The 72089-nt window shown below is 39.2% G+C and overlaps 1 long non-coding RNA gene across 1 annotated transcript; it reads right to left on the reverse strand.

Moving 5' to 3' along the window:
- Nucleotides 1-5503: 5503 nt before the first annotated feature.
- On the reverse strand, nt 5504-8474 carry LOC111768438 (uncharacterized). The gene is made up of 2 exons (XR_002800820.2): nt 8397-8474; nt 5504-6221 (listed from the first exon to the last, which is right to left on the reverse strand). It is a non-coding gene; the product is annotated as an uncharacterized lncRNA (long non-coding RNA).
- Nucleotides 8475-72089: the final 63615 nt, after the last annotated feature.

The raw sequence follows: 72089 nt of genomic DNA on the forward strand, positions 1-72089 counted from the left end.
AGAGCATCACTTTTGTCCATCAGTCAGAATGGAGGCTTATGCGAATCAAGGAAGGGGATTTTGACCCAATTCAACTTTATGCATAGCTCATTGGTACCCCCAAAGCATTATCTGACTATTCTCCAAGTTCTGTGTATATTATTGTTATAAATATACTTAGCAAATGATGGAATCTTCACAGTGGCTTCCTAAATCTTTGAGTGACACATATGACACAATGAGCTGTGTAGAAGCCCCTCAAGTTTCCCCTTTCACCATCATTGCAAACCAAGAGCAACTTCGTTATCAAGATATCCTGATAAGACAAATGCAAAATGCATGCCAGAAGACCGAAGATCGATTCCATGAAAACAGAGGGCTTGAAGCTTCCTTGTTGAAATTTCTGAGGTCCAGCAGTCTGGGGCTGGCAGGGAAATCTCTGCAAAGGTACAGGACTCATTGCTGTAACTCAGATTTTGGAAGCAACGTATATCACAACTGGGAGTGTTACTCCATTTACCATTGTTTATGTACGGCTAAATTACTAGAAAATCCTGCAGTGAGGGAGAAGGAACTGGCACCCAGCTCTAGACTTGTACTTCTAGATTTGAGCTTGGAGAAAAATTAACCACCTTTAGAGCTACATCCTAGAATGGAGACTGTGACTGGTGAGGCAGGTTCAAAGGATGCAAAAATCTTAAGAGTGATCCAGGCAAGTATTGTGAGACGCGATTTGATTGTGACAAGGAATATACTTGGAATTGATATTCTAGAATTAGGTTTGTCAATAAACTTTGCTTCACATCATCTTTCACACACAAAAAGAACAAAATTCTGCACAGTCTCAGGAGCAGAGCCATGAGAGGCCATGAGAGAGAGCTGGAGGTGCTCTGACAGCGCCCCCAGCCCCAAAACATGCTCATTATAAATGATGAAAGGGGCAGAAATAGTGGGGTAGATTTCTAAATTATTTTAGTACATTCTAGAGAAATTGCTAGTTTATGGTGGATATAAAAATACATCGCTAGATAATAAAATTTTTGAGCCTTCGTTCCTGGATAAATTTTCTGCAGGAGTTCCATGAACGTTGTTTGAGTAACGTTCCAGATAAAAACATCTATCATTATGAGACACAGACAGATTTGACAATTCCCTTTCTTAGGACTATTTTCTAATCATGTGCATTGTTGTGTTCAATTTTATGTCCTATTTATGAATATGCATATGATTTGTCTTCTTGTGTCAATCCTCACTTAAATTTAGTTCTTTTAATTTCAGGGTCATCATAATTTGGAAATGGAATAGAATGAAAGTTGCTATTAATACATACCTATAATTATTTTAAAAATGCAAATATAAAACCTGGAAAAATAATAAAACAAATACTCATAAACTTTCTTGAAGATTAGACGGAGTTTAATTTTTCACTAATTATTCCAGATATTTTTAAAAAATTAAATTTTACATATAACTCTAATTCACTTCCTGTATTATTTCAGCTTGTTTATGCTCTTGAGATAACCTTAATCGGAAGTTTTGGAGTATTATTTCCTATAGATGTGTATCCATAAACGATATGCTATTCTTGTGTTTACCTAAAAATGGACGTGCACTTTTGCCAGTACAAGTCTAATGCTGAGTGCTGGCTCCCTCTTCCTACCACCAGGATTTTCCATGCATTTATCTAAGAGATTTTGTCCTATTTTTTGTTTCTGAGATTTACATATATAATTTATATGAACATTATTTAATAATGTATAATATATTTGTATATATTGATTATATCTAAGGTATAGAATTCCATTGCACAAATAAACCATGGGTACTTCTCTTTCTCTCACTAAGAAACCAATCATTTCCCTTTTTCACTATTCCTAACAGAGTTGCAATAAATAATTTTGAACTCGTCTCCTTGTGCACATGTGATGTTTTCTCTAGGGTAGACACCAAGACTGATAAGGTCAAAATAGTTTCCCAAGTGACTGTAAAATTCTACATGTTCACCAGCGGTGTGCCGGAGTTCCCTTTATATTACATTTTCACCAATACGTGCTGCTAACAAACAAGTCTATATCTTCTAATCTGCTGTATAGTAAACCTCATTGCTGTTTTAATTTTTACTTTATTCTTGCAGTAGGAAGACTAAAGGTCCCCCAACAATGTCCATGTCCTAATCCCTGGATCCTGTAAATATCACAAAAGGGACTTTGTAGGTGTGATTAGATTAAGGATTTTAAGATAGAAAGCTTATCCTGTATTATCTGGGGGGGCCCAATAAAATCACAAATGTCCTTAAAAGACAAAAACAGGAGGCAGAGCATCAGAGAAGATGTGAAGACAAAAGCAAATGTTAGTGATGTGGTTGCTGATCTTGAAGATGGAGTGAGGCCGCAAACCAAGACATGTGGGCAACCTCTAAAAGCTGGAAAAGTCAAGTTATTTTTGACTGAATGTGAGATATGGTGTATATTAAATTGCAGAGATCCAGATGATATTATATTCCTCCATCAGGATCGACTCTTTCCTCTGAAAGTCAAATAGAGTTGGGTCTGAGCACATTAATCCAATCAGAAACTAAGATTCAAAACTGGGTTGCAGTTTTCGTAGAGATCGGTCTACCTCTCCTTTTCTGCTGTAGGTCATGGCCCTACAGAGCGTTCAACTGGGAGGTGTGGAATTGCCTGGGACTCCTCTCCCTGGTTATTCCTGAACTCCAGTCCTTGTCTCTTTGGCACAATAGATTTCCAGAAAATTCTGCCCTGCCTTTCTGAGCTCCCTCCTTGGCAGACCCTCAGCCTCCTCCCTTTTGCAGCTTCATAATTTGGCAAATGTCTAGAGGAGAAAACCATCTCCCCAATTAGAGAATCATCAAGTCTCCAATTTTATCTCTCCATCTTTTTAGACCACTAAACTCTCTGATGGTTTTTCTATTCCTAGAAGGATTTTCCTGTCCAGGCAAATCTAAATTCTTAGCCTTCTGCCCTGTTCCCCAAATCAGTAACTGGGTCAGGGAAAAAAGCAGTTGCAAAAAGTCAGCTCATTTCTCCAAAATCCAGACCCTCCCAGATTTGTTGATCTGTAGTCCTCCAATAATACCTCCAAACATGTCATTCTTGTTATTATCTAGCTTTGTCTGTTGTTCTTGTAAGAAATATTGGTCTGCCACAAACGACTCCAGCTTACACAGAGACTGAGTTATTCTATTACATAAAATTCTATGGCATCAAATCTTGTTTGTTATGTCTCCTGACTCTGCTTGGACACATTTTTTCCATGTGTTATATTAACTTTGATTGCAAACTAAGTTTTAGCAAGGTCTGCTTTATCCATTAGTCTTGTGTGGCTGGAGTTGTGAACAGGTCTCTCCATAGGCATTTGATAATTTTTTCCCCCATACTCCAAAGCCGCCAATTCACGGATTGGGCAGCCATTCAAGTAGTGTGACTTTTTGCTGGGATCTCAAGTAGTCTAGTTCTAATGCTGCTTTTCACTCCCTAGATGAACATTAAACCCAAGACCCTAGATTAACAGTACTGATGCTCTCTCCTTGGGGACCTTCAGGGTTATTTCACACACACACACAACACTGGTTTTCAGAACTCTCTTGAGGTTTAGCACATGGGAGCACCCCCCAACTGTTTTATCAAGTTATGCTACAGATTGAAAAATAAACTCTTTTTCTTTCATCCAGGTTTTCTAAACGTTTATGCTAGAAGCTTTTTTATGTAATAGTCTACCAATTTTGTTTTTCTACTGATTGTGAAACTAGGATTGGGAAGGATAACTTGTTAAAAAATGTCTTTGTAATCCAGTGAACAAACCATTTTGTATATTTGTTGTATTAATTAGAAATCATTTTCATTATTCCTATTCATTGAAACAGGTTTTTAGGAATATTTTGGGTCTGCCTTGAGTTTCTGCATATACTTGAAAGAAAAAAAAAAAGATGCAAGAAGCAAAGTAAGGCAGAACAAATATTCCATGATTCAGATTCACAACCCTCCAAAATTGGTGAAGATATACAAAGTTATGTTCATAATAAGAAAACCATTTTAAAATAAACTTCAACACTTGAAGCAACTTGGCAATAATAAAGCTTATCTAAGGCTAAAGTTTTTCTCATACTGCTTTCCATTGGCAATGAGCAGAGTAGGAAAAGTCCTTTGCAATCATACCGGCATTTGAATGTACGTATCATCTAATTCCATGGAGCTGTGTCCTTTGTCCTTTACTAAATTTGAAACACAGGCTTTTTTTGCATGGGATGAAATACTAGTAATATTGGAAGGAAAAAAGGCAATTAAGACAGGAATAACAGGCATTTTGAAACCTTTATTGTTGCAGAATTTTAAGCCATGCCTAATAGCCTATACTGAAATTGATGTACAAATTTCACATTGCTTGATGAAATTTTCACTAAACGGGCTTTTCCATGAAAGTCAGACTAGAAGCCATTTTATGATCCAGTAGCAAACATCATTAGCAGAGATGGCGGAGACTTCCTGAGTTTTTAATGCATTCTGGGAAACCGCCACAACTTGGCAAAGTCTCTCTGTGGTTGCCGTATAGTGCAGAGCCCGAGTCTGTGTGGCAAAAATAAAACCAAATTCATTTGGGCACAGTCTCTTTGTTGCTTTATTTAATTTTCACTTTGGCATGTGGCCCTTAAAGCTTTAATAGGGCAGATGTGGCTTTGGAAGAGTTTCCTAATCCAACTTGGTTAACGACTTCCACAGTAGAAGCCAGCTCAGCAGTTTTCTCTCAGCCCATATTTAGTTCCTCTATTCTGATATTTCCTAGGGTGGAAAACCTCTGCATGGGACCACCTATTATCAGTAGGTATTTTTCTGAATTTTGAGGTAACTGCCTTCAGGTTTCTGGGCTGCAAAGGCACAGGCAGAGTAAATGCTACTAACACTGAGCTGTTGATTCCCGGAGGGAAAAAGCAAGTTGCAACTCCTTTCATGAGCCACAGCCCGATGGCTCCAGGTTGCTCTGTGGGATAGAGAGCTGAGTACATAGGGTTAGCACTTGGGAGAATCCTATGTGAATTACAATTTGTGATGATCTTTGACATTCCCGATGTCAGCACAGGGCCATGGAGAGAATAAGGGCTGTGGAACTGCAGTCCATCCTTCAGGTCCTGAGGCACTGGATAGTGTTCTAGATTTCTCTGAGGCCAGTTTCTGACAGTATTGTATCTTAATGCCTACTTCACAGGATTTTGTGAGGATTCAGTCTCAGGAGGTGGTGTTTCCTGAACTTTATTCACATGTCACATGAACAATTTTTGATGCTATATCTGAGGTCTACCTATATTATTATTTACCTAACATGTTTTAATAAGCTATCCCTCTCCCCCCAATTTGTTTAATTTACTGCTCCTTTGGCCTCATCCTAAGCAATATCTGCAAAAATTTAAGGTAGTGCTTATATTTTTTTCTAATACACATTAAAATAATGTAAAATCCTGTCCTGCACATTTTGAACAAGATTGATTTTATGCTCAGATAATACTTAATAAGGTAGCCTTAACTGTACTCGTCTGTTATCTCCCACTAGTCTGCAAGTTACATGACAGTAGGAGATTTCATCCAGTTTATTTACTCTGAGGTCCTTGATACCTAGCATAATACCTGGCACATAGGAGAGCCTCAAATTATCTGAAAATTACCCTGGGGTTTCTTGTTTACTTGGAAAAGGAGCAAAGTGGGAGAAGAGACTATTCCTTTTCTCTACAGGAGTGCCTGCACCCAAGGTCAGCATCCCACAGGACTGGAGGCTTCCTCCCTCTGGCAAGAGGGGCTGTGCTTGAACCAAACTTCTCATGAGCTATTACTATGGAAACATCTAGAACTTAACCTGGTCTGGCCAATTCTCCAGTTTCTAATTACCACCACACCCTCACTTCTGCCAAACTTTCTCTCTTTTTTTCCACCCCTACCCTCTCTCTCTGTTTCAAGTACACACACACACGCACACACACACACACACAGTGCACAAGCACACACACATTGACAAGGTTGTTTTCATGTTTGCCTTGTAAGAAGGGAGATCAACATAGTCAGGGGCTCTCCCCTGGAACCTTCATCCATAGTGTGTTCAGGCACACCCATCTGCTGGCTGACAAAAGAATGGAGCTTCTACTTTCTCTCTTCTTGTATGTGTCCCCAGTGAAGATTTTTCGTCAGTCCGTTCTGTGTGATGGGGTGGAAATCTTCCCCAGCCCTCCTTCGTGATGGCTGGAAAGCAAAGAGAACCCACTGCATAAACAAAGGATGGCAGCACCTATGTGTAACTTCACGTTCAGTTAAACCAAACCCTCTGAAATCAAAGCACATCTCCACACAGTGCCCAGTCTCTGGCACATAGTAGCTACACAATAAATATTTGTTGGCCCCATGATAAGTGGATAAATGAATACTTGAAGCCAATGAAAGAATAAATGGCTGAAAAAACTTTTCACAACTTGTTGTTTCATGTTTAATAGAGTAAATGCAGAAACCTCAGAATAGTGCACCAGAACTTGTTAGCTGGCCCTTTTAGGGGATGAATTATTCTACATAACCAAGTTTCCTGCACAAGTGAAACTTACTCTTCAAAGCCTATATTTACTTTTTGAATAGGCTCTCCTTAAAAAGGTGCTACTCCTCTGCCTTATTAAATTGAATGTATTGCATAAAATTTAACATTGTCCTTAATATTTATTAGTAAAAACTCCATTTTGAAAACAATTAAAATTAGATATAGATCTAGAAATTGTAGGAGTCCTCTTTTGCGTAATTTTTGCTTGGCTGCAAAATAACCCGTGTAACCAAGGGATACAGACACAAAGCCTGTAGAACGTGAATGGTGCATGGTAAGAGTCTATTCTTTATTTCCACAGTGTTTATCCTACATGGATACTTCCTTAGAGAAAGGAATTTGGAAAGATTATATACTATATTTAGTTAATCACATATTTGTTCTAGTGTTTGTGTGTTAGCTTGAATTGTTGACTTTGTCTCCATTTCTATCTGCAGAACAATAAGAATCTGATTTATTCTGATAAGGAATTCTTTTGGTGACTTTGCAGGACACTACATTCAATCACGGGTGTGCACAGCAGAGTCACTGGAGTAGACTGTTGTAGTTAATGTTTATCGAGCACATACTGTTGCCAGCCGTCTTCTAAACATTTTAATTTTACATTCAACTCCATGAAATAAGTGACGTTATCACCTTTTGAGACGAAACTGATGCACAGAGTGGTGCAGTAGCATTCCTGAGATCTCACTGCTAGAAACAATGTCTGTTGACTTCTCTTGATGACTCACTTTTCTCTACCCTAGACAACTTTCTTCCTCCAATCCACTATATTATCATGGATATAAATGTATTGTTTGGAGAGCATCATGTCTAGGGACAACCAACAGGAAGTAGAGTGTGGTCCCAGAGACAGCTTTAACGTCGATGTCAATTGCACCGTGACTAGAAAATTATCCCACGCTGGTGTGTCCTCCATAGAGCCCAGCACATGCCCTGTGTTCTGAAGCACAGAACCTCTGCTCTCCTGGGGAGCCTCCATCCCCAAGCCTCACCTGCTGTCCCCAGACAACGCGGGGGAAAGGCACAGTTCCTTTCACTGTGCTCTGAGGGCAGCTCACCTTCCTCTGTAATTTCCTCTGCCTTCCCACCACGAGTGGATTGTTACTGTTTATGCCCCAAGAGGCTTTGCCAGATCTTTTCCTAAACAAAGAACCATCTCCACTAGTATATGGAAATAGCTATGGTTAATGTTTTTTTGATTGTTTTAAATATTGATATTTTTCTTCTCACCACATCTATTAATATCAAATTGAAAAGAACTGAAGTATCTGATAATAAGAAGGTGGTAAATAAAAGATATGGCCACAGGATGAATTGTATGTTTAATTTCATCGAAAAATGTTCACCAAGTGAAAAAACCAGATTACAAAACACTCTGTGCAGTTTAATACCTTTTTTTTTCTTTTTCACAGATGTACTCAGGAATTCTGTTACCAATACCAAATATTATTTGTCACAGACTGTAACAGAGGGATCCCCTCTGGGTCTCTCTGGTGTGTACGGTCCTTTGCTCTTAACCAAATACTCCTGATCTCTGTGCTTTCCCAACTCGACCTTCTCTAACAATAATGATTACCCAGGGCTGCTCTGTGCCAAGCACGGTGCTGTGCACTTCACAGGAAAGACTCATTTAAACTCATTCAAAGCAACCCAATGAGGCATGGACTTCTATTACCCCTACTTTATAGCTGAGAAAACTGAGGCCCAGACAAGTTAAAGGCCTTATTCAATTTATAAAGCAGCCAGTAGCAAAGCCAAATTTGAACCCAGAAAGTCTAGCTCCAGACCCTTCACCCTTATCTCCTAAGTCTGAGTGTTTACCCCCTTACCTCTGTGTTCTCAGGGACCATTTCTTCCGCCATCCATTGGTTCTGCTTCAACCAACTTTTGCCGTTTCTAATGTGTGCTCCTCTGATTGTTAGGGTAGATGGGGATGCTTAAATATAATTTAACTTATTAAATCAATAACCTTAACTATATGTACAATACTAAGTCAACAGTTTCTGGTCAAAGGAATGTTTATACAGCTCCACTGCCCCTCCCATATAGAAAGGGAACAAGTCTCCCCTTGTCATTTAGAGACCTCTTGTTGTTTCATACAGGTATGAGGCAGTTTCCAACAGTTGAGTGGCTAGGAGTCCGACTGGCAGACAATTGCTGTGCTGATTGCATACTTAATGCTATTTGCTGGTCAACCCCTACTGTCCATGGAAGAACTCAGAGATAAGGGGGTGAAGCGAGCATCTGGTGCCTCCAGCGAGTAACCTGGAGAAGCCCAGGCCTGTAAATAATAGATTGTGGGTGGAATGTTTTTTTATTTACAGCTGGAGAGTCTCCAAGGTGAGGAATGATGGGCGGGGGATTCCCATGAAGCCTGGTGACACCGATAGCGCATTTGACAGTGGGCAGAGCGCCTTCTGCCTTGATCCCTTTTAGTCAGGCCCTGACAGGAGTCTAGAAGCACCCCTCCCCCCAGTTATTTGCTTCCTTTCCAGGAGACTGGCGGCCCAGCTGGCGGGAGCACAGTGGGCCTCCCAGGGTTTTGTTATGAGATTACGTTTTCATCCTGTTCCAATCTCTGCTCTGCTGGACGGGAGTTTCTTCTCTGTTGGGGTACATCCCAAATGCATCACCACACAGATTCTCTGTAAGAACTGGTCGTTCTTCACATCTGCCTTCAAACACTTGGGTAACCAGTTTCCCTGAAGTTTCCTGCTGAGGAATATATATATATATATATATTTTTATTAAGAGAAAAGATCAAAGGCAGCTGCACAAGAGACGGTGCTAAGAAGGGCAAAAGTGATGCTGATTTCTGGTAGATAAGATTAGGTTTGTTGTTTCAATGAGGTTTCCAAAAACAAAATAAATAAAAACTAAACACAAATCTCTTGATGCTTGTTTGTGCAAGAACTGATTTTTCTTGCAGACCTGTCTACTCTCTGTGGCCGCAGTGAGAGAGAAGGCCTTGGAGGACCCTATGAGTTGATTGTTTAGCAAATGCCTTTGCACTGAATTTACGATCCAACCTTTCCAGTTGTTTGACAGGGGAATTCTGCTCTCCTCACTTCCCACTGCTCCACCGCTTCTTAGCTTATACAATACTATAAGGTGTCCTTTAAATGAGTACGTGTGAAAAATTGCAATGAAAGACCATCACATGATCTCCCTTTAAAAATTACGGGCTCCATCTTGACATGTAAGAATTGCCTTGTGCTACTGTAAGTGCTCTCCTTTGGGTGTTAGAATAGCTGCCCTGTGGCCCTTTGACTGGGTTGTTTTTGTTATCACAGTACGTCAACCTAGATTTGCCCTGTCACACAAATGTGCTGTCAGGAGCTTAGTTTTGATAGTTTTAGGTATGTGTCTCCTTGTAGCATATTGTCACACATGCACTGACAAGAAGAAATGTAGTTTGCTAAATATAAATCCTCTGGGAAAAAGAAGCAGCTCTTGGGGCAAAAACTACAAATTATTTTTTGAGTTAATTTTTTTCATGTTGGATCAAGAACTATTTCTACATGATAGAAAAAATGTCTTAAATCTAGTTTATAAGAAACAAAGAGTTTTACACAGAAAACTAATGGATGATTTTATAACATTAAATATAGATGCTCTAATTATGTACAAGTCTACTATAAAATATTAGTGAAAATAAGGATAAGTTAACACCAACCTCACTATGGCAATAAAAATTTACACATGCTCTGCTCTACCAAAAGAAATAGCCACTCTGCATATGTGTGTTTCTCTATACTCTCAGATGGTATATGACTCCAGGAAGGTTAAGAACCATAGTGTGATGCTAGTATAGACATGCGTTGATCATCGGGCACAGCAGAGGAGAAGGTCAGTGACCTTGGAGACATCTGATCTCAAGCACAGATTTACAAGAGATACAACAGGTGATTCTTCAGCAAAAACCAAATGTCCAGCTTACTCAGTAGAACATGAAATTGTTCAGCTCATGGCTGGATCCATGTTGAGCTGCAACAACAGCAGCAACGATAACAAACGGTTTCAGTACTTAGGCCTAGAGTATATTTTCTCCACCTGTATTCCCATCAATCTCAACTTGAGTTTCCACATTTTATTCCTTCTCTTTAGATTATTTTTTATTTAAGCAGCACTTGAAATGACAAATACTTCGCTTTATGAGTGAAGTGTGTATTAACTGATATAACTTGTCTGAACTCCCTGACGTGGCTTTCCAAATAGATCCGGCTTCTAACAAATCAAGACTTTCCTGATTGGCTTTTCACTGTTTCTCAAACAAAAGATGAACCTTCAGGCAGCTGCCCCCTTGCTCAGGCTGTCCCTTGGGTCTGGGATGTCCTGAAGTCCTTTTGGTTTTTCTCCATCTTTTCTTCCTTCATGGTCAATTCTGTCCTCCATCGTATCATGCAAAGGTGTCTGTGTTCCTAGACCTTATTTTGTTCTTTCTTATATTCTTGTGTTTACCGACTTCATGTCTATCCTTCCCACTGACTGAAAATTCCTCAATTTCAAGGAATTTCCCTTGTTTATTTCTGGTTCCTGTGTGAAGAGTAAATGCTCAGTAATTGTAAATATGAATAAAGACCCTGCAAGAGGCACAGGCACATGGAGGCACGAGGTGCCACTAACCTTGTAGGCGAGAGTCCAGTGGCTTCTTGTCTGAATGATGTTTCATCTCATGGTGACTCCACGTCTCTGGCTGATATATCAGTGAAGCGGATGAGCCTGAAAAGAATTTTCTCCTTTCACGATTGACTTCACTATTATGTGTTTATTATTTTATTCAAGAGTAATTTGAGTACATTCACCATAAAAAGTATAGCTACAACAAAACTAAACAAAACAACAAAAACAAACAATAAAAATAACCTTAAACAACAATAACAAAGAAACATGAAAACCAAAATGAAACAGTAAGAGCCAAATAATAAAAGTGGACGGGGAAAAACAAGCTAGAAAGCTCCTCTTAATTAAGGCAATTTCTTGTACATTCACTAACAGGGAACCTTGAGAGCCTCTATGCAGTGTCTCCGACATAATTAAGCCAGGGGTTGTTAAGGCAATTCTTTGAGGGACCAGATGAATTAATTAGCATATTCCATAGCACTAATAAGATCAGTTGGGCTTTTTAGGACCTGTACAGAAAACAAACGTCGAGATCTCTAGTAAGTATCTCAAGTGGTGATATTCTCAGCTATTGATAGAACTTCCCAATCGAGGGCTCCTGCCACCTGGATCACTTGCTCTAGGACAGACAGTATTGAATTTGGGTGGAAAGGAGGCCTGAAGCAATGAGTCTGTGATCCCTTTGTGCTCACTAAGCTTTTGGCAGCCACCTGTGGGTATGTAAAAAATTTCAGTGGTGTTTCCATGTAAATACCGCCACCAGTAAGAACAAAGGGTCACAGAGAGGAGGTAAGACCTGTAAACCAGTGACAGATGCCCTGTTCATAGAATAAAAGCTTTCCTCAGCTCTGTCCAATAATCCCAGCCAGTTAAGTCAAAGGCAGGGTGAAGGTGGGGGGTGTTTACAAGGAACCAGTGGAATTTCACCAATGGAAAGGCAAACGGTGGATCTGGAAGTGAAAGGTCAGCGGCAGAGGGCCCTACCTCCCCCTGAACTGTCTCGACTTCTCTCAGCCTGTCTGCTTCCCGTTCTAGTCTCTCTGTAGGTCACTTTTCTCTGCTTCTTCGTGCAAGAACTACAAATATCAACATGACGCATGTCTCCCCAGCCCCCACGTTTAGACGTCCTTAAAAACCGAGTATCATCAGGTAAGTGACTGGAGTCCCTGCATCCTAATGCTAACCTCACAGGAGGGAGGAGCTCAGAAATCCGGCTTGGGTCAGTGTTTACCCTGATTTAGGCGAAAGGGGCAGGGTCCAGAGGTTGACTGCTGGAGAAGGCTTTCCGAGAAAAGGGCAGAGCCCGGGCAGCAGTGACAAAGATCTCAGGTAATGAGTAGGACTCACCACATTTGCAGTAAGTGAAGACCATGTGGGAGCTTTTGTCCACTGCAGGGAAGGACAACCAGAACATCCAGGAGTCAGCTTTTATTTCCTCTTTGGTTAGGGAAGGGAATACTTAGTACCTTAATGAAGGCTGTGCCTTGGTCATAAGTGACATTACATAGACGCACTGAGTCTCAGTCACTCCTGCAGAAAGCAAGAGAGAGCAGTTCGAACGTACTTGTGAAATCGAAAGGTGTGAATAATTGCTTCCATAATCGTTTCCGCACATTTATCTTGACAAAAGCAATATCCAAGGACAACAATTAATGATTTTAATAACAGTCGTCATTTCTTGCTGTGAACATTACTCAGTATTTGGCCTTTAGCTATGACATTACACTCTCAGCCACTGCAATCACTTTTTTAAAAAAATCCATGTAGAATAAGACACAGTGATCTCAGTTCCTTGGAACCATCAAAACTGATGATAGCTGTGGTGTCAGTAGCAATTGGCAACAGCTACTTCCTGCCCCTCCGCTCCCACTGGGCCTCCCAGCAGGACTGTTGTGCTCCTCTGTTACCCTTGGCTCCCTGCCTTCTCTTCTCCCCATGGGTACTTGTTCTGGTTTTTAATACTCCTATAGAGTACTACACGGCCACAGTCCCAACCTCCATCCTCTCAGCCAGAACGTGGAGCTATGCTTTATGCTTTATGCTTTTAAAATGAAATGTAGACCTTTATGGAAATGATTAAAATATAAATTGCATTTCTGAGTCAGCCCAACCTACAGCGAGCACATTTTAAGAATTACTCTGCCATACATTTCTTTCTCCTTTTATTCAAGTGATGATTTTTTAAAATTATATTGTGACTTTCTTTATTATACTCTAGTTCTGATGACAGTGCTACCAAAATAATAATAGTATCCGCTTCAGTAATTTAACAGAGTAAAGCTCACCACCATCTGTCTGAAGCATGAATAAAAAGTTCAGTGCTAAAGGAGCTTCAGTGGAGTTGGAAGGAAAGACACAGACCTCAGGGATGGAAAGCCTACCGCAAGGCCAACTCTGTGTTATGGCAATTTGAGGATCGAATACTTACATATTTTCCTTTTTGTGTTTCTTTTGTTACAGAAAATATAGCAAAACTTTATCATTATTTCCTTGTTCAGTTTCCAATCTAATTTCAAGTGGCTACATGATGGGAATCTTTTCATGCTTCTCTCCTGTTACCTTAGCTGAGCCACAGCAAGTGCTCAAGAAATGTTTGGTCATTGACCGACATGAACAAGTAAATACTTACCCTTGTAAAAAGTTTTCTTGGGATTTTAATAATACTTATGAAAGCTCGATGTAGCATAAAACACAGTTTTTTCCTCTCCTTGCTTCCCTTTCCTTCCTAAAGAATTCAGATGGGGTTGATAAAGGTGTCCATGTCATGGAGAATGGGGAGCCATGGTGGCCCAGAGTGGGCTGGCGGTCAGAGGTCCTGCAGGGTGAGAGGGCATCTATGTACGAGGGTGGCCCAGCACGGTTAGTCAGAACCTGAGCAGGGTGAGGGAGAAATCCATGTGGAGGGGTGGTCTTGTATAGGGTGTCAGGGTCTGAGCACGTTGAGGAGAGTGTTCATGTGTGTGGGGGCGGGGGCTGGCATGGACAATCAGAGCCTGAGCAGGGTGAGGAGGACAGCCAAGCTAGCTTTTGAGTCTCTAGATGGGGGATGGGTGGTGGCAGAGATGGGATATTGGCAATCTACAGAGAAATCGAGCAAATAAATACATATACTATGATAGCGAGAGTAAGTTTCTCATAGTTGGAAAAGGCTTTAAAATACAGCAAGGGAGAAAACTAGAATGAACCCTGTTGGTTGGATTTGACAGTGTGGATGTGAACTCATGTTTTTTGATACAGATCGATAAAGATAGAGAACTGTAGAAATAAATACAGTTATGTGTTTATAAACACTCTGAACACTGATATATGTGTGTGTATCTGCGAATGTGTTAAGTGTACACACACATATGTTCCCTGGCTCTGTCTACTGAGAGGACGCTGGAGCAACTATCCTTCACAGAACGGATCCAGGGCTCCTTTGAGAGATGCTGCTTTTAGACCCAGGGCAGGGCAAGCTTGACAAGCCTGAGTTATCTTGTGGCAGAAAAAAGAACTCAAAAGTCTTCTTGGAGGGGTTCCCATAGGCCAAGCCAGGTTCAATTTGAATATCAAAATAATTAATGATTTTAATAGATTATAACCCATCAATAAAATAGGAAACCATGAGTACATGATGATACAATTAAATAAATGAATAAGCTGAAAGCTTGATAAGGAACGGGATACTTAAATAGTTTCAAAGTACTTCCTCACAAAACAGTTAGGGAACAATTTTACTTTGGAGAAACATGGCAGATTCTATGTTTATTAAGTGATAAAAGTGAATATCATTATCAATGGGACACATTGAAATTATGTCCCAATTCTCATATATTAGATGAATATGTGGATGACTAATAAAGCAGGAAGAAGGAATTACTACAGATAAAAGTTTAAATATATATAGAATAAAACTCTTATTGATCAATAAATACAATAGATGACAAAATTGATAAACATTTGCTAAGTCTGATCAAGGGAGAAGATAACACGAATAACAAAATAGTAATAGAAACGAAAAAATAAGACTACTAACTAGAGTTGTGGAGATGAACAAATTTGAAGAAAATGCTACTTACAGAATTGGACCAATAAATCTGCCATTCTAGGAGAAAAAATATTTTTCTAAGAAAATGTAAATTAATAGCAACAACTCAAAAAGAAGTAGAAAATTTAAAACCATCAATGATCATAGAAGAAATTGAAAATGTAGTCAGAAATCTCTCAAAGAAAGAACTGGACAAGATGATTAACTGTGAGTTTCATAAAAATTTTAAAGGAATAGCTAATTCTCATGTTTTAGAAATTCTTCCAGATGATTAAGAAAGGTGGAAAGCTATCTAATTAATTTTCCAAGGCTAGCTTTAGAGCAATACCAAACATTATGATTTTAATACAAAAAAGGCAAACTTCTTGTAATGTTCTAACTATAAACATAGACGTAAAAATTCAAAATAAGTTATTAGCGAGGAAATCGCAGCAGGGTATTGAAGGTGTGACTAAGGAGAGACTATCTCAGAAACTCAGATTTTTTTCCCATCAGGCAATCTAAAGCGATTCTCCATAGAAACATATTAAAGGGGGAAATGCCATATAATCATCTTAATTGATGCCCTTCAAAAACATTTAATAAAAGCTAACACCAATTAATATTAAAAACTCTTCACTTGGAACAGAAGGGAAGAATTTTTTTTTTGAGGAAGATTAGCCCTGAGTTAACATCTGCTGCCAATCCCGTTCTTTTTGCTGAGAAAGACTGGCCCTGAGCTAACATCCATGCCCATATTCCTGTACTTTATATGTGGGACGCCTGCCACAGCATGGCTTGACAAGCGGTGCCATATCCACAACCGGGATCCGAACCGGCGAACCCTCGGCCACCAAAGCGGAATGTGCGAACTTAACCGCTGTGCCACTGTGCTGGCCCAGGGAGGAAAAATTTTTAACGTGCCAATGGGTATCCATCGGCTATCCATAGCAAGCATCACAGAAAATGGCGTACATTTTGAAGCATTCCTAAAGTCAGGAGTAAGAGGAAGGTGCTAACAATTACCACAGCTCTTCAACCCTGGGCTAGAGGACTCAGCCAAACAATAAATTTGATTAAAAAAAGAAGGAACAACTGGGAAGGCAGAGGCAACTGTCATTATCTCTAGATGACACAATGATCTAAATAAAAAATCATGAATTTAAGGGGCAAGTGTTTAAGGCCAGTGAGACTTTATTGTCAGAAGAGACCCCTATGAATGATGCCACTCTAGTTTTAGTCCCTTTTTGGCCAGGTGATAAAACTGATTTTATATTGAAAAGCAATATTAAATATTTGTACTGTGTTAACTCAAGTTGTTTCTGTAAGAAGTCACTTTGTTATCTTTAGAAACGAAGCTTCTATGGGTTTATGTCATTATTTAGAAAAAGTTTCAAAACAGAAAATAGAGTTGGGCTGGAATCCAACAAGTTTGCTATTCCCTCAAAATATCCATTTTCATATATTCACTTCCTTTTCATCTGCTTATGAAAATCATCACACCAGCAGATTCACATATTTGCATACATACAAATTCATATTCTATATTTGCAGTGGAGTTCCCGTCTCTTTTTACTTGTAGACTTTCTGAGTTGTAGAAATTATTATTATTGTCATCATTACTTTCATGCATCACTGAACCCTCTTTGAGCCACGGATCCAAATTTTCAAATAGGGACATTAACTCAGCATGATACAATAGAAAATGTTAAATTCACAATTATAAAAATATACCACAATGGGGAAAAAATTCATCAGCAGAGACAAAAGTACATTCTAACTGAAGAATAGGCAAGAAGAATTGATAACCACACTTATAGCGCCTACAACAACTTTCCAGAAGGTGGTGATTTTTATATATGTAACAAGGTTTCTGTGAAAATCAAATCGTTTCACATCATAAGTTTATAAAATGCTTGTCAAAATTATCGTTTCATTGCTTTTTCTTCCAAAGCTTCCATGTTATATGAAAACCGCTTAACTGACCACCGTGGACCACCAGTTTCTGGAAACCTCACTTTAGGAAACCCTGCTCCACATGTTTGAGGAAGAGAAGTGAAGGCATCATCTAGGTTACAATCACACCGAAATGGAGTGGCTGAGAGAAGCTGCTCACCTCTACCCTGTTTTCATGCATTTATTTCTATTGCTAGACAGGCTCAAAGCCGTTTCCTGGTACTGAGCCTGGACTTGTTACTTTCTTCTCCGTATTTGAGAACTTTTTTATTAAATGTCAAAGTTTGAAAGCTTCCCTGGTGATGATGATGCTTTAGAAGTCATTGCAGACCTCATAGAATGTTTTTCCCCAAGAAAATCATCTTTTAAAACTACCCACACTTGTCTCTGTTTTCAAAAGGAACACATTGGTCTTCACTTTAAAGGAAATTTTCCAAAAATATTTTCCAAAAGTATTAAATCAACTTTTTTTGTTGTTATTACAATAATCAAATAAATCTTTCTGAGTTCATTTAGGATAATACTTGGTGCTTTTAGACAAAGAAAGCAAACAAAACCCTTCAAATTGCTTAGGAAAACATTCAAACCTGTTGGAGTCTTTAGACATTGGTATAGCCAAGTGGCTTTTGGTTTCTGTATATCGAAGGGACTGGAAATGGCAAAGTAAAATAAAAATGAATGCACGTGTGAGCAAGTGGAAAAAGAGCAGAGACCTCTGTGAACTCCTCCTTTTGCTAACCTTCTATTTTGTTGGCTTTGAAGTAGAAATAGCTGCCATTTCCAGCTTGGACTAAATCACAGATCTCTAATGAGTTTTCTTGATGTCTACTCTGACTTGATCAGGTCAGCAAATTGCTTTTTCTCGTTGTCCGAAAAGCAGAGGAACAGGAGGTAGGCTTTCCTTTGCTCGTTAAGGTTTTAGCGAGTGATCTTAGCTCAAGCATTTCTAGTTAAAATGTAAAGATCGTTAGTATGCGCCATTGTTAGAGGTTTGTTTTTCGACTCCGAATGCTCCCGCTGGGGTGCCAGGGGCACTCCTGCACCCACCAGGGCTGCACAATTGCTGCTCCTGGCAAGGTCTGGGAGCAGGCTGGATTCAGTCTGCTCCCTGAGCTGCTGGTGACAAGTGTAACTTCTATCAGGTTCTGGGGTAAGGAGGAGCCAGGAGGAGAAACAAAGTGAAAGACGGCTGGTCCCTTTTTGCGCCACAATCCCCAGAGCTGGCATTGCCCAATGAGAAAGAGGCACCGGCATCCTAAGGCTGATAGGACAGACGTTAAATAATACTTTAAAGTTATTAACTGCAACCCTGCCCCCAAGATGCATATTCTTGTGGTGGCAGACCCTTTTTTCCCTTTCAGCCTTGAGGAATTCAAGTCTGTGTAATTCCCAGTCATGCAAGACGTTTTCATACATTAAATGTGTTATCTTTTCCTTAAGATAAATAGTACTTTTGGTTTGACATTTTAAATTGAAAATGAGCTGAAAGAAATTTTTAATTGTAATGGTTAAATTAATTTTGAATATGAAAATTGTGATTAATTGAATCTTCAAAGGCATATAATCTACGCGCAGGAATTAAATGGAGCATTTAACCCACAGCTTGTAATACTTACGGCCTGTTTTATAATATTATGTGAAAAGACTCAGTTGAAGAGACATAATGAACGGGAAGTGAAGACAGGGAGAGCTATGTGAATGGCCTATTACCTAGCCTTCATTTTAGGAATATTAACGTGGGGATTTAAGGCAAATGAGAAATAAGAATAAAATTACTTTAATGGTGTCCTAGACAATCTAGTAATTATAGAAAACTTTCATTAATTTATTGCTTTTATTTACTTCTCTGAACTTCTGACCCATTTCAATTAAGTTACAATATAATTAGTGTTTCTGTTAACGTATTTGGAGCTAGTAGGATAGAAATTGTTTCTTCCATAATCAAGGCTACTGGGTTGCCTGGTGAAGACCATTTTTTGAGTTGTGATTTCAAATTCAGTTAGACTCAATGGAAAAATACTCATAATTTACCGGTATATTTTTATGCCTTTCATCTTATTGATTAACTCCTTTTGAACTATTTGAGGAAGAAATAGGAGCATCGACTTTATACTATGGTTTTACATAAAATTCATCCAAGGTTTAGAAAGTTAGGAGACTGAACGCTTACACTATGCTGTCACAGGAGGAAGACTCGCTATAAGAAGGAGCTGGGTTTTCATCTGTGTCATAAATTACATGCTCACTCCATAAAAGGCTGTGAGTAATTTGAGGGCATCAAGAAAGATAGCCATCTACTTACTATGACAAAGAGAAAGAGTGGGGGAAGGGGAACTGAAGTCAAGGAAGAGACATATTACAAATAACTGTCTTTTATAATGAGAACAGATATTGCCCAGCTTTTCATTTAGATATGGCTAATGGAATTTACTGGAGTAGGGCCAATTACTATATATTTTTTTCAATAGAGGTGATTTGTTAACTATAAATCCATGGATTCAATTGTTGTACTTTTATACAACTTCAAATTTAAGAATTTATAAATCAGAAAAAAATGTTAGATTTTATATTCCACTGTCATCATGGTTCATATGCAAATACTTGTCCACTTAAAAATAGATGTCTGCATCTATGGTGACCAAGTGATCCTCTTAGGTAGCAATAAGCTCAGCAAACCGAGTCAGCCAAATGTAAAAATTCTATGAAAGAAGACCTTGGGTGATACAAATAGCCACTTTACCCTCAGTTGAGCTGTTAGAGCCCTCAGAACTGCAACCATATGCGCTAGGACAGTGGCGCTCAAACTTCAGCGGGCATCGGAATCACCTGCAGGGCTCATTAAACCCATGCTGTTGGGCCCCGCCTTCAGAGTTTGTACAAGTCCCCAGGTGATGCGGATGCTGCTACCTGGGGACCACATTCTGAGAACCACTGCATTAGAAGATGCCTCTGAGACTTTGAAAAAGATTTCTTTGCCTTATTCCAGTTTTCACTTGGGCTAGAAATTTCTTTTTGCCTGTATAACTCATCAGAAAAAATGACCTTAACATTTTGTAACATCGCTATAGGATTCTGTCTGCAATTATTTTCACACAGTTTCACATACCAACAAACATGTATAACATATATCTAAAATATATATGTTTTTATAAATGTATAATGTCTATCTGTCTCTCCATCTGACTATCTGTCTATCTATCTATCTATCTATCTATCATCTATCAACATAGAACTTTATGCTGGATTGGTTTGGATTCTGTTAAACTCCTAAATACCTTAGTGATTTTGAATTTTAAGTTGGAGATGGTGGTTAGAAAAGGGTTAGAAGCTGGGGGAAAATCTCTAAGGATTTAATCTCACAGTTTTCTCAGGTTTATCTTAGTGACTATCAGCTTTTACCGAGAGAATGGGTAAGGAAAATTCATAGGATATCTTAAAGACATCAGATATCTTGAATAATTCTGTGCTTTTATGGAAGTGCTTCAGCATTGAGATGTTCTAAAATCTGAGTTTGATAATATTTTGAAAATATAAAACCAGTTATATGTGAATAGTTACCTTGGATTGACTCATCTATGTGTTTGGTTTTCTTTCCTTTAAACTGTGCACTTTCCAATCTGTCCTCCTCAATCCGGGCAGAACTTCAAATTCAGTCACGAGCACAGTCCTAATGTCTGTAAAACCCTGCCTGGCAACTGGGTTGATGGGAGCAGATGTCAGGCGAATAGCTGTGGAACATCTGTTTGTGCTGCCCGCTGTTCCCTGCTGTGCGCTGCTGGAGCGTGCACGGGGTCACACTCTCTCTTCTTCTCCGGCTCCCACCTGCCCACGCTTGATTTGAGATTTAAAAATTGGGGACCATCACAAGAGACAGACCTCCTCGAAGAGGAGATTCCCTGAGTCTCATCCCAGAAGCCTGTCTGCTCTCAGTGGGGTGGGGAGTACCATGACCATGGGCATGTCTGGGTGCATTATCGCTCCATCTTGTGTTGTCTGGAGACAGGCTAGGCAAACGGTTGAGGCTCTAAGTCTTTGTTGGAAAATTGCCTGTGCTTTTTTTCCAACATGGTTTTGGTATTTGGAGTGTGGCAAATTAGGATATATTTCTGAAAGTTCCGCACCCTTTGTCCACTGAAAAACTTCTTAATCTTTATTTGATCAGAAACTACGAGGGTGTAATGGGAGTAGAGTTGTATGTGTATGCATAAGGTGTGGAATTAACTTAAGAGGTCAGATCATAGTCATAGGGAGATCAAGAAAGTTTCAAAAAAGAGGTGGAACAGGAGCAGGTTGAAGCATACGTGTGTAGTTACAACAGCTCTACAAGTATCTGTAAGACTTTTAAATGATGCATTTTGGTGTTTGTCTATATAGGGTGTCAGTGCATATTGTTCTGAAACATTCTTTTTTGACTTAAAAGTACAACACGGATGCTTGTCCAACTTGGTAAATGCAGATATGCGTCCTTCATTTGAACAGTGGTCCAAGTTTTTGTTTTCTGATTGAATTCTAATTGATTGAAGCCTCTTGTTGATGGAGTTTTGTTTTATTGCTGTAGCAAATGATAGTGCAATGACCTTGTGCGTGTGTTCATACACATGCAGGAGTACTCCAATAAGATGGATTCCTCAAACTCCAATTTCTGGGTTGACATGTATGCATATTTGAAACTTTGCTTTATTGTCTAATTGTGCTTTAAAATCCTTTTACCATTTTGGAATTTCACCCATGACATTTGAGAGTGACTTTTTTCACCTCTCACTTATTAATAAGACATTATGATAACTAACTCATATAGATTAGATATTTCAATTTACATTTATCTGATCATTATTGAGGTTGTCGTCTTCTCATATGTTTGTTGGTTATTTGCTTTTTTCCATAAATTTTCTCCTTGTACAAGATTATTATAAAAATTATTTTCCTAAATGATATTCTAAAATTTGTAGTTTTGTTTTTCATGTTCACACCACTAAACCTCTGGAATCTAGTTTTGAATAAGGCATCAGGCAGGAGTCTAAGTTTATTTATTTTCTGAATAATTAACAAATTCTTCCAATACTAGTTATGGACTAAACAATTAATCCACTAATTTGAATTACCACCTTCATAACATAAAAAATTATCTCATACCTAGGTCAGTATCTGGATTCTTTTCCATTCCATCTGAACAAGAAACTTCATTGTTGGCCAATCTTCTGTCTGGCAGGGATTGTAAGGAGTATGAATTTTCCACAGAAGAAATAGCATGTACAAAGGCCCAGAGGTGTAGGCAGTATCCTTTGGGAAATGCAAAATTTTTAGAGTGATTGGAGCTTGAAGGGTAGGAAAAAAGATTACAAACATCGTGAGGAATTCTGCGACAAAAATCAATGAAAAATAATTATTGTAAATAAAATGCCACTTTCCAACAGAAACATAGTGTTTATCCATTCTGATTTGTTTTAGATCATCCATACTTGGATTTATTTTAGGCCTTTGTTATTTTTTTATAGAAGGCTATATGTTTAAATTCACTGTTTTAAGAAGATTTTGCCGTTAACTCATTATTGTTAGCTTTTCAAAATAATCATTTTTATCATTTGTATTTCTATAGTTTCCATCTCTCTTCTTGACAGGAAGAAAATGCTGAGAAAAAACTGTTCTGGGATTTTGGTGTTTGCATCTAATCTTCCGGAATTTCAGCTCCAACTTTCTGAGGAGAAAACTCTTCTCAAACTTAACATTTTATTTTTCAGTTGTTCAAGCAGAACCTAAACATAAGATCATGTGACAGTGGGAGGTAGGGCATACATGCAGACAGAAGTTATGTGTTGCTGTCTTTGTCATCGAAATTTCTCATCCTTAATGTTGACTGCCCGTAAAGCAAATGCAAACATAGTGTTCTGCACGTTGAAACATCCAAATGTTGCCCATTGTAACTAGATCTTTCCGCCGTTGTCATCAACCCTAATGTGAATAAACAATCAAAAATGCCTAAACCCACTTTTTTAAATGATTAGAACACTATTCTTTTTCACTCCCTTTTTTTCTACTTCCCTCCTCTCAGGTATCCAGATTACTGCAGGCAAGAAAAACGTCTTCAAAAGTTATTTTGACTTAAATCAGCATCACTTCCAAGGCTTACTGATTAAAATATAATTAAAATGTCAGAATGCTTATTTTTAAAATGCTGATCCAAATTCACATATTGCAATGTAATCTAAGTTTTTCTAAAACATCGTGCCTCCCCCACCAAACAAAAAAATCCATCTACGCTGTTTCAGATTTACTAACAAAATCAACATACTATTCTATAACTCCAAAATATTCACTGGAAGAAGTTAAAGTTCCCTTTTCCATGAAAGGTTGAATGTTTAAGGGTATTTCCTTTCTGTATCGCAGGTATGGCCTGCAGATTACTGGGAAAATAGCATGAGGAATGTAAGAGAATGCTGTTCGTAATGATTTGTAGCTTCAAAGCCCTACATTGGAACACCATGTAAATATGCCAAATTGACTGTTGCAGAAATAGACAACTTGTTGTGAAATTTTGGACATTTTCCACACCCAGTGGTGCCAGACCCTGGAGGGGGTGGAAATTGTGGTCCAGAAGCAAGTAAACAAGTCAAAAGAAAAACTGATCATTGGAAAGACTGACCTCTGAACGATGGCATCTCTGAGCTCCCCTAAGGATCAACTTGGGTTTGGCAAATATTTCGATTCTCCCTGTGACATGTAACCTTGGGTATTGATCAAAGTGCTTTGTTGTTGATGTCTAGAAGCTCAAGCTCTGGGTTGGTGCCAAAGATTTGGCTGTGCGGGCGGTATATTAGTTGGTACTGCGGACTAGAGAAGTCCAACTGTTGTTCTAAAGTGGAGACTCTGCTTCCTTCCCATCCTCTCTCCTGGGTGAAGGAAACAAAAAATCTGTGACTAGTTTCTTTCCAGAAACTCTTGTTTTTGTGTTTGCTAGTAGACTTGGAAAGGAATCCGAGAGAGGCGCTCTCAGTACTGAGGTGCTTGGAGAGTCCCGGGCAGACAATGACACAGCTGAAATCAGCAACTGCAAAATGACTTCCTGAAGACCACTAACATGAACCCCAGTCAAGCTGCAGGGTGAGGGGTGTCTGACACTTGCTTTCCACCTCTCTATTTATAAAAGGAAGGTGGACAGGCTGTGATGTTTCTTGTTTTCTGGAAAAATATTAGAACCGTGTTAATTTGGCAGAGTGAACATGGCAGGAAAAGGAAAAATATAATTTTAAGTATAACGGTGCATGCTGGAAGCACAGATTGGCAAGCATATGGGGTTCTGGCATCTGGACAGAAGCCGTTGTAACCATCTGCTTCTCAGAGGTGATTTTGGCAAGTTTTGCAGCAATTCCAGTGATTCACAGGTCCAGGCTAAGGACGTTTAGCAAGCAACTAAGAAGGCACGGGTACAGAGAGGCAGTACTGGGTCTTCTGTCCATACGTTAGTTTCATTATTGTGAATATGAAGTCACCTTAAGATGGTCTATGTGCCACTCTTTCATTGTGATGGCAGCAGATGTTCCTTCATACTAATATTTTTTCCCAGTTTTATTCTCCAAGTGACACTCATTTTTCGCCTTCAGAATTAGTTTGGTGTATTGCCTCCCCTGGCTGTGAGATGGGAGGATATGTGATGGGACTAATGTGTTTGTGTGCTCTGCTGCTGGTCCTGAAATGTGGAGACCTAATTGGTAACCTCCAGCTGTCCTTGACTTTCTCATTCCACCTACTGCTCCCTGGGAATTTTGAGAGTTACAGTGTGTTTTTCAGTAGTTAGTGTGGTGTCATGTAACGTTCTGATAAGAACTCATGTACACAGAAAACCATTTAACACAGGACCATTGTGATTAGTCATTAAACAAAATATTGACTGGCATGGTGTATTATGGATTGAATCTTTTTGTCAATTTTTCATCAGAAAAATAGGATTTATTGAGTATTTACAATATATAAGATAATGGAATAAATTTTTTAAATGTCAAAGATGTGAATAGAAGGGCTTGCAGGAGAGAATGAACATGGGCTAGCTCTCTGAAGAACCATTTGGCAGAGTCCCTCAACATCTGAAATGCATGCGTCCTGTGACTGCCCACCCCCTCCTCATTCCTCTCCTGGGACTCTATTCTGTCTATCCTATATAAATATTATCACATACTCACATTCTCATAAGGCTATATATGTCAATCGTAAGATTATTTGTAATGGAGAAGAATTGAGAGCAACCTAAACGTCAATCAATAGAAAAACGGTTAAATAAATTTTGAAATACCATACTATGGAATATCACATAACTATTTTAAAAATGAGATAGATCTACAAGGACCGATATGAAAGATGTCCATGCTCTATATTTAAGTTTAAAAAAAACCCTGATTTTAGAAGAGCATGTAAGACATATTCCTATTTTTTAACAAAAAATATTATTTATTTAAATATGTAGGTGCATAGAAGATATGTGTTAAGGACTGAATATGTGTGTCTCCCCAATATTTGTATGTTAAAGCTTTAATCCCCAATGTGCTGATATTTGGAGGTGGGGCCTTCGGGAGGTGACTAGATTTAGATGAGGCCATGAGGGTGGTCCTGAAAGGATTAATGTCTTTATAAGAAGAGGAAGAGACCAGATCTCTCTCTCTGCCGTGAGAGGAAACAGTGAGAAGACAGCTGTCTGAGAGCCAGGAAGGATGCTGTCGCCAGAAACCAACCATGCTGACACCCTGACCTCAGACTCCCCAGCCTTCAGAACTCTGAGAAATAAATGCCTGTTGTGAAGCTGCTCAGTCTTTGGTATTTTGTTAGAGCAACCGGAACTGAGACAACATGGAAGGGTTTCAGGCAGCTCTAAATGTGGCCTGATCACCGCCCGGGGTGAAATAAGGTGGGCAGAAGGGGAAATTCTCCCTTTTTCAATCTATACTTCTTTGCTGTTTGAACCTTTGTCAAGTATGCATTCATTACTTTTGTCGTTGAAGGAAGGGAGGGAGGAAGGAAAGAGGGAAAGAAAGAAAAACAAACACTGTCAAGTCCCAAAGTCCATGTTGCATTGTCAGGAGGTGTTCTGTTTACCCATTTGCAGAATATTGAGTTAACAATTTCTCAGGCCACTTCTTCCTTGGATGACCTTGAAAATAAAACCATCACTCGTGTCCTCAGCTCCTCTTATGACATAAATTGGCTTTATGGAAGAGCATCTTGTGTTTTGTGAAGTCTTGTTGAGGAAGATTTAAAATGGGGTACTCAGTTGGAATTGGACTAGTTCCCATTGTAAGGAATTGGGTCCTAGAGTCACACTTCTCGTGTCTCTTATGTCTCTCTGTTTCTCTTTTTCCTTTTGGAGTTAGCCCTGGCGGAGCCCTCCAAAAGATGACATTTCTTTATCTATTAAGCAGAACTGTCAGCAATAACCTGATCCCTTTGTTTCAAAATGCGTGGCCTTAATTTTGCCCCTAGACTATATGTAGACAATTTAATCTTGGTTTTGATCTTGTGAGAAATTCCAAGAGATACCATTGGTTCCAAGATCTCAGGAGAGCTTGGATCCTTGGAAAGCTTTTCAGGATTTTGGTAGATACTATAAATGAATGATCTCCAAGTTGGTCTGCAGATCAGAATCTCCTGGATAGTTGAAAGAAAGAAAAACAAATCACAATATCAGACTCTAATTCAAATCTACAAATTACAGTTTTGAGGGATGGTACATAGAAATCTATTTTAAAAAACTTCCCTAAATAATTCCTATGTATCTAGCCCTACGTCAGCTGAGGACTAACATCATCTGCTATTTATCATAAAAGCCCATGAAGGAGACCACAAAGATACATATCTTCAACTTCCTGACAAAGCTCGTATTGGCATGCAAGCTTTGTCCATATAATGTGCCTACTGCCTATCATAGGATGTAGGGATTATGAATAAGAGAGAGGCCAGACACAGAGGAGGATGGCCAAGTGTTGCATGTGAGAGGAGGTTTTGGCTTAAGAAAGTCTTTGTCAGAATATCCTGCTCTGACATAGGAAAGGCCATCATGTGAGCTATTCCCATAGTCTGGTGAGAATCATGAGACCAATTAAGTTTTATAAGATGCTGTAAGCCAGATGTGCCTTTCTCCTTGGTTCCTTGTGTTCTCAGGGATCTATGACTACTACAGTGGGTTTCTCATAGTGGTAAAAACCAAAAATCAGATTCCATTATTTTAAGTAATTTTTGTCTGTAACAAATTATGAAAGCTACAAAGATATTCTCAACAAAACCTCCTATTGTCAAGGATTTACAAATATTTGAAGTGATGGTTTAAGGTGGTGCATGTCCGCAAAAGGAATTTTGATATATTTACTAAAATAAGCTTTTAATTTGCAGTTAATAAACTGCAGAGAAAGAGTCTACATCATATAAACATATGCATTTGTTTTTCTATTTTTTAAACTCTATTATGAAAAACTCCAAGCATATCCAAGATATAGAGAGACTAGTGTAATAAATCTATAGGTATCCATTATCCAACTTTATTAACTAACAACATTCTGCCGTTAGTCTCCATTTGTGCCTCAGTTTTTTTCCTGGAGTATTTGGAAGGAAATCCCAGACATAAATACTTCAGTATGAAAAGGACGTTGAAAACAAACATAAACCAAATGATGTGTCTACATATACATTAACAAAAAAGTTTCATTGACGGCCTCATTACTTGAAATCACACCTTTGTTTTACATTTTATATGTTGCTCCTAATTTAAAGCAAGTAACATAAGGTTATCACAAGAACTATTAATAAAATAACTGAGGAGAAAGATAACTTACAAAACAATAGTTGTTAGTGATCTCTGAAGAGCAAAATTACAGTCTACAAATAGAAGTGCTTCTTTTGTAAACTGCTATGTATGTTTTATAAAAATTAATACAGGATCCTGACACAAGACATACAAAACTTTCTCATATAATGTTATTGTCCATTAGCCAGGAAATAGTCAAGAGTAATCAAAATAATTTTGAATATTTGCTCATACTGTCAGTCATTTGGAAAAATATAGAGTTGTCCATTTGATAGTCTCATTTATTTATTTATTTTAAACATTTATTTATTTACTTATTGAGATATAATTGACATATAACATTATGTTAGTTTTGGGCATACAACATAATGATTCAATATTTGTATATATTGAAATATAATCACCACAATAAGTCTGGTTCGCATCCATCACCTCATATACTTACAAATTGTTTTCTTATAAGGAGAACTTTAAGATTTACTCTCTTAGCAACATTCAAATATACACTACAGTGTTATTAACTATAGTCACCATGCTGTCCATTATATCCCCATGACATTTATTTTATGACAGGAAGTTTATCCATTATGACCTTCACCCGTTTCACCTGTCCCCAACCCCTCAACTCTGGCAACCATCAGTCTGTTCTTTGTATCTATAAGCTGTTTTTTGTTTTTTTTTAGGATTCCACATATAAGTGAGCTCATACTATATTTGTCTTTCTCTAACTTATTTCACTGAGCATAATGCCCTCAGGTTCCATCCATGTTATCACAAATGGCAAGATTTCCCTCTTTTTTTATGGGTGAATAATATTCCATTGTATATATATATCCATTTTCTTTCTTCATTCATCCATTGATGGACACAGCTTGTTTCCGTTTCTCGGCTTCTGTAAATAACGCTGCAATGAACACGAGAGTATGTGTATCTTTTCAAGTTAGTGTTTTCATTTCCTTTGGATAAATACCCAGAATTAAAATTGCTGAATCACATGGTAGTTCTCCGTACTGTTTTCCATGGTGGCTCACCAATTTTCATTTACATTTTGTGACTCCCTTACCCAGCAGAGCGAAGTCCTCAAAAATATAAATAGCGCTTACTGGGTTTCCTTCATTTACTTGTAGTTCTTATTAACAAAGCCTTAACAACGAATTTAGGCCTGTAAACTGTTTCAAAGTGGAGGCTGATTGTTTTCTTTCTTCCTGACAGACTCATGAGCCCTCTCGCAGATAGAGGTGCCTCTTGTTTTTTCTTCCTATTACACACACTTGCCAGTTGCTAGCATGTTCTAAATCCTCTAACCTGCTGGGATGACCTTGACCATTAGGATTTAAATAAAAGTACTCCAACTCCCATCACGAGACTAGGAAACCCTGTGAGAAACTCGGTTTCCATCTCAATATTTCAGAGATCTTTGTAGGATTTGAATTTATTATTATCTCCTCTTACTCTACTTTTCTGTCAGCCATGTTCTCGACTCTTGGGCATCTGTTACCTTCGTGCCCAGCATTGTCCCACACCAGACACCAGCCAGATTGTTTCACCTTTCAAAGGGCAATCCTCACAAGAATGCGTGAGCAGCCGACTTTTGCTCATGTTTAGGGAATAATTACGGAATAAGTATTTTATCACTGCCCCAATTGCCTCTTGGATGCCCTTGTCCTCGCTCACCCCACTGGCTCTGCCCACAGAGGGCCATGGCATCTAGTCATCTTGTTGTGTATTTTCTTCTCCTTGTTTCTCCCTAGACCCTTCAGTTTGTCCCTGCCCTTGAAGCTTAAACTTCTTACATATTCTGCTAAATAATTCCGTTTTCTTTGTTTACCTTATCTGGCTGATGGACCGTGCCTGAGTACTTCACTTTTTATATTTAGGAAGGAGTTTTTCTAAACACACAGTGTCCCATAGGGAGAACAATTACCCCATTCTCCTAGGAGATGAGCACTCTAGTTATGTGCAGATTTAAATGGCAATTTTTACCCTTGGTTACATCTGCTCACTCTCTCTGCTCTTTCTCTGTTTCTCTCTCAATCTCTCTCTCTCTCTCTCTGTATGTCTCTTTATCAATTCACCCATCCATCGACACAGCATTCACATATGTGAGCAAGGGTAAGCTCACAAACACATACGCTCAAACACTACCTTGGCTGTTCCTGAGCTCACTTCTCCCAGGGACACACGAGAAAATATCATGTGGGAAAATTCTCGTATGGATTGCTTCTCACAATGCCCCTCTGGATGATAGAGTAGAGGGATTCTACGAAGATTGTTTTACTGCTGAGGAAGTGGTAAATCACCAGAAGACTTCACAGGATGATAAAGTTTGGAAGAGAGGATGAGAGAGAGTGAGCCCCAAACAGAAATCCCTTTACAACATGGACATTTTACCTCTGCTTACATCCTCCAGGAATGTAAGCCTCAGTCTTTTGTGACAGGGCCAATTTGATTTTTTCAACAGTCCTAATTGGAAACGTTCCCTTTATATTGTATCAAAATTTGACTCTATAAAATCCATTCACTGGCCTTGGGTTTATCTTCTGGAGTCTCACAAAGTAAGTTTATTCATTCTTTCAAATAATCACATTTCCAATAATTGAAAATAACTCTCATTAATTCCCCATCAAGTCATCCCTTCTTTGGCTAAACACCTCTTTTTTTTTCAACAACTCCTTTTATGTTATAGCTTCCAGACCCCTCACCTTCCTGACTGTAGTACTTTGGCGTCATTCCATTTTGTCACCGTACTTACTCAAATGCCCTATTTAATAGAAAGACTTGCACAAAGTAGATGGATAAATGATGACAGAATTTATTTTAACCAAGCACCATACTATATCCAGTACTTTGTCCAGAGAAACTATTCCTATGTGTCGTCTGGACATTAAACTTGTAATACAATATAAAATTGCATTAGATTTATTATAAATCACATGGGCTTATAATATAGTATCTCCTGAGCTTTTTCTCATAATCTCACACTCCTTCCTCTGAATTTGGTCATCTGATTTCCTGAATCTAACTGCAAAGTTTTACATTTATCCTCATAAATTTCCTTTTGTTGACTTCATCCCATGTTTTCACCCTGTTGAAATCTTGAATCTCTAACCCATCGTCAAAAATGCCAGTTTTTTGGCCACTGTTTGGGTCACTTATAAATGCATTAGGTTTATCTTTTTGCTTTTGTCCAAGGTTTTGATTCTTTCAGTAAAAGTCCGTTGTACTTGTAACCTGTATTTCTTTGCTTCTGGCTCTCCCTGGTATTGCAGGCCCACGTGTCTTTTGGAGAGAACATAGAACGTGTATCACATCTGGTCATGTGCAGGTATGGTCAGCCACATGCGGTATCTGTGGAGTTGTCCTTCCCTTTCCCACCACCTAGATGTCTGTTGAGCATCTCTATACGCAGAATCCCACTACTTCACTCAGTACCCACGAAAGCATGGCCCTTGCAACCTGTTTCCAGGCACCAGGCACTGGGCACTGCTGTGGCTGAGGCCTCTCATTTTCCCAGCCACTGTGGTTTCTACCAGGCTCTCCTGCCCCTGTTATTGCCATGGGTCACCCAAGGTGCAACAGCTGTGAGTGTTCAGTAATGAAATAGGGGACAAATTCTTCCTTCTAACTCCAGTGTTTTATATGCCCCAATGTCTGACAGTGTGTTTATAGAAATTGCTTGTATTAATCAGTTGTGTTTTTCGTTGTGACAATGCTGCCCAACAAACACCATCAAAATATGTGTGGCTTACAACAGTCAGCATTTAATGTTTATTTATGCATTCACAGGTTGACTATGGCTCTCCTGTGCTCAGGGAGGATTGCCCGTGCTTGTAGACTGCAGGCTTTGTTCAGATTATTCCATGGATTTTCTCTTTGGGGTCTACAGTTACTTGGGGAATGTTTTTATAGAAATGATAGAAGCTCAAGAGTACTGGATGGAACAAATCATGCCCCTTAAGACCTCAGAAAACACTGTACCTTGTGTCTACATCCTATTGGCCTAAGCAGTGGCCAAGGAGTATCTACTCAAGTCATAGTGAGTCAGGACAAGGACAGGGAAGAAAGGAATCTTGGGAGACAAATCTCCAGAGAGGGTAGCAGAAAAATCCCTTTGACAAGCACCATATTAGAATTGCCTCTTTGCCCCGAGGCAGAGAGCTGTGTCACTGAGTCAAGCGTATTTCTCCTCTTCCTTTGAGATATTTTATCTTTCTGAGAGTGTCCTGGCAAAGAGGTGCCTGGCAGGACTGCCCCACCAGCTTGCCAGGAGTGCCCAAACCTGTTGGAAACTAGCAGTAGGCATATTTATGCTCAAGCTGGAGAGGCCGTCGGTCCCTTTGCTACATCTAAATCAACCTCTTGGTGGAAAGGTGTGGACTCCATAGGGTACAACTGTAAAGCGACTTTACTTTCCCTCCATCTGCCTCTTTTAAGCTGCTCAGGGCACTAGGTTTTTCCCAATCTTTGGATGAAAAATTGAGCAGATTTGGTGACTTTCCTTGTTACTTTCAGATAATGGAATATTCTCCAGTCATTACTGCATCTTAGGATAACTTCACTTTAGTAACTCACATGTTCAGTCTAGTATAAAATCCAAACTCCAAACTTTATTCTGTTTCCCAGCTTGGGTCGGCTGTGGCTGCACAGTGGAGTGACCATGTGGTCAACTTCTTGAGCTCCCTGCTTAATGTCCACCTCTCCTCCCCTACTCGCTAGGCTGCCCTGGTCCTCTGAGTTTGGACGCAGGTAGGGAGGAGAGGTAAGGGGCAAGATTGGTACTAGGAAATCTGGCATTGGTTTCTCTTGGCCTTGGCAGGTGTTTAAAGTTGAAATTTCATCTTATGGGAGCGTCTGTGAGCATCTTTCATGAGTGCCCAGACTAAATCCCTTGACATGCTAAGAACTTCTCCTGCAAGTGGCTGCTTATAACCCCCTCCCCAAGACCTCACCCCCACTCTGGCCTCTTTCTGCTGAGATGGCCTCACCCTGGCAGTGCCCAGGCAGACAGCCCTATAGTGGGCTTCTCATTTGGACTTTGGAAAACACACACACTCTCTTTTGATCTGCTATCAGTGGCAATGCAGGCATTTCCCAAATAGGACCTTTTCGTGGTTGCCACAAAGGGTTTCTTTAAGCTAGCACCTTGTCAAAAATGAGATGCCATTTTACTGTAAACCCTAAATTCCAAAGGGCTACTTTGAGTCGTCCCCAGGAAGCTCATTTCATGTAACTGAAGGTCGGAGGAAAGAACTCCCACTTCCCCAAGGTGGGAGGAGGTACAGGTGGAGGGGCGGGACATGTGAGGGACACTGCTACAGCACATTGATGACATTCTCCAATGAGACTCTTGTCCTCTTCAACCTTCATCTCTTTAGACCTTTGAGGTGGGTATTGGCTCACGATTGCAGAGCATGTTTTTGGTCCTTCCTTTGTAAGTCTTGCATAAGTGGTCTAATACCTTCATTTGGGAATGGGGAGATACCTGCAGTGTACTGTTGGCGTTCTTTCTATTTAACCTAGGATCATAGAGTCTTTGAACCTGAAGAGATCTGAACATCTCATTCATTTTATAAATGAGGAAATCAAGTCTCTGAGAAGTTAAGCAAATGTTCCACGGTCACACAGCTTTTTGGTATAAAAGCACTCAAACTATGTATAATCTGTGGTCCTAATAATCTCTCTTTCCTCAAGTTTATCGTCTTTAAAACAGGTTAATAGTTATACAACAGAAGGTGGTAAGTCAAGCCTTATTGTAAAAGTTGTGTGTTGAAGCTTCTAGCAGAATGTGGCGGAGATAAAGCACTCAGTGACTGCTGTTTCTGCTCTCTCCTCCTCCTTCCTTCCTTCTTGAGCTTCACCTCCTCTTCCTCTTTCTCCAAAGACCCCTTGTGCCCAATATTGAGAATACTAGCAAGCAAAACTGAATGTGACATTAATCACCAATTTGGCAAAAATTATCTTTGAAGTTATAAAGCCTAATGCTGTCAAGAGTTGTGTAACAGGAATCTTATTCCCCTGCTGGTGAACTCTCAAACTGCAGCATTATCTCTGCTCTGTCTATAATAGTAAATGATTTAAGAAAACCTAAATGTCCAAAAATAAGGCAAGGTTTAAAGGAATTAAGAGCCATCAATACAATGAAACATAACATGACATTAAAAACGCGTGACAAATATAAGAATGTGTTAAAAGAACACAAGCCATTTTCAAAACTGTGGTATAGTGTGATATCAATTTTGAAAATAAAAAAAGACACTATATATATTTTATTTCTGGAAGGACAAACCTAAGGCTATGAACCATAGAGGTCATCTTTGGGTTGAGGGCTATTGGTGACTTCTAGTTTTTTACTTATCTGTGTTTCTCAAACATTTGTACAATAAACACTTCTTTCTTAAGATATATGAAAAAGAGGGGAAGGTGATAGTGAAGTTGAAAAATAGTGCTAAACTTTAGAATGAATGGATTTTGTCAGAATTATGCTCTGTTGGCCAGAGGAAGGCCTTACCCGACAGATATGCAGAAGGCTGTGCTCGCTGATAACTCTGCACAGGAGCCATGATAGAAACGTTAAGAATAAGAGGCTCCTTGGACCGGGAGCAGCTGTTCCATCCGAGCACAAGCCTCCGAGGCTTCATAACATGCTCAGGGAACTTGTGTAAAGATGGTAAATCTGACAGGAGAAATGAAGGAATGCTCTCAGTCAGTGAAAGTTTTAAATGTCTGCTTTCCAGAGAGGTCGATGAGAAATAATAGTCTCTCCACTCATTTCATTTTTCTCTAAAGAAACCCAGAGAGAAAATGAGGTGTGATGATATAGAAAAATAGAGGGGGCTGTGGGCCAAGCGTATGTAGTTTCCTTGAAGCGTGAGGGAGAGAACGTCATTGTCTCAGTGGCAGAGAATATTGTTTCACTCCAATCGTATCCAAACCAGGTACCAGTAAGTCTTCAAACATTCACAAAGTGGCTGTGGGTGAATTCAGGGAGACATCTGAAAATTTAGCAAATTTGGCACTTTCTTTATTGAAAGACAGGAAGAAATTTTCCGTATTAAATTGAATTTAAAAATTTCTGACACTAAGAAAGGAATCAAGGATCAATGACAACCAAATTTCAAGGGATTTCTTTTAAACAAATAGCAGCAGAAAAGTTGAATTTGTAAGCAAAAATTTTTTAAATATCAAAGTTATTTACGTGCAGAATAAAATTCCTTTTGCTTTGGCTTTTATATACTGTGTGTGTTTTATAATCCTATGGAAATTTACAATGACATGCAACTTTATATTGAGAGCTGGTTGTAATAAAACAGAACTCTAGATAGCATTTAGATGATTATGCCCTACCAAATATGGAAACGATTGACTCAAAAACTGGACTATGATGTGGCTTCAGCTGGAAGAAATAACGTCAGACTTTCAATGTCCCTTTAGGGTGATTGGGGCAACCCCTATGGTTATGGCCTATGAATTGAGGTTGTCAAAGGGCTGGCCATCATGAAAGATTGGTTCATTGGATCATTACGGACTTCAGAGCCCTCGAGATATATCCTTATTCATGCTGGCTCAAATTAGGTAATTGTATCTGCAGTATACAAACCACTCATTTGTTAAAAGAGTCTTTACACAAAGGGTCAGTTCCAGTTGCAACGACCAATGTTTAGTCAGTGTAGAGACAAGTATAAGCTCTATATTTTCTGTCTTGTTGATGGTAATTAACCGCTGGTCTATTGTCAAATACAGGTCTGAGTAGTGATATGATCCAGGATAAAGCAAGATTGGCACAGAAATTCACCCCTGGGAAGAGCAATCCAAATAGCAAGGGGATGTGGTAATAAAAATGACACTGGAGAAATCCAGATCTTGCCAAGAGCAGTGTTTTTCTCAACCAAAGGAAAGATCTAGAGCAACAGTCAAAAAAGCTGTACAAGTCAGGAAGGAGAGGGGACAGGGCTGCTCAGCAGGCAACGATGGCCACTGATCCAACGATCTTTAAATGGACCCATAACTATTAAAATGACACCTCATTCAGAAACCGATAGAGATCCAGGCTCAAAGGCCAGGAAACTGCAAAGCGGTGATAAAGCCTTCACTGCCGATAATTGCTCTGCTTTAGCTAAAAGGCAGACAGTGCATCAACATTTCAATTATTGGGGTAAATTGGCTAATATGCTTTCCAAATAAAATGGCTTTGGAAGCAGACAGAACAATCTACAACTTTTCTTCTTATAATATTTTGCTTTAATCACCTTCAGATATAGGAAATTGAAGTAATGACTCCCATTAAATTCTCTTCAATATGATCATGACTTGTGGCACTCTATTGTTCTGTACACTTATTATAAGAAACAAATATGTTGGCCACTGATCCATTACAATAAGGGGCAGATGTATTTAAAGTGGACAATACTTTAGGTCCTATAGAATTATGTTCACATTCAAGATGATTAAATATTAATTAGACTCCTATATCCCATGAAATGCCAGGGGGAAAATAATAATTTTAAATGGTATTCTTAGCTTCTACTATGATGTCACTTATCAAAGACATCAATGATATAAAAGAATTGCATATTAAAATGGCATTTTGTCCCTAAAGGAAAGAAAACCTGTTTTAAAAGCTTTGTGATTTTTTTTTTCTTTTTCTCCCCAAAGCCCTCCAGTACATAGTTGTATATTCTTCTTCATTGGGGGTCATTCTAGTTGTGGCATGTGGGACACCGCCTCAGCGTGGCTTGATGAACAGCGCCATGTCCTCGCCCAGGATTCGAACCAGCGAAACACTGGGCAGAAGAGCGTGCGAACTTAACCACTTGGCCATGGGGCCAGTCCCAAAAGCTTTGTAATTTTTTTTTTGAGGAAGATTAGTCCTGAGCTAACATCTGTGCCCATCTTCATCTATTTTGCATGTGAGATGCCTGCCACAGTGTGGTCTGATAAGTGGGGCATAGGTCTTTGCCCAGGATCCAAACCAACAAACCCCAGCTGCTGAAGCGGAGCACACACACTTAACTGCTATGCCACCAGGCCGGCCTCTGTAAATGTTTTAATTCTGCTAAAAATTCTTTAAGCCCTCAAAGGGAAAGAAGTTACAAGAAAGACAAAGTCTTTTTGATAACTATAGTCCATTTAAGGTCTTATTAAATTACATTTGATTAGTAATAAAATGTAAAAGTATTAATTTTGGATAACAGAATGAGTTTTTGATACATTCTAAAGACTTTTCCCTTTGGTTGTACAAAATGTGTTTGATAGTGGAGGAGAATTTTCTGCCGCAATATATTTCCATCACGGAGACATAAATGGATCTTTTCAAGGTTTGAATTGAATATATGTTAATTCTCCAAGCTCTCGGATTTCAAGAAAGACTATGATTGCCAAGAGAAGAACAAAGAAAATATGAGATTTTCTATACTCTTAAAAGCCCAAAGCTGTTTAATTCATGTTTTATCATTCAGATAAAGCCAGGAACTCCGTATTTTCTGATGGAATGTTTTCACAGACAGATGATCAGTTTTTCAGACGGCCTTACCAGATGCCATGTTTTATAATAGTATATTTATTTCAACATGTGGTTAAGCTAACAAAGGGAGTTAAGGTCAGATGTAGTAAAATTTCTTTTTAATCTTTTTATGTAAATGCAGTTCATACTCCCTTTGAATTTTTTTTTTTAAGATTTTATTTTTTTCCTTTTTCTCCCCAAATCCCCCTGGTACATAGTTGTATATTCTTAGTTGCGGGTCCCTCTAGTTGTGGCATGTGGGACGCTGCCTCAGCGTGGTTTGATAAGCAGTGCTGTATCTGCACCCAGGATTCGAACCAACTAAACACTGGGCCGCCTGCAGCAGAGCGCGAGAACTTAACCACTCGGCCATGGGGCCAGCCCCTCCCTTTGAATTTTGAACAATCTAAAATGATTCACAGTGTCCTAGTATATCCATATTATTGTGCTTTTGAAACATAACTTTTTAATTTGAAATACATAGGCTATGTAATAACAATATCGAGTTTGAAGAGCTTCTTGACATTGATCTATGGGAGTTTCGTAGTAAATAGTGGGTAGAGTAATACGTGGAAGGCTGTAAGTCTGTGTTTTCATTATCATCAGAAGCAGGCTTTGAGATGGAGAAGTGCGACAGGAAGTTTAATGGGAGTGAGCTCCAGAAAACCTGTGGGGAAGAAGGAAGTAGGACTGTCAGTGTGAGAAGATGGAAAGCTGCCAGGAATCCAAGCAATATTCTCTATTTCTCTCTGTTTCACATATTTGCTTCAGTCTTTGCATCTTTTTCATTCTTCTTGCCCAAGATCTGATTTACCTTCTTTTCTATGAACATGGCAAGAGGAAGATGGCTGACTGGTGGACACTTCTTTGTTTATATCACCTGTGTACAAATTCCTGGGGAAGAGAGAATTTGATTGGCCCAGTTTGGATCAGATGCTTATTTTGTTCCCATCACCTGTGGCCAGAGTTGCAGGGTCACATGTTATAATCATGGCCACTGAAATCCTTCCCTCGTGGATGGACTTAGTTCTCGAAGGAGGGGGTTTATCTAGGCTGAGCAGACAGCGCAAAAACACCTACTGTGCTAGTTTTATTTAGACCTCCTTATCCTCTCCTGGAGCTCTGAACATTGCAGGACACTCTTGATTAATGGTTTCCTTAATATTTTTCCAGGTTTACTAATATGGATGCAGAAAGTGAGATATAGATGTGAAGCCTGCTTACGTTAAAGAATATTCTAATTACTTTCATCACGTGTAGCAGTATCACATGCTTTTGCAGAAAATAAATTGTTCAAGTTGTTTTCATACAGAGATGCTCAAAATGGATTCTGTGTTTTAAATGAAAGAAAAATACACTGAAGTTGATCTCTCTAGTGTTTAGAGCAGTACGTTTAGCAGACACGAGGGAGAATATTTCTCATAATTCTTGACACTCTTGTTCACCCTGAAAACTAGACCTTTCTGAATAAACCAGGAAACCTTTAGATAAGGTTTCCTTGACTAATAACTCCATTTTTCTCTTTAAATTACTCCCACTCACTGCTATCAGCAGTGGGTTTAAGTGAAAACAGGAAGAAACATGTAAGCTGGGCCCACAAGTCGCAATGGGTCACTATCTTCTTTCTGTTTTCTCCTTTGGTGTAACATTTACTAAGACCTCATCTTAACTTCCAGTCTTTATCCTTATAGTAAAGTAAGATACCAGACATGATTGTGGATAATTCCTTCTTTCAAAAGACAGTAAAACACTCTGACTCTGCCAAATAAACAAAAGCCCTCAGCAGTTAGCTGGCCAGTTATTTGGTTTCTCAAACGCGCCATCCCTGTGGGGGGCCATAATCAGTGCAGCTCCCTGTAATGGGAGTGTGAATGAGTCCCCATGAGAAGGGATGACAACTTTGTGCGATAATTGCCTTCCATTCCATTCCTAGCTCACATCTTTTTAACAGAAAATTTTATTATGCCGACCCGGGCTTGGAGCCTCAGCTGAGGCCTGACAAGAAGCGTGGTGTACTTTCTAACATGGGTGAACATGGTTTGCAGAATAAAGGACATTTGTAGAACATGCAGGGGAGCATGGGGCCTACCGTCCTGGGGGAGAGCGGGAGTAGAGGAGGAAGGTTGAAAGTTGGGTACGTGGAATCATCTAATTGCCTAAGGTAAGGTTGCAGGTGACCTTCCATGAACAAAATTCATTTCTTATTGAAGGAAGGAGAGAAAGAAAACGCAACAGGGAGAAGAGATGCTGCGAGCAGAATGGTCCCACCTCCCTGTGTGTTGTATCCCAACTGTGGGCCCGAGGAATGAATCCAACTGCAAGACTGAACAAGGGCTGATTTTTCTTCCTGGGAAAACAGCCTCCCATTTCTATGGTCCTGAAATATCACTGCAATTTTAAAGTGGAAAAAATGGTTATGGGAAGTTGGAAATAGAAAGATCAAAGTTAGAATCCTATTTTGAGACTTGCCTTGTTCTGGCAGCATCCGACTTTACACACGTAATAACAAATTATTTTCTTTTGTGAGAGTTTTCTTTTCAGTCCAAAATCGCTCTCTTTATCCTGACTTTCCAGACTTTGGCTGTAGCTGAGTTTTAATACACTAAATTGTACGCTTCTATTGTTTTTTCCATTTTGTATTTGATTATTTTGTCAGTCATTTCTAGTTACATTCCTTTTGGGTCTCATGAAATATTTCTTTTCTTTTCTTTGCAGATTTTATTTTTGTTGAAATACTTGAATGTGTATTTTGTGAAATCTTGGTAGCTCACACCTAGGCTTTAGCTGTATGCTTTTTCATACTTCTATACTTTATTCAATCTTGCTTTTTAGCCAATCTCTAAATTTGATTATTTGTATTCTTTCTTATGCTTTCCTTAGCTTAAAAACAGTAAGTTTTAATTTCCTGGTATAATTTAAGCCAATATAATCACCATTAAATACCAATTATATGAGTGGATTTCACTCTTACTTGATAAACAAATGGTGCTCAGAGGGCTTTATAGCTATTCCTTGATGATTTTACTTAGGGATCTTAGCTTAATTAATGATACTTAATTATTAGTATTTATCTATTTTGTTTTCCTACAGTTCCTTTCAGATTGATCCTGAGAATTCTGTTACTTGTTTTATCGTTTGAGAAACTGAGGCATGTTCAGAATTAGTGAGGATTCTCAAGTTTTTCATAAAACTGCTCGTACAATTGTAAAAATAGCCTGGCTTTTCTGAGTTCATTCTGTTGCGGCCAAACTCATCTACTCACGTCAAGTGAGTACCCCCAACTTTTGGTATTGCTTTTAATCAATCACCTTTGTGAAAAAGATTGCCCTTGTTTGTCATTCCTATAGTATAATTTAAAATCATATAGGTTATTATTATATTGTATATTATATCATACGTATCTCCTTCAATTCACTATATTAGAATCAATTCAGAATTTTTAAAATGCTTTCAGTAATCTCTTATTTTTAACTTATTGAAAATTTAAAATCTCATGTGTCTGCAACTAACCTATGTGTTTGTAAGGAAAGCTATCACCACATGGGAAGTATGGCTTTCCCACATACCGCTCACACCTCTCTGACCAGCCTCTATGACTTTGCTTGTTTTGCAAACTGGGAATTAGAGAGGTTGCTGCCCTGTGATTCTTCTGGGCAAACTGGTTGATGAAAACCGCAGGAGCCAAGGAACCTGGGCAGCTGGAAAGTAGGCAACCCTTCCAGCTGCCCCAGTTGTGAATCCCATTCCTCCTCCCTCATATTGACTTAAAAATCAATGAACCTGCGTCTAGATCATTCTGCTGGTGCATGCATTTCAAGGCTTTTGTCTCTTACAATGCAGAAACCCTATGAAGCTACAAAATCCTTTCCTCCAGGGAGGTCTAGAGAAGGAGGCCCAATCAAAGAGGCCTAATATAAAGAGCGGAGTCCCGGGCTTGTTGATTTCCAGGCTGCCTCTGTGCATTTCTCCTTTAATGTCCGCTGGCCTCAATAGGAACCTGCACAACTGGAATTTTGATAAGATCGCACGCCTTCAAAGATTGAAAGATCTAAGCGCTCACCCCTGCTGTGGGGGCAGAGTCCAGAGCAGTTGTGCTGGAGCAGTTTGTGGCTGTAAGTTGTACCTGTCTTATGAGTTGTATCATCCTCCTTTATTTCATTCCTGCTTTTGCCAGAAAGCCTGGCTATTCCCTAAGCTTCTTTCATGATAAATTTTTTGTTTCTATGCAGGACTTTTGTTTGTGGCAATATTTCCTTTTGGTGTAGGAAACAGAAACATGACAAAAAGAACACTGTATTCTGTGAGGAATGTTCTGGAAAGATAACGTGTGTGTGTGTGTGTGTGTGTGTGTGTGTGTGTGTGAGTATTCTTCCCTAGAAAAGCCATTCAAATGTTGGACTTTTTTGAAAATAGGTTTTTTTGTTATTTCCATATCCTCTAGGATTATGCTAATTATATTTAAAGCTTTTTCATGTTTTATTTACTTCCAAATTTTAAGGTGAGGTTTCTGGTTTTGAGGGTCATGATATTGGATCATTAGCAATTATTGAAAACTTCAGGAAGTCAATGAAATTGTGTTGATTTCTTTCTAACCTTAGAATATACCTCTCTTTTAGTTACTCAAGAGAGAGTTCTGTATATCTCTACTAAATAAAGCTTGTTTATTTTGTTAATCTATACCTTCTATAACTTACTATTCTTTTTTATAACATGATTTGTTGATTTCTAACACTAGTATAGATTTCTAAAAAAGATGAAGTCTTTAATGAAAGTTGACGTCAGTTTTTATTGTGCTCTGAAATTGCAGGATGATATTTTGGGAGGGTGGGGCAGTTTGTCAAACATCCTGCTTCATACTGGGTGGGCCATTTTAAACTGAAGACATGTTTCTCTAAGGCTTCGGGGTATTTTTTTTAATTTCTAGATTATTTTTATATCAAGCCTCTCTCATCTCTTATTTCATCTTTCATGTTTCTTAACCTCCCTTTTATAGTTCTTTCCCTTCCAGTTCCAGGATTTTGTTTAATTCTGCGATTTAGTCCTTTTGCTAATTTCACTTTTGATAATCGTATTTTCACATTTATGATCCCCAGTTGTTTCCTTTTCTTGAATGCATTATCTTCTCAACTCTTTCTGAAGATATCAAATATCCTATTTTAAACTTTCTTCTGTTTGTTATGGTACCTCCATTTTTCCGGGGGATGGGTTCTTTTGTTTGTTATTTGTGCGTGTTTTCCCTGGTGCTTCCTGAACCACTTGATGATTCCGAATCGTCGATTCATCTTTGCATTTAAGAATCTCTGTTCCCCTGTTGCTGGAGGCTATTCAGAAACCAGAGGTCATCTGCAGTGAATACCACGGGAGGGGCTGGTGAGAGTTGCAATGTGTGGGTCTACACAATTTACATATTACACATAGCTTGCCTTCTGGTAGTTTAAAACTAGGTGGGACACTCCCATCCTTACTGCTCTCCTTTGTGGACACACGCTTCTGCTGCCAGTTGCTCAACACAAATGTGGAAGGAGAGAGAGGCCAAGCAGCATATTTTCTTATAACACAATTTCTCGTTTCCAATAATTGTCCTGAGGCCTCCCGTGGATAGGAAAACAGCACCTCAAAGTCTGGATAACCGTGGAGCCACCCTCACCTCTGCAGCAGCCCCTGCCGGCATGTGTTTGATCTGTGGTTTCCTCTGCTAACCTTATCTTGTTTTCTATTTTTCATTGATTTATCCAAATTTTGGATTCACTGTTGACAATATTTCTTGTTTAGCAGTGATATTATGGATATATTTTCATATGGATTTATTTAAATATTTAGCTCACTCTATATTCTGATGAATTTGAATGGGTCCAGTCAGCCATCTTAATCTAGTTTATTTCTCTTGTAGTATTTCTGTATTGTTCAGAGATATATAAGATTGTGGCCGTAAATAGCATCCTCTTCTGCTTCTGCTTTCCATTTTAAGGATTAGGATCTATTTTGATTAATTGTCACATTAAAGTTTCTATTGCCACACTAATGAAAATATGTTTCAGTACAAAGAATTATTGTTAAACTAGACAGAACTGTTCTTCATTCAAATCAGAATGAGTTCTAATTTCAGGATTTAGGAAACACTTCAAACCCTCAAGCGACATTTTAGAATGCAGCACAAGTAGAAGATTTAAGAAATGAAATCTCTTCTTCATTAGCAATCGATGAGAATATTATCACTAATAAATGCCCAGAATTACTAGCTATGGGAGGAAAAATTATGACAGGCTGCAGCAATTTTTTAGATAAGTCTAGACCAGCTCTCTAACGAATGATTTTCTTCTTCGGAGTTGAGTGATGAGATAGTTTTGCCTTTTCACTTATCCTGATGAAGCAGTGACATGAAAGTCAGTGGAATCAGTTTTAAGTTGCCCTGATACTATGGAAGGCTGGCGGACTGGCTCCCAAGATGTTTCTGATAACTAAACTTATAAATTGTGATTAAACGAACACACCCCTGAAAATATTGAGCTGATGCTGTCAGTTTCTCTAATTCTGAGTTCAGAGATTCAATTCATAGCAGAGCCCAAATATTTTGTTGAGAGACAACACATTTGTGGCTTTTTTGTACGAATCTTCACAAATCCAGTCCAGGTGGGAGTACTTAGAAATGAAGTAGGGAAATGCAGCAGCTTAACAATCTTTAGGTTTCCTGCCAGAAACAACTTACTAATGCAAAGGAGAAATGATTTAAGCAGAAAGAAATGCCTCTATCAGAGGATGTCCTTAATTGAAGTTGTGATGATTATTAACTACATTATCTCAAAACTTGGTAATTTCTATTTCTGAGATGTCGGAGCATGCTGTGTGATTTCCTCAATTCCACGAAGTATGTTAAGACGATTAGCTGTATTAGCAGTTTCTTTCTTTACTCAAAACAACTTCAAGAGAGGGGAAGTAGGGGAGGAGAAAATAACAAGAATATGTCTTGGATGCTGAAGGGACCACTCAGACATGGTCAGGCCAAGAAAACACAGATGGGCCTTCTCTGGGGTTACTGATGGGATTCTGACCACAAAGAACAGAGTCCAAAAGAAAGGGACTCAGCATGGCCTGGAGTATGGCTGGTTTCCCCTCATGGAAAAAGACCACTCTTTGCAGAATAGGAGAAGGAAACACACAGCCACAGTAGAGGAGTCTGAACTCAAAGAACTGAAGAATATGACGAACGATGATCACACGTTAGATTGAAACCAAAGGGGTAACTTGACCCCAGGGAGATGGGAGCTGGTCCCTTTCAGCTCACAAGTTCTATTTACATAGTAAGCTCAATCATAAAATCATGACTTCTGTCTTCTGTTTTCTCGGAACTAAAAAGAGTTGAAAAAGAGAATATCTCAGAATCTGTCTTCTCAATACTTTCCTAATATACTGTTCTTTTCGTATTCTCCAGGTCCTGCAGCTGGATTGGAAGAAAGGGTGTAAGAACTAAGGCATTCTGTGCTGGAAAATTGAGTGGACTTTGAGCTGATTCTCTGCCTCCTGCTCTCCTTCCCTTCCTTCCTTCTTTCTACAAATCTTACTAGTTTTCCACTGTGGGCTGATACTGTCTCTTGCTAATAAAGATACAAAAGAAATAAAGGGATTGGATGGAGTGAAAGAAGGAGCAAGACACCGAGGGAAGAAACAGTGAAAGGCAGAGAAGAGAAAGGAAAAAGAAATGGGGAGGTAAAGAGAGAAAAGAGTCAAGAGAAGAGGCAGTTTGAGTTGGTGATGAGCTCAACACTGGGTCTAAAGGAATTAAGTCTTGGACAAAAGCTTTAGATAAATATAGGGTTTCCCTAAGAGTGTTGGGTGAAGAAAGAGTGGGTAATTATGAAGAAACAATGAGGAAATGAGATGAGAAGTGGCGGCTACAGGAGCAAATCACTTCTATTAAAACTCTCCCCCAAGCCAACCCCATTTTTGGATCATTTCTGCATTCTCCTGCAGAGTGTACAACATCTCCATGCCATATCCTTGAGTCTGTGTGCTTTGTACCAATAAGTATTTAGGCAAAATTGATATTCTCTAAATTCAGGTTTAAAATTTAAGCCCTCCAATTTAGTTTCTAAGTCTTAGTCAAACTAGCTGGTGAGCGAAAGGATAGAAATGGGGGAGTGGAGAGGAGTGAAAAGTCCCAAGAATATTTCAGGGTCTCTACGCAGATATCAAATTGTTGTGAGACTGTGACTAGTTGAAATCTGAAAGAGTATTAAAATGTGAACGAGTAACTCAGAGTTAGTGCTAAACTTTCCCAAGTATTTGGAGCTTCGACATCAATTCATCCTCTCGCTAGCAGCGATAATGTCTCTTCCTCCTCTCGGAGATACTTAGCAGTAGTTTGGAGTAGATGAAGATCTATCCCAGCCTAATGATCAGCAAGTAAGGGGCATTATAGCTTTACTCTGTGCTCCATGATGGTTACTGATTAGACATAATCTTCAGAAATGAAAATGAAACTAAGCTTTTAATATACATTTGAAGATAAGTAGATGAGAGCATCTCTGCTTGGACAGCAACTGGAGAGGCAATGAAGATTATGGCTTAACTCAGCACTTATTTAAGTGTGTTTTTTCCCTTTTCAGCATGATGATAATGGCCAGTGTAATGCTTTTCATTTTTCTCTAGAGTAATGATGCGGCCTCTAATCATCCCATCGCTTGAAATTACTTTCGGTATTGGCTAGAGAGGAGCAGGATGCAGTCATGGTTAAAAAATTTACAAAAAATGTGACGAGAGGGGCAGAAATGTGAAAAGGGAGCCATTTCTAGGAGTGAGATTTTGAATTTTCTTCAAGGGAACCATAGATATTTGTTATTTCTAAAACACTGCTCTGTTTTGCTTTCTTAATTTTGCCAAAATGCTGTGAGGGCATCATCTATTTCCTAGTCCCAAGGACCTTTTGATTTTCATGATAACATCCAAGGACAAAGCACCGTCTATACAACATATCGTGTGTAGAATGTGGGAAGCAAAGAGAATCAATCCTGAGCGTTTTCAGGTTAGGAGAGGCAACTGGACTTAGCTGCTAGAATAACAAACCATACAAGCCTCTGACTGTCCATGTGTGCAGGAGTGTGTGCACACGGCATGAGTGTTTGTGCACTCAACTTGTGCAGGATTACACACACCTCAATTCACAATGTAACCTGAAACCAAGCATTGATCTTGGCTTATTCTAAGTGTGCAAGAACATTCCCTCCATCCCTGTTGCGTATGTTCTGTCCTAAGCTAGTTTAGTTTGGTGATAGAAGGTCATTGAAGTCTGAAACACACATGCAGCATGATTAGAAGATCTGCTGCCACATCTGTTTAAGATTAAAAATTATTCGAATGATCACATTTGTTTTGAGTAACAACACAACCCACAATCAGGCACACATACCACACAGCACTTCACTTACATGAAAGTTGTTTAAGAGGTGCATTCTGCCTCTCAGGAAATGGTCCAGAAGCTAAGAGGAAGGCTTGGAAAGGCTTCTGAGCAGCCCAAATGTTATGGGTTTTGCCAATAAAAAAATTCCTCACCTAGCATCTATTTATTCTTAGTCTAAGTTTACTTTTAACAAGCTTGTTTATCTGGTTTCTGAGACTACAGCAGATCAGAGTAGCCAGTTAGAAAGAGAGTGGTTCTAAGAGACCCTTACAGGATCTCTTAGACCCTTGCCCATATAGCCAGTGAGAGATGACCACTTGGCCAAAATCTATTAAAAACAGGCAAAAGGCCTTAAAACAACAATATACATTCCGTGGACATATAGCCTCAAGGATATCACTTTAGAACAACGAATGCCAGGGATCTTGAGCAAAAGAAAACAAAACAAAATAAAATCAATGTTTAAAAGGCAGGAAAGTATGTAATATTTTTAAATGGCTAAAAAATACTTTGGTTATGAGAAACATGACAGATTACTCCTTAATGCTGAGTAAATAAGGATTTATTTTAAATATATATATATGTTTTATATATACATATGCACTCTTTGCTGTTTCTTCATAAAAATATATCTCCTAGGGGAGAAGCTGTGTATATTTTATATTAAATTCCTTCCCTTTTCAACAATTTTTCCACTTTGTGGAGCTAAAAACTTTGGCAATAATCTTTCTGGGTCTCGTGCTTGGTAAGGCAAATGACGCTTTAGAGCAGAGCCAATTATACCTTTGTACGTAGGTTTGTGGTTTCCAAGTTACAAGTCCTGAGGTTCCAGGAGGTAGAAGCCAAAACAGTGAGAATTTTCTCTTGACTCCCTTACCATGCAATTTCTTTTCCAAATATGGACCTCAGCTGCATGTTCCAAATTCTCCTGAAGGCAATAAATGATTGAACTTTGGCCAGTGACAAGGGAAAGTGAAGTTAAAGTAACGGGGCAAAGATAACGTGAATCATGGTTGAAAAACTTTTATTTAGCTATAAATTGTTCCAGAATAGAATTAGTTTCTGGTTATCCCAGAACACAAATACCCTTCCTGCCAGTCAAGTCTGATTCTTTAGCCTGACCTGGTCCTTTTGAAAGCGCAAGGTTTCTTTTAAGACGTTAGCACCCTTCCCACTGTTCCTTCCATGAGCAGGTTTATTAGTGTCACTCATAGTTTTTTGTGTTTTAGTTCAAGAAGACATTTTTTAAAAAATTGATCATGCTCTTTTTTTCTTAAAAGAGTATGTAATTTTTCTTCCAATGTTTTTGTGGGTAAGAAATGGAAATTTGATGTGGACTCAAGGATGAGCACTGTGGTACTGTAATTCCCTCGGTCCTTGAGCCTCCTCTTGTTAAACTGAAAGGCCCTGTATGGGAAACACTGTGGAGAAATACTCCAGCGCTAGAAGCTCAGATTAGGTTGGGCAGCTTGAAAATCTTTCAACTCAATACTGCATGCAGTTATCAAACATCCTCATAATATGATAACTGCAGAGAACCAGACGTAACCTGAGCTAGTATATTGACTTCTCTTCTGGGTTGTAAGTGATCACATACCTTTCTTGTTGGCGATAACTTGTTCTCTATTATATTTCACATGCTGTGCTAATTGATTTGAAGGACCTCACCAGGCTTATTTTTCGTTCCTTCTGAAAGATCTTTAGTTTCAAGTAACCACTTTAGCTTCAAAAAGTAGATGTGAAAATTGTGTCTCCATTTTTGTCTGTGTGCAGTGCACAACATAACACTGTACTTTAGGGTGTTTAAAAAGAAATTATATTTTTGACTTAAAGGTGGTTTGTGATTATGCTTGATATATATGTAAATCCTGCTTATAAAAATTCACTTTCAGCTTTTGACTACTTCTCAGGGTTATCACCATCTTTTGAAATTTTAAACTTACATAGGTAATAGCCCTTTTCTCAATCTATTAGTCTAACAACGTGGTTGGTGATATGAGGCCCTTGCTTGCGCTGTGTACCCTGCAAAGTTTTCCCATCAAAGAGGCAGAGAATCATCTCCTAAGCATTTATCTCCAAATTATGGTCTCTAGGTAACTAGCATTCAAGAGGGTACAACCAGAAATATACTAAGGTCATCCACGGATAGGAATAAATTAGCCTTTTGGCTAGAGGCCATGTCATAACACACTTTATTTTTTAACCTTCTGTGCGTAAAGTAATGACTATCTGTGTTACTCAGGCTAAAGGACACATTTTAGTCTTTGAAAGAAAGTAATATCTAAGAAACGGATCTTACTGTACCAAATAAATAATTGCATAATTAAAGATGGGCCTTGTAAAATCTAGCAATACTTTGATATGGCAATAGCTACTTGTGCCTATCGTCTCATGATAACGAAACTAAATTTTAATGAAAACTTATCATTTAAACACATTAGCCTTCCCCACAAATAATCTGAATTAGTGAAGTCTTATTGTATTTCATAGCTGAGCTCTTAGACATGCCAGAGAGATTCAAGGAGCCTATAATCTAGGCCAAGTCAAACATGAGTGGACCCTGGTTCATCAATGTTAGAGGTACCTTTGAAAGGTTACTCTTGAAAGGAAGTGTTTTCCTGAAGAGAGAGTAGTCATAGTATATTTCATTTTTATTTAGGGGTTCTGGTGAGAACAACAAATGATATGATCCTGGAAATCGATGGGCTTGTATTGAACAGAATGTAATTACATTGGAGAGCTTGCAATGAGTACATGAGATTCCACCACAACAATTTAGGATGTTTCCAATATTTGGTTATTTTTTATTTTAAGGCATTTTTCCTACTATTGTAGAAGAGTTTATGTGAGGTTTTAGCTTTACTTATTTGCTCCTTTGGGGCAAAGCTTCATGGTAAAACCAGGTGGAATAATTTTTCAACTAAAAGGAAGAAATGAAGGATGTTGCATTTGAATACACTATTCCACCAACTCGTCCATCGTTTCCGTTGCTATTGTTTGAGTTGGTTATTTATCTGTAGCTATTCCAAAATAAAGAAAGAAATCACAGCAAAAATTGAGTCTACTGTATGCTGTTGCCTGTGGCCTCCAACAGACATCTGGTTTACATTTTCTGTCTGCTTCAGAATTTTACTGGCTCTTGAAAACACGATAGGAAAATTAAAGCATGAATAAAAAAATAGGCTGTTCCAGAATTAGACTGAGCAGGAAGAACGAGGCTGCAATAAGAAGAAAAAGTAGAATGACTGAGCTCGTCAGAGGAGATGAGACCTGACGCCATCTCCCCACAGGAACCTGTGCAGGTAGATAACACGCTCTGGGAGCAGGCCTGCACGTCTGCCTCTCTCTTGCACCAGAATGAAGCCACTGGGACAAGTATGTTCTGTTCTGGTACAGCACTCCTAATCAGATGTGTTACCTTCTTGCTGCCTCCTTCAGTTAACCCTAAGGAGAAGAGAGGAGGATCTGGAGAAATCAGAGGCATATTTAAGTTGGGGAAATCAAAAAACAATGTTTACATTCTTTTTTTTTTACCTCGCCCCTTACTTTATTCCTTACCTTACTAAACTTCCATAAATCCAGTTAAAAATGTGATATTGTGATTTTAGGAACTGGGACAAAATAATTTCCAATTTAGAAGGCATAGCTCTAAAAAAACCACAAAACAAAGAATGAGACAGTGGGAAACAGTTCTTTAGGGAAAAAAAGTATATTGAGATTGGGTGAGGGCTAGAAAAATCAAACTATGACAGAAGGAAGACAGACAACATCTGCTATTTCGGGACGGAAGTCTCCTTTCGAAAGGACTGATAAGGGGCTAAATTGTGTTAATGAATCCCCCTATTAGCTTGCCCCAAATCTTAAGCAGTACACAACTCAGTAAAATATCAACACAGGGACACATTTATTTACTTTCAAGAAGAATTTCTATGCAGAAATGCAGTCAAGTTCCCAAAAGTTAGCAAAATTCAACTCAGCACAATCTATCTCCTTTCTACACCAAAATTAATGAGCAGTTATGTGTGATCCCCTCCAGGAATTTGAATATAGACATAATAGCTCATCTGATTTTATTGAAAAAATTATCATGCCTTATTTTGTTCTATTTCCTGACCTGAAAAACGACTGGTCAAGAAAATAGGCTTTATCCATCAGAGCTTTTAAGGATTAGTTTGCCCACTTTGAGCCATAAATCGGTGGAGTAAGAGAGAGGGGACAGCTCCGTTTGCAGGCCGGGGCTCTGAAATGACTCATTCTGACGTGGAGGTTGTGAGTTTCAGCAGGTCTGGTTTTCTTCCTGACCAGGCCCACAAATGGGGCTTCAGAAACTGGTGGAGCAGTGCTTCTGGTTCCACTTTGGATCCCACTAGTGTAATACCCTTTATATTTTAGTAGGAATAATAACATAAACAAAACATGCTTATAATTTATCTCCTTTAACAGTCAGTGTTGTCCATTCTGCATTCTGGAACACCACCTCATGATTTCCCCTCATATTCTGCCTTCTTCCTCTTTGTCTCCTATTTCCCTTTATTTTTCCTTACTTGAAAGACTGACTACCTGGGTTCAAATACCAGTTCTGCTACTTCCCATGTGATCTTGGGGAAAGATGTGCCTCCGTTTCCTCATCTGTACAAAGGGGGTGATAATGGCGTCTTCTCTTAGAGGGGTTTTGTGAAACTAAATGATTTGGCACACATGCAGGATTTAGAAGAATGGGCGGCCCGTTGTAAAAGTTGGCTGTTGGAGGTGGGAATGAGGAGGTGGAAGATATTGGTGGAGTTTTGAAACAAGGGGTTAAATGAAATGGTTCTACCAACTTTGTTTGCACAATCCTCAGATCTTGTTCATGAAAAGAGAGTTCTAGGTGCTTTTTTGAGCTCTTTAAGACTTCTCTTGTGGAAGTACAGAGCACAAAATGCTTTAGCCAGGGAAAATATATCAGTAGCCAAATAAATAAATAATGTACAATAACAATAAAAGGGGGAAGTGGCATGCTGTTAAGTTGAGGACTGGCAAATAATTTAGTACAACCTTTCTCAAGGTCAATTTGGCAATATGGATCAAAAGACTTAAAATGTGCATGCTTTTTGACATAGTAATTCCACTTTTGGGAATTGTTCCCGAGGACATAACTAAGGATGTGGGAAAGATTGAGCTCCAAGAATATTCACTAGAGTGCTCTTTGAAAAAGCAAAAGTTGGAAATCACCTAACACTCAGTTGGCTAAGCAAATTTCAGTGCTTTCAAACAATAGACCACTATGCTGTAAAAAAAAAAAAAAAGTATTTATTGACATGGAAAGATGATCATAACATACTGGTAAAATAAAACAGCAGCTTTAGAAGCACCAGGGTTTGGCTTGCACATGGTGTGATAGGCAGGGGAATTTAGGGCATTATGCACCAAAATGTTAGAGGGTCCTCTTTGAGTGGGTAAGATTGGGTGTGGTTTGAATTTTTTTTCTTTTTTTCTGTATATTCTGATTTTTGATAGTAGACGAGTTTTGCTTTTTCAGTTTTAAATGAATGAAAGCTTAATGCTCAAAGAGCCCAAATCCTACATTTGATTTTGAAAAGTTCTGAGAACGTCATCTCTGAGAGCACGTTGACTGCAGACCTTGGCTTCCAGAGATCTAAGTTCCAGCCTGGGTTCTGTAACTGATAGCAAATCAGACTTTATACAATTACAAGCAGTCCAGGTCTTCATTTTTTCATCTATGGGATGGCTACAGTTATGATACAACTGCCTCTGGGGGCTGTGTGGATAAGATAAAATAATGAGTGTGAAAGTGATTTGAAGATTGTACAAGAGTCATTCAGAACTTACTATTAATCTAGAAGAGTAATTCACTTAGCCCTGATGGAGAGAGGAAGACGTTATGCGGGACAGCCAAGATGATATGATTCTTATGTGCAGAACCAGTTCGTGCAGAACTATTGCTGCCCAGGATTCTTCAGACAATACCTGGTCATCTTGTGAGGTAGGTACGGAAGAACCTAATTGCTTAACAGACTGCTGATGTTGGCTACAATTTCATGAAAGTTCAGATTTCATAACACAAAAATAATCTGACTGAGGAGATAGTCAAGTTAGCATTTTCTAGGTATAGATTTAGCAACTCACTCATACTGGCAAATAAACACGTCAGAGGAGAATACTCATATCACCAAAACTTGCTATGTTCCTGGACGTGGACTTACCTGTACGTAATCACACTATGAAAGATACCTGTTAATGTTGGGACACACTCTCTGTAGCACTAGATGTGATCTAACACGATTCATTTTAAAACCTGTAAAACATAAGAAATTTTTTTCCGTTTAGAGTAAGTCAAAATGTAGCTTAAAAATAAAAGCTAAAATGTATTTACCACTTACTCTTTCCCAAGAATTGTGCGAAGTAACTTGTTTGTATTATCTTAGTGGTTCTCAAAGTGTGGTTTCTAGACACGCAGCATCAGCATCATCTGACAACTTGTTAGAGATGCAAATTCTTGGGTCTCATCACAGACTTTTGCATCAGAAACTCTAGAGGTGGGGCCCAGCACTCCATGGTTTGACAATCCTTCCAGGTGATTCTTATGTGCCCTCAGTTTGAGAACAACCAATCTAAATTAGCCCTCGTTAGAACCATTGGAGGCTGCTGTTAGTATCCCTATTCTCAAGCTGAGAAAACTAAAGCTTAGAGATTGTACAGTTTAGAGATCTAAGGGCACATCGTAAGTACTGGATCCAGGACATGAAATCATGTCTCCCATTTCCAAAGCCAGTGAAAACTGCCACGATTTAACCTGAAAATTTATTGTTCTCCTTTTTCTTCTCTTCTTTCATCTCCAACTGAGGGGCAGCATGAGCTGTGTTGAGATGGAAGAGACTCAGAAAGGGCTGGGGTCTGAGAATCCAAACCTCATCCTGCCATAAACGCTGACACTTTGTTCCTTCCACAAGTGATTCCTGAGTGAGAAACAGGCCCAGGTGTCTAGGCCAGGCCAGCAATGGTGGCTTTGTCTCCAAACCCCCGTGTCTATCTTTAGCTCTAAAGAGCTGGCCTGAATTATGTGGAGCCGAAGGTCTTTATGAGTTTGATGGCAGCCTTAGCACCACAACCAAAACTGGGGTGGGGGGGCGAATCTCTTCAGCCTGTTTCCCTCTCAGCCCTGACTTAGATCTCAGCTCTCCCTAGCTTCTCCCTCGTAACGGCCAGAGAAGGCAGGTTGACTGGAAAGCACACCAATGAATGGAGCAGAAAGTCCCTTTGCTTCAGAAAATTTGTGCAGATTTTCTAGACTTGGGCTTCTTTCCAGTGATTTTATAGGAAAAGACAATTTTCAAGAAAGAATTCTGCGGTTTCCAAAGGGAAACTAGGCCTAGAGCTTAAACCTTTTCCTGTGAGCACCAAAGGTCAACACCCTTCACTCCTTAGTCAATGTGGCGTCCCTTTTGGCATGTCTTCCCTGGGCTTCACAGGGGGAGTGAAGAGGAAACTTGAGCAACCCCTATAGTCACCAAGATGGTGTTCCTAGGGTCATGCCCCAGTGTTGCCAGAGCAGATATCAAACCTATTACTAAATACTGTGTTTCAAAGTTTGACTATTTCTAAGGAGGGGAAGATTAGAACATTTTTATTTGGAAGAAAGCTTCATAGAGGAGACTGTAGTCATTTTTAAATGTTCAGTTTTTCAGTTATCAGAAATGTAAAAAACCCTGAAATTGAATGGAAAAGATGTTTTTATCCTTTGGAATTAGAAACATCAATTGCAGGGCTGACCTAGTGGTGTAGCGGTTAAGTTTGCTCATTCCGCTTCGGCGGCCCAGGGTTCTCCGGTTCGGATCCCCGGTGCGGACATGGCATTGCTTGGCAAGCCATGCTGTGGTAGACGTCCCACATATAAAGTGGAGGAAGATGGGCAGAGATGTTAGTTCGGGGCCAGTATTCCTCAGCAAAAAGAGGAGGATTGGCAACAGATGTTAGCTCAGGGCTAATCTTCCTCAGACAAAAGAAAGAAACATCAATTGCTCCTCCCTCTCATGGACTGTCTTTCAAGGAACAACTCAGGATACCTGTGGTATGTTTTGTGGTCCGCCTAATACCCATTTTCCTCTCCCTCTTTCTTAACACAACCCTGCTTTTATTCAGTTGCTTCCTGTGTGGGCAGGTGTTTGAGGCATTACAAGTGTCAATGCCAGGGGTAACTCATGACTGAGATAGCCTTACCTAAAATTAGGGTTACCTGGGGAACTTACACACGGCTAGTGCTCAGGCCCCATCCTGCTTTAATTAAATCAGGCTCTCTGGCGGTGGGCTCCCTCCTAAGTCTAATGGACAGTCAGGATCTGCTGAGCAGTCAGGGAGCCATCCCGTTGCCAGCTGTTGGTGCTGTGCTTGTGATAAAATGCTGGTGATGAACCATTAAGGCAAAGATAGTTGAGGGTTTGTTGAAAGGTTTTCTTTGCTGACATTTTTAAAAAAGAGGTTCACAAGAAGAAATATCTTTTCTTCCTCACGATGGTGTTAGTCTGCCTGTGATAGCTGTAACTGTCACAGCTGCCTTCAAACCAGAGATGCTCAGCCCAAGAGGACAAGCTGCTGTACCACGGATGGCATGGATGAAGAAGGAGAGGCCTCGTTCTTGATGATGTTGGCTGAGAGCCACCCTATCTTCAGATTTCTATGTACAAAAATACACGCCCTTTGATTTTGAGATATTCTCAATTGTCTTTTTAATTACTTGCAGCCAGAAACATGATCAACTTACCTGTCCTTCAGGGACTTACTAATGGTACTAACTCTAATTTTCTGTATGGTTTTAGTCAAAGCCTAGGCTGAGGCAACTGATATTAGAGAGGGATTAGGGCAGTTCTCAGTTCAGGAGAGGAACAGCCACACAGGGAAAGGTATAAATAGAATCATCTAGGGGGATTTACAAAAACAGACATATGTATCCCATCTCACATCTTTGGGAGGGGGAGTATACTGGAATTATGGGGGAGTGGGTATTGTAGACAGAGAGAGAACTAGAGACACTTATTTGAAAAACTTCCTAGGTGATTTAGGTAAATTTCCATATGCGCGTCATCTACTGAGAAATCTTAGCTTAAGAAATACTAACCATTTAAACTACAAGATTCTTCAAATTTCAACTGTATAGTAAGCTAGACCACAAGAAATTCTTAGTCTGTAGTATAGTCTCAAAATAACTAGATTATGTTAAACCGATCCTGCTCCCATCAATTGCCTTTACAGAACCATGATTTAACATTATCTTCATATTCACAAACCTCTAAATAGTTGGATATAAAAATGTACTTTAGTTTCCTGTCTCCATTTCTAGGATTCTTTAGGAGATTCAAATGTGTCCTTACAAGTGCACTGATATTATTGCTTACTGTGGCACACGGCAATCCAGATCCCCAGAGCCAATGCCTTGATGGTGGAGTTGCCACGGTGGCTGGGCTGGAGCTCCGTTCCCACTCACTAAGCTATTTTGGGTTCTACTGAGTGTCTTTGTGGCCCAGTGCTGTTCTTAGTTTTTTCAATCCTGTGGTAGTTCAGTCAGCTTTTATAAATGGACAGGAAAACATCCTAGCTCTATCTTCTGCTGTTAAGGGCTTGCCACAGTGGGGTGTTTTGGTCACAAAGTGTAGAGTTCAGTGAGAGAGTTCTTTCAGCTCATGTGTACAACTCTTCTTCTCCAGGGCCTCTAGAGTTGTTGGCTGAGGACAGGTTTTCCTGGTCAGAAACCACCACTTCCTTTGGACATGCCTGCCTTGGCTGGGGACTGGGAGCCAGATTACTTCCTCCCTTGGAGCAAGTTCTCTTTCAATGTTCTCATGGTCCTTGTCTACAGTCTGGCTTAGATTCCGCCCCATCTGGCCCATAAGACTGGCTGGTATGTCTGTACATCAGTGCTGTTTGTGGAAGGCTTTTGTTCCCCCTCCAGAAGTTTTCTAACCCTCAATGCACATCAGTAGATGCAGTTGGATAACTGTAGGATGGGTGTGTCTAACTTGGCACACCCAAAGCCATTACAGCCCCTGCTCTGCCAGACACCACACTATTACATTTGTAGAAGCAGGATGTTGTTTGTCCATTACGTTGTTCAATGTTCCACATATAAAGACGCTCATGTAAATTTTTCCTTAAGGCTAGGAATATTTTTGTCATCTTTCACCTAGCATGCGTTTATTGAATGCCCATTTGCCAGGCACTAAGGTATATGCTGGCAATGCAACAATGAATAAGACATGGATCTTCCCCTCAGAAAATTCAGACCACAACTGGGGAGGCAATTAGAGCGCCCTTTGAGAAACGCAGTGACGGGGCACTTGAACTTGTGTTTGCTATTGCCTGGAAACTAACTCCTCACTGCCTCTCTTTTGGAAGGCTCCTGTAGTTTACAGCTCAGCTCAAATTGTCATTTCCCTGAGCAACACTCAAGATGAAGCGAGCCACCACTACCCCTCGCCCTCCCTCCATTATATCCTCCTGTCTTATTAACCCTTGATTATGCCTCTGTTTCTTTTTTCTCATAGTACTTACCAATATCTGAAATTATCCTGCCTATTTATTTGTAATATAAACTCTCTGAGGGCAGGAGCTGTCTTGTGCACTGCTGAATCCTCAGTGTTTATAAATGTATTTTGAACGAAATCACAGATACACCAACCCCCTCTTGGAGGAAGCAGAAGAGTCTTAAAGCTGGAGATGGCCTGAGCCGCATTTTTAAACACAGAGACAGGAAAAGAAGCATCTAGGAGGGTAGGCAGCTAGACAGAGCAGCATGTAAATGCCTTCTGGGAGCTGGAGGAGGTCCAGCATTGCCGGAGCTGGGGCATCCAGTGGCTAGTGAAGGGGGAAGCTGGCCAAGCATCCACAGCCACGTCATCAAGGAGTAAGGGCTTATGCACGGGCTGAAAGCGGCGACATTTACATTTCGGGAAAATCAGAAGTCATTTCTGCAGCTGGGATTTGTAGCGCACAGCTTCTTGAGTTTCTCCACCAGACGAATCTGGAATTGCTGCCTGGGCTTGTCCGGGACGGAATGAATAGAGATTTCATCTGAGGGGCATTTTTGTCATCCTGTCTGACGTGCAAGGCGGTGTTTGTGAAGGTGCACTTCATCATTAGCTTGTCTTTCCATCCTTCTCTTTCACAACGCTTTGGATGGACCCAGAACCGTGGAGACGGAGTTGTTGCCCCCTTTCACAATGTGCCGTTTCCTCAAGGGCTTCTGCTGCTTGCTCCGCCCTCAGGGAGCTGGGGTGTGTGTGTGGGGGGGTGAGGTTAGGGGAGGAGTTCATCTTTCTTGACAAACTGAGAATTACATCACCAAGGGTCATTTTTCTCTGCCTTGGTTCTTTTGTATTTTAATTATCTTCCTGATTATCCTCTGAGCCCGAAGATTGCAGGGGCCCTGCCACATTCATCTTTGTCTCACCAGCAGCTAGGCTAACAGAGGGCTCTGGAAATCAGCACTCGGTCCAGGGTCCAGACGTGTGAATCAACGTGGTGTTTAGAGTTCGGTTTTGCCTTTGCCTGTGGTGAACATCTGTACCTGTGTTCTTCCAGCTGCGGGCTGGATTGACTGGCTGTTGTCTGTGTCAGCAGTTGTAGCTTTATTGGATCTGTGCAAACTGCCTCATCTTTAAAGTGACATTCTAGAAAAAAAATGTTGGGTGGCATTTTATTTACTTTAGAAAAGCTCTACCAGCTTTCTTGTCACCAGCACAGGGCAGGGGAAGTGGTGTTGCCTTCAAAAACAGCTAGTCCTGGGGCTGGCTCGGTTGTGCAGTGGTTAAATTCATGCACTCCGCTTCCATGGCCTGGGGTTCACTGGCTCCGATCCCGGTCGCAGACCTAGCACTGCTCATCAAGCCATGCTGTGGCAGGCGTCCCACATATAAAGTAGAGGAAGATCAGCACAGATGTTAGCTCAGGGCCAATATTCCTCAGCGAAAAGAGGAGGAAGATTCTTGGCGATGTTAGCTCAGAGCTAATCTTCCTCAAAAAAATAAAAAAACAAAACAAACAGCTAGTCCTGATGTTGAAACACAGTTCTGACATGACCCAGTGATAAAAATGGCAAATAATTGCACTACTCTGAGCCTTAGTTTCCTTTTTGATAAAAGGGAGGCAATTAAGAGAGATGTTGTGAATATGAAAAGGAGATAATAGATAAAGGAGATAATATTTGCACCCTGCCGCGCAATAAGCATCCGCTTATGCCAATTTCCGAATAAGAGTTTCTTCCATGAAAATCAAGACAGAGACATCACCTGAAAGAGGTGTGCCAAGTAAAAAGATCTGCATCCTATGGTCACTCAAATTTGTGAATTTCTGGCTGAATTTCTTACAGTTTTACTAGATGGTCCTCAAAAGTGCTTCGATTCCTTGCTTGTTCAACACTTTGGTGAAATATGAGCGTGCAAAATGTCATTGCTGGTGAGAAGAATGATGGTCTAGGGAGAGCAAAGCTCGCTGAATCCTGAGGACTGAGTGTGAGCAAGTGCCCCCGCTTGGTAATTCTATATTGTAGATGATCAGATAGAAAGACAAGCATTTTTCTTAAGACTGCAGAAGTCACAGTGTTTGTTTAATGATCACTACAGCTTGCTTTGTAATTATGATTGCATGGGCAATCCTGCACAATCCAGGGAACTTTTGGAAAGTAATGACAGTAATTTACAGCCATGTGGTTTTGTCTGGATGCTTAAGTACTTGGTCTGTGGCCTGCCTGCATGCTCCATTGCCTGCCTGATGGACCGATTCCCCACCTGCACTATTTTTTTCCCTTCTTGACGGGACTCTGTAGGATGAAGACTGAGATTGTGCGAAAAACAAAGGGAAAAAGAATGTGTTGGAAAAAAGGAGAGGGAATCTGTAAGAAATTCTTTTCACTGTATTTTAAGCTTTCCAATCAATGGAAACAAATCACTCTTTTCATTTAAAAAAGAAAAAGACAATGGAATATAAAGTCAGTGCAAATTACGCACCTTGGTAGATGTCTATAGTTTTAAAAGAACTTGTAAGATTCCTATGAGCTCCAGATAAACTTCTGTGAATGTTTCCTTTTAACTGTGTATTTTTAGATAATTGAAAACCAACTTAAGTGACTTTCCATGGCTTATGGTTACTTGCAAGCATGTTTTATTCATGATGACAAGCTCCTTCAAAACAATAATAAAAGCACTGTGTTTAAGTCAAATTCAGGTTTTGGGGGAAAGGCAGGAATGATCAGTTAGAGAGAAAAGTTACGAGAAAACAGTAACTGAGCATCTAGTTTCTGTCTATTCCTTTTGAAAACGTGCCACATCCTGAAAGGAAATTCTGCGTCTGTGTGCCACAGTCTCCGAAAGGAAAATGAAGATGTTGGTTAAATTCTTCAATAAGCCAGTCCCAAAGAATTTCCTTTGAAGTTGTTTTATATGCTTCTCCACTGAAAAACTTTAAGATAAGTTATAACTCTGCTCTGTGCTTTGAAAATAAATTCAGCACATTAATTGTATTTATGGGAGAAAGTAGTAAACGTCCCAGCATGAATACACAGCCATAATTTACTCGGAGGGAACGGCTACTGCCCATAAACCTCTCCTGCTCGCCTCTCCTGGTTTATGACATCAGCCAGCCTCCTGGATGAATCACTGCTTTGTGCACCATCAGGTCCCTGCTCTATGTAAATTTCCACTGAATGCTATCAGATAGGATTATTACTTATTAGATATTTTCTTTGCTAATTTTCCAGAAGATTAAATGTAGTCTATATTTTATAGGGAAGGCTTCGGTTTATCTGAGCTGCATATACATTTGGATTCAGAAATATCTCGGCACCACCGGCAGAATGTAGGGTGGATGCCAGGGGTTTCTTTGCATCAGGAGTTGAGGTCTTATAAGAAAACCTCATCCTATGGGGGAAAGAATTGGGTACACATGTTTGATCCGAAAGGTAGCCACATCTTTGCATCGTATGGAAGAGGGGACTCTAATGCATCATAGTATGTGTAATGCTAGTCCAATGTCCACACTTGACTTCTTGGGGTAAAGTGGCACATAAGTACAACAAAAAAAGAGCTATCTTTATAGACAAAATCTCTGACACGTTGGGAGCAAAAGGCAGCTTCTCTTCAGAGTCAGGATAACAGACATGACAGTAAAGGTGGAGGGGACAAACTCCATTTTGGCAAGGTGTGCTTCTGGCTTGGGTGAACTGAAGCTCCGGATGACCCAGGTGAGGTTTGGTGAGGACTCCAAGGCCACAGTGGTGGCCGAGGCCCTCAGCCAGATCACGTCAGTACTGGGAGGAGATCTGGGGCTTAGAGACAGTGGGGAGGCACAGTCTTGGGCACGACCTCATTGCCTTCCTCCTTCTTATAGAGCAGGTGAGGCTTCTTCAGGTAACCGTGGGAGTAGCTGGGGCCTCTGGACTCAGTGGCTGCTGAGAGATGGGGTTGTAACCCCACCTGTGCTGGGCCTTAGAGACTTGGAAGCAGCTGTGTGGTGACTAAGAGGATTGAAAGGTATCCTTGCACGCCTGGAGGGTGAAAGCCAGAACGATCCTGTTTATTACTAATCCTGGGCCTCCATTTCTGCCTTCAGGCTAGCATGGCGTGAAGAAACAGGTAACTCCTTTGTATTCTTGAAAGTAATTTCCCCTTTACTCAATTTGTACTTCTTTTTATTTTAAGGAAGATTAGCCCTGAGCTAACATCTGCCACCAAACCTCCTCTTTTTTGCTGAGGAAGACTGGCCCTGAGCTAATTTCTGTGCCCATCTTCCTTTACTTTATATGTAGGATGCCTACCACAGCATGGCTTGACAAACAGTGTGTAGGTCTGCACCTGGGATCTGAACTGGCAAACTGTGGGCCACTGAAGCGGAATGTGCGAACTCAACCACTGTGCCACTGGGTCGGCCCCTCAATTTGTACCTCTTGTTGATGTAACTGTATTAGTGGGTTAAAAAAAAAAATCACCAACATATCATAGAGCCTTTCTATCCCAGCTTTGGAGAAATGTTTGGCTGTAACTTAATTATGCACCATCAAATATTGCAAATGGTTTTCCATCGAAGTATCACTGTATCCAGACAAATTCTATATAATCTCCTAAACTTGCACTGGTTCAGTCTCCTTTTCAAAAGTGTCCACTTTTCTAATGCTTCCTGTGCCATCAGACCTAGAAGATATGGTAAGAAACAAGATTTGTGGGTTTTTCCACTCAAAGATGAAATAACAACAAAAAGAAAAAATTAAAAACCGCAATCCTGCTCACATCTATTTGAAGAAGGGAGAGGCTAGAATAACAACACCAACATATATAAAATGCTTTTCAGGCCTTCTCTCTGAATTCTTATTGGTTATGCTGTTTGATTTCCCATGAGGTCATCTTAATTTTGCAGACATTACCATGTGAATCCAGGTTTGTTTTTTGTCTCCTACCCATTATTTGCACCTAATGACTCTAAGAGATATTTGCATCCAATTTATGCTTTATTTTTAAATACATGGATGTTGTCATAAAAGTTTGAATAGATTCCAAACAAAATATCAACAAAAGAATTAAAAACAAAAAATGAATTGAAAAAGAAAAATGAAAAGCTTTATGCAAGTGACTTGAAAAACTAGATTGAATAGATAATTTTTTTATTTAACATTAACTCAAGAAAAGCCAAACAGGCCAATATCGCTGATGAACTTGGATGCAGAAATCCTCAGCAAAATATTGGCAAACTGAATACAGCAATACATTAAAAGGATTATACACCATGATCAAGTGAGATTTATTCCAGGGACGCAGGGATGGTTCAACATCTGCAAATCAATCAATGTGATACACCCTACATTAACAAAATGAGGAATAAGGATCACATGATCATGTCAAAGATGCAGAGAAAGCATTTGACAAGATCCAACATCCATTTATGATAAAAACTCTCAATAAAATGGATATAGAAGGAAAGTACCTCAACATAATAAAGGCCATATACGACAAACTGACAGCCAACATTATCCTTAATGGTGAAAAATTGAAAGCCATCCCTCTGAGAACAGGAACAAGACAAGCGTGCCCACTCTTGCCACTCCTATTCAACATAGTACTGGAAGTATTGGCCAGAGAAATTAAGCAAGAAAAAAGAAATAAAAGGAATCCAAATTGGAAAGGAAGAAGTGAAACTTTTGCTATTTGCAGATGACATGGTTCTATACATAGAAACCCCTAAGGAATCCACCAGAAAACTATTAGAAATAATCAACAACTACAGCAAAGTTGCAGGGTACAAAATCATTTAAAAAAATCAGTTGCATGCCTATATACTAACAATGAACTAGCGGACAGAGAAATCAAGAATACAATCCCATTTACAATTGCCAAAAAAAAAAAAAAAAGAATAAAATACTTAGGAATGAACTTAACCAAAGAGGTGAAAGACCTGTACACTAAAAACTATAAGAAATTATTGAAAGAAATTGAAGAAGACATAAAGAAATAGAAACATATTCCATGTTCATGAGTCAGAAGAATAAACATAGTTAGAACGCCCATACTCTCTAAAGCAACCTACAGATTCAATGCAATCCTAATAAGAATCACAATGACATTCTTCACAGAAATAGAACAAAGAATCCAAAAATTTATATAAACTATAAAAGACCCTGAATGACTAAAGCAATCCTGAGAAAGAAGAATAAACCTGGAGGCATCACAACACCTGACTTCAGAATATACTACAAAGCTATAGTAATCAAAATAGCATGGTATCGGCACAAAAACAGATAAGCAGATCAATGGATAAGGATTGAAAGCCCAGAAATAAAAACATACATCCATGGACATTTAATCTTCTACCTTGGAGCTAAGAACGTACAACAGAGAAAGGAAAGGCTCTTTAATAAATGGTGTTGGGAAAACTAGACAGCCACATGCAAAAGAATGACAATAGACCATTATCTTGCACCATACACAAACATTAACTCTAAATGGATTAAAGATTTGAATGTAAGACCTGAAACCATAAAACTCCTAGAAGAAAATACAGGCAGTACACTCTTTGACATGGGTCTTAGCAACGTCTTTTCAAATACTGTCCACTTGGGCAAGGCAAACAAAAGAAAGTTAACAAATGGGACTACAGCAGATTAAAAAGCTTCTGCAAGGTAAAGCAAACCATGAACTAAATGGAAAGACAACCCACCAACCAGGAGAAAATATTTGAAAATCATTTATCAGACAAGGGGTTGATGTCTGAAATATATAAAGAACTCATACAACTCAACAAAAGAAAAACAAACAACTTGATCAAAAAATAGGCAGATGTGAACAGACATTTTTCCAAGGAAGATATACAAATGGCCAACAGACACATGAAATGATGTTCAACATCAGTAATTATTAGGGAAGTGCAAATCAAAACTACAATGAGATATTACCTTACACTGGTCAGAATGGCTAAAATTACCAAGACAAAGAACAACAAATGTTGGGGCGGATGTGGAGAAAAGGGAACCCTCATATACTGCTGGTGGGAATGCAAATTGGTACAGCCACTATGGAAGACAGTATGGAGATTTCTAAAAAAATTTAAAATAGAAACACCATATGACCCAGCTATCCCACTACTGGGTATTTATCCAAAGAACTTGAAAGCAATGATCCAAAGAGATTTAGGTACCCCCTATGTTCATTGAAGCCTTATTCACAATAGCCAATATGTGGAAGCAACCCAAGTGCCCTTCTACAGACTGATAGATAAAGAAGACGTGGAATATATATATACACAATGGAATACTACTCAGCCATAAAAAAAGACAAAATCGTCCCATTGCAAGGATGGACCTTGAAGGTATGATGTTAAGCGAAATAAGCCAGACAGAGAAAGACAAACACTGTATGATTTCACTCATATGTGGAAGATAACAAATACATGGATAACAAGAACAGATCAGTGGTTACCAGAGGGAAAGGGGGTTAGGGGGAGGGCAAAAGGGATAAAGGGACACATATGTATGGTGATGGATGAAAATTAGACTACTGGGGCAAACATGACGAAGTGTATTCACAAATTGATAAACAATAATGTACACCTGAAATTACACAATGTTGTACACCATTATAATCCCAAGAAAATTACTTGGGAAAAAAAAAAAGAGAGCCAAAACCCTGCAATAGACCAATGCCACTGAAAACTTGAACTACTGATGGAAATCCATTCCTATGATTGGCACTAGTGCAAATTAATTATCCTGGAAAGGCCTAACAATCTACAAGGACCATGTAATTTCCATATTAGATAAAATGCTCCAGAAATGAAAACAAGAAAAAATTTCCAAACTCAATGAATGAGCTGAGAGTTATCATGATACCAAAACTTAATGAAAATAATATAGAAAGGATACTAGAGGCATTTTTTTCTGGTAGTTATGATTTTGTACTTGACAACTAATTTCCAAGTTTACAGGATGCAATGTAAAGCTAACTTTGCCTAGAATATTTAAAATATGACTTAGTTTTCAGAAACTTTATGTATGCATTTCCAAAATATATCTGATTTGCAAACAAGTTTTACTCATGAAAAACATCATGTTGGAGGGCATTTGAAAGGAAGCAAGGATTGAGTTCAAGTTGCCACACTTGCGCAAGCATATTTCATGAAATTAAGAAAAAGGATTTTGAAAGAAATCTGCATAAGCTCAGGAAAACAAGAGTGCCATACACAAGCTATAAATTTCTGAAAGAGAGAAAACAGTTAGAATCAAATCTATGGAGAAAAATAAGATGAAACTACAGCCAAAAACACATAGGAGAATATTGCTATGGGAATACGATAATTCTAAGAGCTACGACCAGGAATAAATGGACGAGAAAATTCACGAGAATCCACTGGTCAACTTAGATTTAATAAATTTAGTAGGTTTGCCAGATCAATTTACGTAAACCATTTATTTTCCTAAATACCAGTGATAATTTAAATCCACAATAAAGTAAATGAGCAGCAAAATAATGAAGATTAAAGTTCAAAAATGCCAAGAAATAAACTTAATAAAATTTTATGAAAAAATATGAACCTTTACTGAGAGACATATAGAAAATCTGAATTAATGAGTAAAACATACATGGAAAGATTAAAATAGCATTATGGAACTTTGAAAGGATAGAAAACTAAAAAGAGAGTGTCTCCCATGCTAACACCAAGAAAAAGCCAGAAAATCTAAAAATTATCATTTTTCTTGAACTCCTAATGAGGTTCAAGAATGAGACCCAGATGAGGTCTTAGGGTAACTAACTAGCCAGAAATTTAAGGAAAGAAAGATATCTCCAAGGAGTATCAGGATTCCAGTGCTATTTTACTTGTAGAACAGAAGGAAAAACAGGTTTACCATAAAAAAAAAAAAAGAAGGAAGAATAGTCTTTCCAACAAATGGTATGGAACAATGAGATGTACATATGAGAAAATGAATTCTGATTCATGTTATGGACTGAATTGTGACCCCCAATTCATATGTTGATGTCCTCCCCCTTCCCCCCACTACTTCAGAATGTGAGTGTATTTGGAGGTAGGGCCTTTAAAGAGGTAACTGAGTTAAAATGATCCTTAGGTCAGACCTAATCTAATCTGAGGGGTGTCCTTAGAAGAGCAGATTAGGCCACAGAGACATCAGGGAGGTATGCTCATGGAGAAGAGGCCATGTGACAGAGAAGGCGGCCGTCTGCAAGCTAAGGCTAGAGCTCTCAGAAGGAACCAACCCCACCAGGGCCTCGATTTCACACTTCCAGCCTCCAGAACGGTAAGAACATAAATTTCTGCTGTTTAAGCCGTCCAGTCCCTGGTACTTTGTTATGGCAATCCTGGCAAACTAATGTAACTCACAACTCAAAATAGATCACAGACCTAAATACAAAACCTCAACTATAAAACTTACAGAGTGAAATAGAAGAGAACATCTTTATGACCCTCGGTTCAGCAAAGATTTCTAGATAAGACACTAAAAGCATAATTCATAAAAGAACAAATTGATCATCTGGACTTCATCAAAACTAAGAATCTCTGTTCTTTGAAAGCTCGTGTTTAGAGAGTGCAGGGGCAAGCCACAGACTGGGAGAAAATATGCATATTTGATAAAGAGCTTGTATCTAGACTACATAAGTTTCAAAACACAATAGGAAAACAACCCAGTAAAAAATGGACACATGATTGGAAGAGATACTTCACCCAAGAAGACATATGATAGCAAACACCTGAAAAGATGTTTAGCATCATGAATCAGTGGGGGAATGCAAATCAAAACCACAGTGTTACATTACAACACATGCTAGAATGCCTAGAGAAACAAAACAATTCAAAACCCCACTAATACCAAGTGCTGATGAGGAGGCAGAGTAACTGGAACTTTCATACGCTGCTGGTGAGAATCCGAAATAGTACAGTCACTTTGGAAAGCAGTTTAGCAATTTCTTCTAAAGTTAAATATGCATTTACCAGATAATTTAGCATTCCCACTGCTAGATATTTACCTAAGATAAATAAAATTTGCTTATCTAAAAACCTTATAGTGAGTATTTCTAGTTGTTTCGTCATCACCCAAACTGAAAACTACCCAAATGTCCTTCAACTATTACCATAGCCCCTCTTTATCTGTGGTTTCACTTTCTGAGGTTTGTCACCCACAGTCAACTGTGCTCTGAAAGCATTAAAATGAAAATTCCAGAAATAGGGCCAGCCTAGTGGTAGCATTTAAGGTCACGTGCTCTGCTGCAGTGGGTTTGAATCCCGGGCACAGACCTAGCATCGCTCATTGGGCCACACTGTGGTGGCATCCCACATAAAATAGAGGAAGATTGGCACAGATGTTAGCTCAGGGCCAATCTTCCTTACCAAAAAAAAAAAAGGAAAATAAATTCCAGAAATAAACAGTTCATAAGTTTTAAATTACACAATGTTCTGAGCAGTGTGATGAAATCTTGGCTTTCCTGCTTCATCCTGCCCGTGATTTGAATCATCTTTTTGTCCAGCATATCCACACTGTATATGTTACCCTTCCAGTAGTCACTTAGTTGACATCTTGATTGTCAGATCAGCTGTCACACTATCACAGTGCTCATGTTCAAGTAACCTTTATTTTACTTGCTAATAGCCTCAAAGCACAAGAGTAGTGATGCTGGAAATTTGGATGTGCCAAGAAGAAGTCGTTATTAATCTCTTGCTGTGCCTAATTTATGCATTAAACTTTACCATAGGTACATATGTGTAGGGGAGGAAGAAATTTTCCTCTGCCTTTCTGGGTTCTTCTGGCTGGCCTAAGAATTAAATTGACATGAGACAGATTAATAGAAAAACAAACAGAAGTTTAATAACACGTATGCATGGGAGAAACCCAGGAAAACTAAGTAACTCACCAAAATGGTCCAAGCCACCACCTTAAACATCACCTTCAGCTAAAGACAAAAGAGGATGTCGAGGGGGTAGTGGTTTGAGATTTCAAAGGGGAGGAAAGCAATTCACATGGAGATGAGAGGCAATTGTTAAGTAAACAAACGTTTGCCATGCCTTGCAAAGACAAGGGGACATGGAGAGGACTTTGATAGGATGGGTTTTGCTAGGTTCCTCCCTGTACACCCCACCTAGTATTTATTATACTGTGGTTATCTATGGTGATAGGTCCCTCCTGGAACAGGCCTTCTATCTTAAATTCTTTTATGCAGTTAGGGGAAAGATCAAAGTTTCTTTCTGAGTCTTTTGTTCTTAAATATAATGAAGCCAGAGAGACGTGTTTTGGGGTGGCAAATTCTGCTCCCCTACATACGTACAGGAAAAAACATAGTATGTAGGGTTTGGTACTGTCCGTGGTTTTGGGCATCCACTGGGGGTCTTGGAACATATACCCCACAGATAACGGGGGGCTACCATAAATGGTAAAATAAGATGTAGTACATCCATACAATAGAATACCACTCAGCAACAAAAAGTAGCCATGTACCCATACCTTCAAACTACATGAGATGAATCTCAGTGCATCGTGCTAAGTGAAAGATGCTAGACTCAAAAGACTACGTAGTATATAATCTCATTTCTATGACTTCATGCAAAGCTACAGGAACAGAAAAAAGCTCAGTATTTGCCAGGGTCTGGGTACTGAGCCAAAGGTAGACAAAAGGGACATGAGGGAATTTTTTGGGGAGATGAAACTGTTCTGTATCTTGACTGTAGCGGTATCATGACTTGACGCCTTTGTCCAAACTGGTGGACTAAAAATGAATTTTATTGCCTGTAAATCATATTTCAATAAACCTGGCTTTAAAAGACAGGATTTCATGAAAGAAGAGAATAATAATCAGATTAATTTAGGGAGTAGAAAGTCTTCCTAAGCAAGACACAAGATGGCAGATATGGAAACCTAAAGATTTAAACTTCTGTATAACAAAATGCACTAAGTAGAAAGTAAAATAAAAAACAAAAACTTATACTGGAAAAATATTTATAACGTATTTAACAGACAACAGACTATTATCCAGAATATCTAAACTGTTTCAGCAAATTAGGAAGAAAAATACAAATTACGTTGTTGGAAAATTGTCTGCAAACGTGAATTTCAGTTCACTGAAGTATAATGCAATGAAAACGTGCTAACCTATGTTGTTAATAGGGAAAAACAAAATTAACAAATGAGATGTTTTCACACATTAGATGGCACAAGCTATTGAGGTAGAAGGGCAACCGGCCCCCCTATACTCTCTGGTCGCACTGTAAAATGGGGAATCCACTGGGAAGACACTCTTACAAGTATCCATCAAAGTCTAAATAAGCATACTATTGACCCAGCACGTCCACTACTAAAACTCTATCCTAAAGATATATTTTTAAAAGATTGCACCATATCTTTAATAATAAAATTTTGGAAATAGCCTAAATAACTGTCAACAGGGGAAGTGTTAAATAATAATGTATAACTATACTATGCAGCCAGTTAAAAGATACGATAAATCTATATGCGTTTACATGGAAATCTCTGCAAGTCACATTGTTAAGGAAAACAATAAATTCTATTTTAATAGGCCTTCATCTCATTCACGTAAAAAAATCTTTAAAACAGGTGTGTGTGTGTGTGTGTATTATTGTATAAGTAAAATGAGGCTTGTCAAACTTAGAGGTTACCACTATTTGTGGGTAATGTTTGAATTGTTGCATTGAAGAAATACTTATAAATTACTGATGTAATTTGAAAAGAGGAATCACAAAATAAGGAAAACAAATTGCATAATATATAATGTGCTATGCTGTGTAATGCCTGTGTTTGGAAATGCTTTGTTTAAAAAATTTATAATTGTTCAAATATTTTGATCTGGTGCTGTTGGAGTTGTGATCACTTAGGGCATCACAAGTTATTACTCACAATGTCTACTTCCAGCGTGACATTATTTATAACCTTGTGTAAGAAATCTTTTGTCTTTATAGAAATTATTTCTGCTCCCTTCTCTTGGGACTCTTTACTAGGTAATGCCGACATCCGCATTGGGATATGCGATAAATATAATATTATGTAGCTAGTTCCTGACAATGCTTGTAACACTACAGGGAAAATTCAGAGCTAGATCTGAACACGTGGGTTTTCTTTTTCCATCAGCGAGAAACAGAGAAGGGAATATGACATGCTCATATATAATAACTCTTTACAATATAGACAGCCCGTCACGTAGGATTCGAAGCACTTTGCATGTCAGCATTTTGCTTCTTTAGTGTCAGTCACCGAGCAGTTCAGGCTTCCATCTGATGGGGAGACTTCACTATTAATCTCAACCACCTCTTTACTCTGCTCAGAAATGTTCCACTGTCAATCAGTCATTATGTCTCCTTATTTGCTCGAAGGGTGGTGTTATTAAACAACTTGCCTTGGGCCACAGAAGACATCAGTTGTAAAACCTAGACAGAAATGCCAACTCCCTGTATGCTACTTGTATCAACAAGTCTTGCTACCTTAAAGGAACTTTTTCTTTTGTAGATCTGAGTTCAGATGTGCTACTCAAAGTATGATACATCTTGCAATTCTGGAGAAAGTTCTTACTGCCTGCTTTATAAGGACTGTTGAGGGTTTAGGGGTTCTTTCTCATCAAGGAGTCAAAGGAACTAGGTACTGAGCTCTGAATATTGAACTCTGAACTCTCCAGCCCGGCACCCCCTCCACAGCTGACTCAAAGAAGGCCTAAAATCTGTAGAGGTCCAGGTCAGAGACACAAGCAACGGGGCCCCCCTGGGTTTTACCCTCCTCCCAGCCCGGTCCCTGCACCCCACACAGAGCAGGTGTGAGGCCTGGGCAGTCCCCCAGGCTTTGCTGCCCTCTGCTCCTAGGAAACAACGGTATATATGATCCAGGGCTGGAGAACAGACCCACCACAGGGGGAAGTTGTCTTAAAGAGGAAATGGGAATCAACAAGTCCAGCTGGTCTTACACTTTGCTGAGTCATGAGCCCCTAAAAAAGCCCAAAAAACAAAAACAAAACAAACCAGTTGCAGTTATGTGTAGTCCAGTGACCTGCTTTTGCCTTTGACACACGAGGGAAGTGATGCATGTCGCTCCAGGGGGCAGCTTTTAGACCAGCGTGTGCCTTGCTACCTTTCCCTCTTTAGAGTGATGGGCACGGTTCCAGATAGTGGCTGCCCCATCAGCCTGGGTCCTAGAGTGAAAACAATAGGAGACAATGCCACATGTGTGATAACATGACATAGGTGAGGAAAACCCCCACAGACCTATATTGTGAACCATTGAAATTTTGGAGTTGTTTATAACTGCAGCACACGCTAGCTCATTGTGACTAATGACATTTTCTTAATAACATAATTTTTCCCTAGACTGAACCCTCAAAGTTTCATAATGGACATGCTTAGCTTAAAAAAGTGTATCACTGCCCTTAATAATTTTAGGCTTATATATTGGTGTAATCAAATATTGATGTTTTTTAAAATATGCGTTCTTATAATCTCCTATTTAAGGTAACATTTCACATTTCAATTTCCTGACTACGTTTAAGTGCTATAAAAAGGAATTTCCATATCAAGAAACAAGATTAGTCTTGATTTTATTGCCATATATTTCTTTTAAAGGTTAAAGTTGTGACCTTTTATTTTTATGCACTCCTAGGGAAAGCTGCCTGGGAATCACTGTAGGCATCTTCTGTATTATTCCTTACCTGGGAATCTGTATTGTCCCGTGATACCATGTTTGCTACTACTAACGGTGATAGCTATCATTCACTAAATGTCTGTGATCCATGCT

The sequence above is a fragment of the Equus caballus genome, chromosome 16 (genome assembly GCF_041296265.1).
Source record: "Equus caballus isolate H_3958 breed thoroughbred chromosome 16, TB-T2T, whole genome shotgun sequence".
Lineage (NCBI taxonomy): Eukaryota > Metazoa > Chordata > Mammalia > Perissodactyla > Equidae > Equus > Equus caballus.